Source organism: Somniosus microcephalus, chromosome 12 (genome assembly GCF_052327205.1).
Source record: "Somniosus microcephalus isolate GS21.2 chromosome 12, FLI_Smic_1.0, whole genome shotgun sequence".
NCBI lineage: Eukaryota > Metazoa > Chordata > Chondrichthyes > Squaliformes > Somniosidae > Somniosus > Somniosus microcephalus.
Window position 1 is genome coordinate 195,829,728 of NC_140998.1, and position 61,214 is coordinate 195,890,941.

Here is a 61,214-nt window from a genome sequence, read left to right on the forward strand (position 1 = left end):
TTCTGAAATGCAGAATGTGAGAGTGAAAATGTACCTCACAGCACCTGAAGTAGACAATAGCTGCCTCAGGACTCCCTGCATTACAAGTCAAAGCAGTTGTCTGTTGTTCCTCTCCATTAGTTATTGTAGGATATTTAATAAACAGAGCTTCCCAATTACCCAACTGGGGAAATGCAGTTGCTCCCCAGTGTAGTGCTAAGCCACACACATCAGATTCCCTTCTTTGATACTGCACTGTACTGATCTCAGCAAATATGGTAAACCTATTACATAAACCTCAGCACCCTTTTGCAAGGGAGGGAATAAAATTAGCCAGGATTCAAAATTGAATTTGTCTGGGCTTGTCGTACCACACATGGTGAAAAGTACTTTAGATTCAAACCACTTTGCACACAGAACATTCTTCTTGAAGTAAAAGCTAATTGCTCGTTCATGAAGCATCATAGCTACAGAAGGTTAGTCAGAGACAAGAGCCCGCGAGAGGAAATCAATGGAGGATCTAGAAGCAGATACAATTTCATTTAAAGTATCTGCCATGCTTGTCACCAAAATGAAGGCCGGATGTTTCTTCAGCCCTGTGTCACTGGACATTGTGTTTCTCAAATCTAGTTCCCAACATGAGAATTGCAATTCTTGATTACAACAGGAAGAGAAACCTTGAAATGTTAGTACAGCAGCAGTGACCAAGGAGTTTTGTCTTCATGAACCAGCTAGATCCATATTATGGAGCCTCATGGGCAACATATCAAATTCATACCATTAATTTGCAGATATTTCAAGCTGCTGATTTTCACAGATTTTGGGATGCTGGTGGAGGATTTATCCACCAACAGCGCTAAGAGACCTTTCCAACTCTCCAGGGCATGAATTTCAAGGACAAGTAACCTAGAATGAAATAGAAATAGGACCAAGTTGCCAGGCACCATGGACTGTAAATTGGGCTCTCATGCAGCAGAATGAAAAAGAAAAATTGTTTGGTAGAAATCTGAGATAAAGACAGAAAATGCTGGAAGTGTGTAGCAGCTCAATTTGTGTCTGAAGGAGAAAGACTGGTTAATGTTTGGGTGGGAACTTGTATCGATATATCCTTCAGATGCTGACAGGCCTGCCGTGATTATCTAGCAGATTATTTTCATCTTGAACTATTAGTCTGTAAGAATTTCTGTTCACTTTGAATTACCTTTCTGGTATTCTCGTTCTTAGTCTTCTTGGTATCTTCATTCTTAAGGAGAGGCTTAAAGAATCTCAACTATTAAAAAAAGAAAGACATCAGTGTGATTGAGATAATCTCAGCTCTCAGTTTATTTATGTTAACAGCATGAAGATTCTAAAAATATCTTGTTTATTCAGGCCCAAAAAAGAATCAACATATTATGCAGATAAAAAGTAAAGAAAACTTACACAAGTATAAGGGAAAATGTGATCAGACAATTTACTTATATTTCCAGCTCTCCAAAACTTCAAAGTAACTGCCTGCTGACAAAAAATATGTAGTAGTTGCTGGACAAACTGGTTATATTCAGGGTGTTAAAAAAGCACATTTAATACTTTAACAAAGAAAACACATCCAATTTACTTGGTGGGTTTTTCACAAGAAGTTTAGGCATCCACTCCTCATCCGAGTCACTAGAAACATACACACGGGGTTGGTGCCCACTGCTAGGTCTTGACATGAACGCTGGATCTGGAACATTCAATCCTGTGAAAATTAAAATATTCCAATCATCTACAGTTGATAATTGCCTGTATTTAATTTGACTTAACTTACTAACGTAAGGCATCTGTTGAGTCGAACCATTTTAGAATAATATCAGGTAAGAGCAGCACAGAGGCTTTCCTTTCATCAATGGCATCTGGATTTAAATCCAGCCCAGACTGATCAGAGGAAAAGGAGCTTTTATGTTATGTTGGGGAGCTGGGAGCACAGCACTCAGGTCCATGCCCTCTAAGAGCCTTGTTCTCCCAGATTTTTATGCCACTGATCCCTATTGGACCCATTGGAGAGTCCAAAGGAAGATTTACATTTGTGACAGCTGACGGTCACTCTCAGTACCGAGGGAAAGGAAGGTCCTTGATGGCATCTGAGATGTAGAGCTTTCCTCCCTTATTCCAATATTTACTGCTTTTATCCTTCATTTAGTTTTAATGACAATCATTTAGTAGTTTTGTACAAAAAGTGGGGGAAAAGCCACACAGGTACAACAGGAGGTGTTCTGATAGTCAGGTGAGATCGGGATCAGCTGCGCTGTCCCCATATCACAAGCCTACATACACTCAGACAGGATTTTTTCAAGGCAAGTAAATTAATATTCAGTGAATCACAGGATGGGGGTGCTGCATTTCCTGATATGTGTTCCTGATGTGTGCCAGCAGTTGTGAGATGGAAAATTCCAGCCAAAATATCTAACCACATATGAGGAGAACATCCGCTTGGGTGTAATATTGGAAGAATTGTATGGCAGTACGAATCAGAGTGTTCAGGAGAGGAAAAGAGAAATGTTGAAAGCAAGAAAATAATTGATATTGTACAAACTATTGCAAGCATGGTTTCATAGTTCTGCTGCACTTTCTTACAACGGATGTCGACCCATTCACTTAGCTCTGCCCAATCGTCTTTGGAAAGATAAACGACAATGTCTTTCAGCTTCTCTAGAATCTGGAGACATAAAATGAATGTAATTTCTGATACATCTAGGCATTTTATCTGTAATCCTCATAAACTACAATTGTAAGATTAGCTACCCTGTCAGATCTGCCAATCTTTAAAAGAATATCCTCCACACCACTTGAATGGGTCGGCACAGCCAGCCTTTATTGGAAGCCATCAATATCGTGGCAGCATGATGTTGAAATGTCTTGAAGGAAAGTTGTCTCAAGACCTTCTACAATCAGTGTTGATGCTACCATGCTCCAGAGGACGTCTCAAAGCAAAACAAAATGGCTAAAAATGCTCCCACACACCATCCCCTTTTCTAAATTATTCTTCCTCACCTTCTTTATGCTCACATGCAACATTCCAGAGCCAATTGTAGACAAAAACCTTACAGCAGGTTTTTCGGTACTGTTGTTTTTGTGCCAGTTGTTCAAGGACACCCATAGTGAATGTCTCCGATTCCTCCCCCTCAGTGTGACATTATCCACAGTCACCCGAACGTCATAGTTGAGATCAGTCTGGTAACTTCAAGGTACACAGCAAAAGACCTTTCAGCAAGCTTCACCATGTTGTTAACTATGGTAGATCTACTCTTTTAACCTCATTTTCCCATAATTCTTCATTCAATTAATATCCATACAACCCAAGTATCTATCCACTTTTAAATACCTGAATAAATTCTGCATCAATGGCCTCCTGTTGTAGTGCACTTCACATTCCTACAATATTTCCTATTAATAATTTTCTCCTGGATTAACTTTTCAATAGCTTAGTTTTAATTTTAAATAGATGTCCCTTTATTACAGATTTGCCGATTGGAAAAATGACTCTTGGAAAGCAGCTATCTTGTCATTTCCCTTTTTTATTTTTACTCAGGATGTGGTCAGTGCTAACAAGACCATCTTTAATGCCCATCCCCAGCTGCTTTGAGAAGATGGTGGTGGACCTTCTTTTTAAACACCTCGATCAGATCACTCATCATGTTTTGGGAGGTTTGCTCAGTCTCTGATCAGACCCAAGGTGCTAAATGGAATAGAAAAGGCAAATTCACAGCAGTACTTTCAGGTAAATTGTAACTACAAGACTAGGATAAACCTGGTAAAAGAGAGGTCCAGAACTCAGGTCACAGCAAGAATTATCAGTACCTGAAATGGTCACCTGGGCAGAGTAGTAGAGGCAAAAAACAAAAATGAATTAATTTAAGCAGTTAGATATTGTGATAAAGAAATCTTAAGTTTCTACTGGAAGGATAAGTTCGATGGGCCAAATGGTCTCACTGCTCAATATTAATGTTAGTGATCCAATCTAAACACTGGGGAACTCAGCCACTCCCTACTGACACTATTAATGTGATTGGTATCTTTTGGGACTGAGCAGCTGAACCTTCCCCATCTCAAGTTGCAAACAATACATTTCTCCAGCATTTTCTTTCTGGTTTCCATTTGAAATCTCCCATCATCTCACCTCCGATTTGTTCTTCTCAGACATGGCCTAATGTAAGATTCGCAAAATTTCTGCATTTCCCCGAAGGCTGTTATTAATAAACGGGACCCTGCATGGACTTTTTAAAGTATAAAAGGTACCCAAGATGGCGTCCGTGCCTCGTGGCAGAAAGCCTGTGGAATTTTAAAATGGATTCTGCAATGCAGACAGCTTGGGAGAAATCGAAACTGAGGCTGCAGGCTTTTCTGTGAAGAGAAGCATTTGTGTTTTGGAACCAGACAGGACTCTGAATTATGCATTAGACCGAATTGGAGACAAAATTTAAATTCAGTTAGGCTTATAGTCAAGGCCATCAACAGTTTGCATATATTATCGGAAACAGATTAACACAGCCATCGAGGCTGGACAGGCCCATCAAGGAACTTTCAGGACAATACAAGTCAATTATCGGGCTGATAGATGCGATTACCGGCCACCTAAAAACCGGTTAGTATGAATTGCTACCATTATTTTAAACTAGCCCGCCAAAATTAAAACAAAGAACTAACCTGATTTGGCGCGCAGATAAGGGTTTTTGATGAAGGTATAATTGAAGGCCCCCAGGTAGCAATCTCGCGCTCGCTCTCTGTGTGTGCTGGTGCTCTTCTCCCTCTGCCTGCCCTCATGGCTGCCGCTCTTTCCCCGTCCCGCGCTTACCCCCTGGCCTTTGCCCGTGCCTATTGCCATTCCATCGGCTCCGGCGTTACATCGAGCGGACACGGACAAATTCAGGCCAGGCGAGGCGGGACGCGACGAGGGGAAGAGGGAAGACCAACCAAGGAAGACCAACTGAGGGTAGGCTTCAAATCATCAGGCCTTCAGCCTCAGCCAACCTGCGACTATCTTCATGCAAACTCCAGCTGTCGGCTGTCGACGAAGGACCATCCCTGCAAGGTAAAGTACCCAAACAGAGACTTTAACTTTGGGGTAATCGAACCTGGACAATGCCCTTGCAGTGCCCGGAGACCACGTGACGACGGCAGGCTCCAGAGAGCACCAAGAGCGAACCCCGAACCCAACCGGTTTTGAGTTTAACAAACCCTTTTGATTGGTGAGCATGAATTCTGACCCCTCACAGCTTAACCTAGTTAGGTACAGGGGGCGGGATAAGGATAAGGGGATTGTTAAGATAGTTGTTTTCCCTCGATGTGCCGTGTGTTCCCCATTCCCTGTATAAGTATTATTATGATTCTCTTGTCATTTTTTTTGCCTGTAGAAGTGTACACTAGTAATTTTTCCATAAGATTGTATCAAGTTTTCCTCTTCAATAAAATCTTGGTTTTGTCTGCATCCAACCACCTGTCTACCCGAGTCTTCTCTGTACCGCCGCCTTGTACCCAAGTCCAGTGTCTAGAGCCCAGGGGCGTGGGAACGATTCGAACCGCTCACAGAACAGTCAGAGGCATAACTGACTGGGCGCACGCACACGCCAGGCGACACCGCCACACCCTACACTCACCCTCTTCGGTATCTTCCCTGTCACTCTGAGTTTTGCCCATCCCTTCCTGAGGTTGGCCACCTTATTTACTCAACTTTTCCCTCGGATTTTTGTGCCCTTCTCGATCCCTCAGTCTTTTCAATGGTTTTGCCCCCGGGACGATTATTTCTTCCTTTTTTCTGTCACCTCACGGGGCTAAAATGAAGCCCAATCTGAGTGAAAGACTTTCCTGTCAGCAGCAGTGTTTAGTTTATGTGGCACTAATATCTGAAGCGGTCTTTTCTTCTGACTTTCCCTCAGACTAACACGACCTGAGTCTCTTTCTGACTAAAAGTAACCCTGCCAGCTCCTGGTTTTCCCTCAGGATATTTTTGTTCATTTTCTTGAGAAATAATTTGTGATCCGATTTTTTTTTTAGCTGCAATTCCTCAGCATTTGCTCTAAAAGTGTGAACTGAGTGAGAATGTGCTTTCCCCGCCTGCCCGCCCTGTGAAAGGCCCGCCCAGCCTCACATCTCCTGCCCCTCCTGCAGCCTCCCGCTTTCTGCCCGTTGCCTGGCGAGGCCGCCTCTATTTATAGCCACGCCTCCCCCCAGGGGCGGGGCTGACAGAAGGGCGACACGTGAGCGGCGCTGCGGCCAATCAGAGCGCTGCGGCTGAGGGTTGAGCAGGGCGCGAGAGCTGGCGTGAGGAAACAGCCCGCCTCACACGCCCAGGGAGGCCGAGCGCGCGCCCTTTGAACCAAGGCCCAAAGACAAAGGGCGGGAATAAGACCCCGCGGGGCCTCGTGTTTGCGTCACAGCGCCAGGCCCGGCCACCCGCCCGGGTGAGCGAGGCAACTGTCCACCACCTTGCTGAAGGATTTCTCCCCGGCAACAGGCCCGGGTTATCCCGGCAACCCGCCGCCATCTTGGTGAAGGAATGTGGGACTTGTCCCCGCGCTGCCATCTTGGTTCAAAGGGCGCGCTCGGCCTCCCTGGGCGTGGGAGGCGGGCTGTCTCCTCACGCTGGCGCTCGCACCCTGCGCAACCCTCAGCCGCAGCGCTCTGATTGGCCGCAGCGCCGCTCACGTGTCGCCTTTCTGTCGGCCCCGCCCCCGGGGGGAGGCGGGGCTATATATAGAGGCAGCGTCGCCAGGCAACGGACAGAAAGCGGGAGGCTGCAGGAGGGGGAGGAGCTGTGCGGCTGGGCGGGCCTTTCACAGGGCGGGCGGGGAAAGCACATTCTCACTCATTGCACACTTTAGGGCAAATGCTGAGGGATTGCAGCTAAAAGAAAATCGGATCACAGATTATTTCTGACGAGAAAAGGAACAAAAATATCCTGAGGGAAAACCAGGAGCTGGCAGGGTTAGTTTTAGTCAGAAAGAGACTCAGGTCGTGTTCGTCTGAGGGAAAGTCAGAAGAAAAGACCGCTTCAGATATTAGTGTCACATAAACTAAACACTGCTGCTGACAGGAAAGTCTTTCACTCACATTGAGCTTCATTTTAGCCCCATGAGGTGACAGAAAAAAGGAAGAAATAATCGTCCCGGGGGCAAAACCATTGAAAAGACTGAGGGATCGAGAAGGGCACAAAAATCCGAGGGAAAAGTTGAGTAAATAAGGTGGCCAACCTCAGGAAGGGATGGGCAAAACTCTGAGTGACAGGGAAGATAGTGAAGAGGGCAAGGCCATGTCTGAGAAGAGCAAATCGGAGGTGAGATGAGGGGAGATTTCAAATGGAAACCAGAAAGAAAATGCTGGAGAAATGTGTTGTTTGCAACTTGAGATGGGGAAGATTCAGCTGCTCAGTCCCAAAAGATACCAATCACATTAATACTGTCAGTAGGGAGTGGCTGAGTTCCCCAGTGTTTAGATTGGATCACTAACATTAATATTGAGCAGTGAGACCATTTGGCCCATCGAACTTATCCTTCCAGTGGAAACTTAAGATTCCCTTATCACAATATCTAACTGCTTAAATTAATTCATTTTTGTTTTTTGCCTCTACTACCCTCCCCAGGCGACCATTTCAGGTACTGATAATTCCTGCTGTGACCTTCGTTCTGAACTTCTCTTTTACCAGGTTTATCCTAGTCTTGTAGTTACAATTTAACTGAAAGTACTGCTGTGGATTTGTCTTTCCTGTTCTATTTAGTACCTTAGGTCTGATCAGAGACTGAGCAAATCTTCCGAAACATGAGGAGTGATCTGATCGAGGTGTTTAAAAAGAAGGTCCACCACCATCTTCTCAAAGCAGCTGGGGATGGACATTAAAGATGGTCTTGTTAGCACTGACCACACCCTGTGTAATAATTATAAAGGGAATTGACAAGATAGCTGATTTCCAAGCGTTATTTTTCCAATCGGCAAATCTGTAATAAAGGTTCATCTATTTAAAATTAAAACTAAGCTTTTGAAAAGTTAATCCAGGAGAAAATTATTAATAGGAAATATTGTGGGAATGTGGAGTGCACTACAACAGGAGGCCATTGATGCAGAATTTATTCAGGTATTTAAAAGTGGATAGATACTTGGGTTGTATGGATATTAATTGAATGAAGAATTATGGGAAAATGAGGTTAAAAGAGTAGATCTACCATAGTTAACAACATGGTGAAGCTTGCTGAAAGGTCTTTTGCTGTGTTCCTTGAAGTTACCAGACTGATCTCAACTATGACGTTCGGGTGACTGTGGATAAAGTCACACTGAGGGGGAGGAATCGGAGGCTTTCACTATGGGTGTCCTTGAACAACTGGCTCAAAAACAGCAGTACCGAAAAACCTGCTGTAAGGGTTTTGTCTACAATTGGCTCTGGAATGTTGCATGTGAGCATAAAGAAGGTGAGGAAGAATAATTTAGAAAAGGGGATGGTGTGTGGTATCATTTTTAGCCATTTTGTTTTGCCTTTCCAGACATCCTCTGGAGCATGGTAGCACCAACACTGATTGCAGAAGGTCTTGAGACAACTTTCCTTCAAGACATTTCAACATCATGCTGCCACAATATTGATGGCTTCCAATAAAGGCTGGCTGGTGTGGAGGATATTCTTTTAAAGATTGGCAGATCCGACAGGGTAGCTAATCTTACAATTGTAGTTTGTGAAGATTACAGATAAAATGCCTAGCTGTATCAGAAATTACATTCATTTTATGTCTCCAGATTCTAGAGAAGCTGAAAGACATTGCCATTTATCTTTCCAAAGACGATTGGGCAGAGCTAAGTGAATGGGTCGACATCCGTTATAAGAAAGTGCAGCAGAACTATGAAACCATGCTTGCAGTAGGTTTGTACAATATCAATTATTTTCTTGCTTTCAACATTTATCTCTTCCTCTCCTGAACATTCTGATTCATACTGCCATACAATTCTTCCAATATTACACCCAAGTGGATGTTCTCCTCATATGTGGTTAGATATTTTGGCTGGAATTTTCCATTTCACCGCTGCTGGCACACATTAGGAACACATATCAGGAAATGCAGCACCCCCAACCTGTGATTCGCTGAATATTAATTTACTTGCCTTGAAAAAATCCTGTCTGACTGTATGTAGGCTTGTGATATGGGGGACAGCGCAGCTGATCCTGACCTCACCTGACTATCAGAACACCTCCTGTTGTACCTGTGTGGCTTTTCCCCCACTTTTTGTACAAAACTACTAAATGATTGTCATTAAAACTAAATGAAGGATAAAAGCAGTAAATATTGGAATAAGGGAGGAAAGCTCTACATCTCAGATGCCATCAAGGACCTTCCTTTCCCTCGGTACTGAGAGTGACCATCAGCTGCCACAAATGTAAATCTTCCTTTGGACTCTCCAATGGGTCCAATAGGGATCAGTGGCATAAAAATCTGGGAGAACAGGACTCTTAGAGGGCATGGGCCTGAGTGCTGTGCTCCCAGCTCCCCAACATAACATAAAAGCTCCTTTTCCTCTGATCAGTCTGGGCTGGATTTACATCCAGATGCCATTGATGAAAGGAAAGCCTCTGTGCTGCTCTTACCTGATATTATTCTAAAATGGTTCGACTCAACAGATGTAAGTTAAGTCAAGTTAAGTTGTAAGTTAAGTTAGTAAGTTAAGTCAAATTAAATACAGGCAATTATCAACTGTAGATGATTGGAATATTTTAATTTTCACAGGATTGAATGTACCAGATCCAGCGTTCATGTCAAGACCTAGCAGTGGGCACCAACCCCGTGTGTATGTTTCTAGTGACTCGGATGAGGAGTGGACGCCTAAACTTCTTGTGAAAAACGCACCAAGTAAATTGGATGTGTTTTCTTTGTTAAAGTATTAAATGTGCTTTTTTAACACCCTGAATATAACCAGTTTGTCCAGCAACTACTACATATTTTTTGTCAGCAGGCAGTTACTTTGAAGTTTTGGAGAGCTGGAAATATAAGTAAATTGTCTGATCACATTTTCCCTTATACTTGTGTAAGTTTTCTTTACTTTTTATCTGCATAATATGTTGATTCTTTTTTGGGCCTGAATAAACAAGATATTTTTAGAATCTTCATGCTGTTAACATAAATAAACTGAGAGCTGAGATTATCTCAATCACACTGATGTCTTTCTTTTTTTAATAGTTGAGATTCTTTAAGCCTCTCCTTAAGAATGAAGATACCAAGAAGACTAAGAACGAGAATACCAGAAAGGTAATTCAAAGTGAACAGAAATTCTTACAGACTAATAGTTCAAGATGAAAATAATCTGCTAGATAATCACGGCAGGCCTGTCAGCATCTGAAGGATATATCGATACAAGTTCCCACCCAAACATTAACCAGTCTTTCTCCTTCAGACACAAATTGAGCTGCTACACACTTCCAGCATTTTCTGTCTTTATCTCAGATTTCTACCAAACAATTTTTCTTTTTCATTCTGCTGCATGAGTGCCCAATTTACAGTCCATAGTCCCTGGCAACTTGGTCCTATTTCTATTTCTATTTCATTCTTGGTTACCTGTCCTTGAAATTCATGGCCCGGAGAGTTGGAAAGGTCTCTTAGCGCTGTTGGTGGAGAAATCCTCCACCAGCATCCCAAAATCTGTGAAAATCAGCAGCTTGAAATATCTGCAAATTAATGGTATGAATTTGATATGTTGCCCATGATGCTCCATAATATGGATCTAGCTGGTTCATGAAGACAAAACTCCTTGGTCACTGCTGCTGTACTAACATCTCAAGGTTTCTCTTCCTGTTGTTGTAATCAAGAATTGCAATTCTCATGTTGGGAACTAGATATGAGAAACACAATGTCCAGTGACACAGGGCTGAAGAAACATCCGGCCTTAATTTTGGTGACAAGCATGGCAGATACTTTAAATGAAATTGTATCTGCTTCTAGATCCTCCATTGATTTCCTCTCGCAGGCTCTTGTCTCTGACTAACCTTCTGTAGCTATGATGCTTCATGAACGAGCAATTAGCTTTTACTTCAAGAAGAATGTTCTGTGTGCAAAGTGGTTTGAATCTAAAGTACTTTTCTCCATGTGTGGTACGACAAGCCCAGACAAATTCAATTTTGAATCCTGGCTAATTTTATTCCCTCCCTTGCAAAAGGGTGCTGAGGTTTATGTCATAAGTTTACCATATTTGCTGAGATCAGTACAGTGCAGTATCAAAGAAGGGAATCTGATGTGTGTGGCTTAGCACTACACTGGGGAGCAACTGCATTTCCCCAGTTGGGTAATTGGGAAGCTCTGTTTATTAAATATCCTACAATAACTAATGGAGAGGAACAATAGACAACTGCTTTGACTTGTAATGCAGGGAGTCCTGAGGCAGCTATTGTCTACTTCAGGTGCTGTGAGGTACATTTTCACTCTCACATTCTGCATTTCAGAACCAAAAAACCCCGCCACAGATTGTGTCCCATTTCGAAGTAGCTGAAGATGAAGTTTTCCGAGGCTTCACTGAGGAAACTGCTTCAGCTAAGGAAGAGACAGTTTCAGTTCAAAAGATCAGAATAGAAACAAGCACCTTGGTTTGTGAAAGTGAAGCTCGTAGTGAATCCAATAAAGGTATTTGTCCTGGAATAAAGGATTTCAGTAAAGTAATTCTATTTGGAATAATTGAGGGTATTTTAATGAGCAAGAGATGCACTATGTTGATAATGCCACCACAACAGTAGTCATTCAAATCAGATTAACGCAATATCTTGCTTATTTATGTAAAGAAAGAAAGACTTGCATTTATATAGCGCCTTTCACAACCACCGGACGTCTCAAAGTGCTTTACAGCCAATGAAGTACTTTTTGAAGTGTAGTCACTGTTGTAATGTAGGAAACACGGCAGCCAATTTGCGTACATCAAGCTCCCACAAATAGCAATGTGATAATGACCTGATAATCTGGTTTTTTATGTTGATTGAGGGATAAATATTGGTCAGGGACACCGGGGATAGCACCCCTGCTCTTCTTCGAAATAGTGCCATGGGACCTTTTATGTCCACCTGAGAGAGCAGACGAGGCCTCGGATTAACGTCTCATCTGAAAGACGGCACCTCCGACAGTGCGGCACTGCCTCAGCACTGCACTGGAGTGTCCGCCTTGATTTTTGTGCTCAAGTCCCTGATGTGGTACTTGAACCCACAACCTTGTGACTCAGAGTGAGAGTACAACCCATGGAGCCACGTATCTTCAGCATCTCCTGTTCAACAAAAAACAAGCTTTACATGCAAGAATATTAAAACTAATTGGTTCAATTTTTGATCCTGATTTTCTGGATTTATTCCACAGTTGTCTGTACTGGAAAGATCTTGGGGTCAGCAAATGAGGAAACCACCAAAGAGACTGAAAGCAGAAGATACTGTTTGAGAAACAGAGAGAGAAAAGTTTATACTGAAGAAAGGGAACTTTGTGACGATGATTACCTGTGTATGTGCAAAGCAACCTATCCATTTCCTCAGGGCAGGAATAATTATTGGGTGTTTTGGTGTGATGACACAGGGGCCTTGGTAGGCCAGGGGATTGGTGGAGCAATACAGCATGTCAGAGTGGTGGGACAGGAGTGCAGGCCTCTGTTTGCCCACAAACAGGCACCAATTTTCCTTTTTCATGAAGGAATAACAATCACAAATATGATCCCCAAACTATTGATAATAATTCTGGAATTCTCTCATGAAATATATGAATTTCAATAACCATAAACAATTGGCCCCTGATTACAGGGAATAGCAGCCCCTTGTCTAAGATATTGAAGCATCCTATACCAGCCTGCAGCAGGACCTGGACAACATCCAGGCTTGGGCTGACAAGCGGCAGCTAACATTCAAACTTATGAACAGCAAACAATGACCATCTCCGAAGAATTGATGATGCAGCCAGAATTAAGTTGCGTGTCAACATGGTTTGAAAAGAGGTGTGGGGCTAAGATGATGGCATAACTGAAAGGGCAAATTTGAGAAGTGGCACTTTCCCCTAGTGTGATTTGCCTGATGGTTTAGAGGGACTTTTGTTACTGGATATGCAGGTTGAAACACATTCAAAGAATGAGGAAGCTATAACCTATAGAAAGTAATTCAGCCTCCTTGTGCAAAATTCTCTTCCTGCCCACTCCTAATCTTATCTGGTGTGGCACAGCTTGGAGATACTGTTGACAGTTTTTGCATTGCTGTTGTTAATTGTGGTCAGTACTTCCTTCTTAGAGTAAAGAACCGAACATGTCGCCCAGAACAAGCCCTTGTATACAACAGAGTGGGGGAAGATCTGACTGGCACTGGGTGTAATTTTCATAGAGGGAAGATGCCCCAAGTGTTTTTCCCAGCTGATAGTTCACAGAAATATCATACTTGTGTGTGCAGACTGAATTGCAATCAAACAATGAGGAAGATCAAATCTACGATAGGTAATCTATCCTTTCTCAGTACTATCTCCCTTCACCTTCATGAACACTGAATAATGAATTGAAATCCTGATCCATCTTTAATTTGTATTTTATGTGTTAGTTTGTGAAGACTGCGAGACATTTTTTATTGAAGAATGCCCTGTGCATGGTCCTCCAGTGTTCTTAAAGGACACGGTGGTGGAATTCGGTCAGCCAGACAGAGCACGTTTAATCCTTCCGGAGGGTCTCAGCATAGCGACTTCAAAAGTTCGAAAAGCTGGTCTTGGTGTATGGAATGAAGGGCAGGTTATTCCCAAAGGCGTTCACTTTGGACCCTATGAAGGAGTAGTGTCAAATGAAGAAGCAGAGGCTGTCAGTGGGTATTCATGGGCGGTAAGTGACTACTGTCGTTATCAAGTTCCTTATTTTATTTTTAAAAAATTCAGGACTTATTTGAATTTATTTTCTATAAATTATCCAAGGTTCCCATTCCTAGTTGCTACTCAGAGTCCTACTGGTAAGTAGACAGCGAGTGAAGACAGAATTAGTCTTTGCTGTGAGGCCTCTTGTGTTCACTTAGCCTGTCAACTCATGGAAATGTTCACAAATGAAGAATGGATTACTGGGTGTGTTTATTGTAGGGCTGGGAGCAGCCACGGAACTACCCGAACATGACTCACCACCATCAGGAAGTGAGAAAGCAAACATGCCTCAATCTGACTGAAACCCACCAAACACCACCACAGAGGAAACAGTTGCAATTCACCCCACTGAGACCAAAGGTGTATCAAAGTTCACAGCACCTTCCCCACAGCTGATAGTGTCAGTGCTGAGAGAAAAATCACACTCTCCACACAGACAAAGATCCTCTCACACCACTGAGGCAAAGTCAGACTCCCAACTATTTATAAAAACTCTGCCACCTGCCCTGCCTCCAGCTGAGGCAGCATTCTCACACTCGGAAACAAAATCCCTCACTAGAATTCCTCCCCCGCCCCCCCCGCCCGCCTGTTGAGGCAATTATTGAATTCCGTGGCCGCGAATTTCAAAGTTTTAGCGCTCTCCGTTCAGGCCGGTTTTGCTTAAAAATGGTGGCCGTGTGGCGTACCGATCACAGAAAGGATACAATCCGCTTTCCGGTCTGTGGACTATAAATCAGGCGTCATGCCTTTAAGAAGGATCACACCTTTAAGAAACTCGATCTGCAACATAGTTAAGCCCAGAGCGGGGGAGGAACATTCGAAGCTGTGCACTGATGAAAGGCAGTCGTACTTTGTGTAGTCTCTGACTCCATTTTGTGTTCAGCATGCAGCCTCAACAATTAAACCTTTTCTGTTGAACCTCTCCGAGTTCAGTATTTTTTGCTCGGAGTAAGTAGACTCCTACATTGGTGAACCCGACGCTCAGGATGACTCCTAAGCGTAACCATGGCTCACACAAACGCAGTTTCTGTTAAGCTGCTGGAGTTCTGGGAGAACCTAGCCACCGCCTGGTTCCTTCAAGCCGAATCGCAATTCCGACTCCGCGGCATCACCACCGACGCAACGATGTACGACTACCTCCTCACCTCCCTGGGCAGCTCCACAATCACGAAAGTCTGGACAACACGACAAAATCCTCCGGAGGAAGGCAAGTGCGCACATCTCAAGGCCGCGCTCATTAAAAAATTCACAGCCTCCCAATTCTTGCGCAACTGCCACCTCCTTGACCTCTCGGGCCTCGGTGACTCCACGCCGTCAGACTTGCTCTCACACATGCTTGCTCTGGCCGACGAGAAACCGCCCGGCTCCCTCTTCCGCACGCTCTTTATCCGCCAACTACCTCCCAGCATCCGCCCGGCGATCATGGCGTCCAGCCTCACGGACCTCGAGGCCCTGGCCGACGAAGCCGATAAGCTCCTGTCCGCCAGCTCCAACCACGCCGTCACACCTGGCCTCCGCAGCGTCGGCGCGCGCTCCACCCTCTATCGCGCGGCCACACAGCTCGGCCACGAGGCCCCCCAGGCCCCCACATCCCCCAAGCCCTCCGACCCAGGGCTACTGCTACTTCCATACCCGGTTCGGCGCACGGGCACGCCGCTGCAGCCATCCCTGCACGTTTCAAACCGCCCCCACACCGGCCTATACGATGGCTGTGGGGCGCTGCTGTACGTTACAGACAGCGCCTCCGGACGCCGTTTCCTATGCAACACGGGCGCGCAGCGCAGCATCATCCCCGCGTCCGCCCTCGAGATCCAGCGAAGCGGCCGCGGCCCTGCGCTGGCTGCCGCCAACGGCACCGACATCCGGACATACGGCACCGTCACCATCGACCTCGCAGGCCGCCGCTACCACTGGGAGTTTATCACCGCCAAGGTGCTCTCCCCGCTCCTCGGTGTGGATTTCCTGTGCGCCCACGGCCTGTTGGTCGACATGCCTCGGCGCCGCCTCGTGGACATGAACACCATGTCACCTATCCCGGGCGCAATGGCCCCCCCAAACCCGCCGAAATGGCATGGCAGTGCCGCGCCCGCTCAACGGATGACTACTCAGCACTCCTGGCTGAGTTCCCAGCCCTCACCAACCCAACCTTCTCCGCGAAGGTTGCTAAGCGTGGGGTAGAACACTTCATCCCCACCACAGGCCCACCGGTGTATGCCCACGCCCGCAGGCTGGACCCGGCCAAGCTGGAGATCGCGCGGGCCGAGTTCGCCACAATGGAACAGCTCGGCATCATCCGCCGCTCCAACAGCCCCTGGGCCTCCCCACTCCACATTGCCACCAAACCCGATGGGGGATGGCACCCCTGCGGGGACTACCAGCACCTAAACGACGCCACCACGCCGGATCGGTACCCCATACCGCACATTCAAGACTTCTCGGCTAGACTGGCCAGCCACTCAGTCTTCTCCAAAGTCGACCTGGTGCGCGGTTACCATCAGGTGCCAGTCCACCCCACAGACGTTCCCAAGACGGCCATAATCACCCCTTTTGGGCTATTCGAGTTCCTCCAAATGCCCTTCGGCCTCAAAAACGCGGCCCAGGCCTTCCAGCGGCTCATGGACTCGGTCCTCCGGGACCTGAAGTTCCTCTTTGTCTACCTGGATGACATCCTGGTAGCTAGTTCCTCCAAGCAGGAACACATCGAGCACCTCCGCACCCTGTTCCAGCGGCTCAGTGAGCATGGGCTCATCATCAGCCCAGCCAAGTGCCAATTCGGCCTCAGCAGGATCGAATTCCTCGGCCACCACATCACGCAGGACGGAGCCATTCCCCTGCCCGCCAAGGTGCAAGCTGTTCAGCAGTTCCCCCGGCCTACCACCATCAAAGGCCTCCAGGAGTTCTTGGGGATGATCAACTTTTACAACCGCTTCATTCCCGGAGCGGCCTCCCTCATGCGGCCCCTATACGAAGCCCTCCGGGGTAAGAAAGACAGAATGGCGATCGAGTGGTCGGCGGACATGTTGACCGCTTTCGACTCAACCAAAAAGGCGCTCGCCGACGCCACCATGCTCGCTCACCCACAGCCCAACGCCAGGGTGGCCCTCACCACGGACGCCTCCGACCACATGGTCGGCGCCGTGTACAAACAGTGGGTCGACGGGGCCTGGCAACCACTGGCCTTTTTCAGCAGCCAACTGCGCCCCCTGGAGGCCAAATACAGCGCCTTTGACCGTGAGCTCCTCGCACTGTACCTGGCAGTCCGCCATTTTAGATTTCTTCTGGAGGGCCGCCCCTTCACCGCGTTTGTCGACCACAAACCCCTGACATTCACGATGGCGAAATCTGCGGACCCGTGGTCAGCCAGGCAACAACGCCAGCTCGCCGTGGTGTCCGAATTCACCACGGACATCCGGCACATCTCCGGTCAAGACAACGTGGTGGCCGACTGCCTATCCCGCCCCGCCGTCCACGGCGCGCACCTGGCAGTGGACTATGCTCAACTGGCAGCAGAGCAACGCACCGACCCCGATCTGCTCTCCACGCCCACAACCCTCCCAGGGCTGCGACTGACCGACGTCGCCTGCAGCCCGGCCACCGTCACAGTCAAATGCGAAACCTCCTTGGCGCAACCCCGCCCCGTAGTCCCGGCGTCCTGGCGAAAACGGGTGTTCGACATCGTCCACGGCCTCTCACACCCCGGCACCCGCACATCCATTAGACTGGTGGCCAACCGATTTGTCTGGCGCGGCCTGCGCAAAGATGTGCGCGTCTGGTCCAGATCCTGCACAGCTTGCCAGCGTGCCAAAATCCACCAACACGTCAAAGCCCCACTCGAGGAGTTCACCGTGCCAGAAAGAAGGTTCGACCACGTCCACATCGACTTCGTCAGCCCCCTGCCGCCATCACAAGGTCACATGCACCTGCTGACAATCGTGGACCGTACCACCCGCTGGCCCGAGGCCATTCCACTGACATCCACCACCACCGCCGACATCGCGAGGGCGTTCATCGGGACCTGGGTCGCTCGGTTCGGCGTCCCCTCCGACATGACATTGGATAGAGGCCCGCAGTTCACCTCTGATCTGTGGGCCGCCATCACCCGAAACCTCGGGGTGGCCGTTCACCGCACCACGGCTTACCACCCCCAAGCCAACGGACTGTGCGAGCGATTCCACAGGTTCATGAAGGCATCCCTCCGTGCCAGCCTCAAGGACGAGCCTTGGATCGACCGCCTCCCGTGGGTGCTACTCGGCCTACACTCCGCGGTCAAGGAAGACCTGCAAGCCTCGGCGGCGGAACTCGTGTACGGCCAGCCGCTGCGCGTACCCGGAGAGTTCCTGCCCACCGCCACGACCCCCTGGTCGGCTGACCAGCAACGCCACGCTTTCGCCAACCGAGCACAACAGTTCGCTCCGGTACCCACCGGCCGGCACGGCGAACCAGCAACCCGCGTACCACCTAGCCTGCACATGGCCAAATTTGTTTTCGTGCGCCATGACGCCCACCGAGGACCTCTACGGCCCCCATACGATGGACCCTACAAGGTACTCCAGACGGGGAACAAGTTCTTCCTCCTCGAAGTGGGCGGCAGATCTGACAAGGTGTCGGTCGACTTGCTCAAGCTGGCGCACCTAGAGCCCGATGAACCCGTTCAAGTGGGCCAACCCCCACCGCGGGGCAGACCGCCTAAGAGCCGGACGTGTCCAACCGCTCCGCTCCCGACACCAACCGCCAAGAGCCGTTCCGGCCGTGCCATCAAGCCGCCACGCCGGTTCGTACACTCCCTACTAGCGGATTCTGGGGGGAGCTGTGTGGCGTACCGATCACAGAAAGGACACAATCCGCTTTCCGGTCCGTGGACTATAAATCAGGCATCATGCCTTTAAGAAGGATCACACCTTTAAGAAACTCGATCTGCAACATAGTTAAGCCCAGAGCGGGGGAGGAGCAGTCGAAGCTGTGCACTGATGAAAGGCAGTCGTACTTTGTGTAGTCTCTGACTCCATTTTGTGTTCAGCATGCAGCCTCAACAATTAAACCTTTTCTGTTGAACCTCTCCGAGTTCAGTATTTTTTGCTAGGAGTACGTAGACTCCTACAGCCGTCTCGCTTTTGGCGGGTCCTGCGATGGCCGCCATTTTGGGAGGTCGGTACTGCTGCCGATGCCTGCGCGCACTCCAGATATTTAGATGAGGCAGATCGTGACGTCAATGAGTGTGGAATGTTGGTTTGACACAATATCTGCCATTTTCGACATTGCCGCTCCATTTGACGCCCTCTCCCAATCGCGACCAGCTGACCATACGTTCAGCAGCAGGAAGGACCTCCCAGCACCGCTATTTAAAGGGATCATCAACAACATACAGCTGACTTGCTTTTTGATCTGTCCTGGCTCTGTCACAGTTTGTGCGAATGTTTGGAGCTTTCTACAGTTATTTAATGTTGCTGAGGTGACAGAAATCCTTGCTACGCGTTGAAAGGCTTCTGCTCCCACCACTTGCTCCCAGTCATGGGGTCTCTACTTGCAGTTCCCCTCACGCTCAAGTATGACGGAGATGGAGTGGAGGCAGCAAAGACGAAGACAAGATGCTCGCAGAGGGAGGACGAGGAGGGACAGGAGGTCTTGCCCACCCAGGGTCTTCCAAGAGCACTTCTACCTGTGCTTAAGCCAGGGGCAGTGTATTAGGAGACTCCGATTCACCAAGGAGGCAGTCACAGAACTCTGCCACCTCCTGCAGCCAAACATGCAGCCTCAGAGCAGAGTGGCTCTCCCAGTGGCCCTGAAGTCACCGTGTCCCTGAATTTTTTCACCAGTTTGGACCGGGAGATATAGCTAACATCTCCCAGTTTGCTGGGTCATTGACCTGAAACGTTAACTCTGTTTCTCTACAGATGCTGCTTGACCTGCTGAGGTATGAGACTCCCAAAACAAGTGCTCTACTCGGAGCTCCGACACGGCCAGAGAGCCCCAGGTGGGCAGAGGAAACGCTTCAAGGACACCCTCAAAGCCTCCTTGAAAAAGTGCAACATCCGCACCAACACATGGGAATTCCTGGCCCAAGACCGCACAAAATGGAGGAGAAGCATCCGGGAAGGTACCGAACACCTGGAGCAAGCAGAAGCCAAGTGCAAGGAGCGCACGTCAACCCAAGCACCCCACCCACCCACCCCTTCAACCACCGTCTGCCCCACCTGTGACAGAGACTGTAGGTCCCGCATTGGACTCATTGGTCACCTGAGAACTCATATGTAATGTGGAAGCAAATCATCCTCGATTCCTAGGGACTGCCTAAGAAGAAGAAGAATTTCCAGGACTTTCTATTTTTATCCCAGTTTGCTGCCCATCGCTGCAACCAGGAGGTCACAGAGGCTCCCTATTCCAGGAGAAGGGACTTCGTTGTCTTCTCTCCGAACAGAGAGAAGTAGGAGGAGCACGCATGTGGCTTTGCCAGGCTAGAGGGCTTCCTCATGGTGCAGTGTGCCATCGACTGCACACATGTGGCTTTGCGGGCACCGCATACCAATCCTGAGATGTTCCGTAACTGCACAGGCTACCACTCACTTAATGTGCACTTCTTGTGCGACGACGCCCGGTGCATCATGATGGTGAATGCCCGGTATCCTGGCAGCAGTCATGATGCCTTCAACCTGCACCAGTCCGGTGTGCCAGCAGTCTTTGAACCACCACGTCAAACCCAAGGGTGGCTGCTTGGAAACAAGAGCTATCCACTCTGCCCCTGGCTGATGAGTTCCCTCCACAACCTCACCACTTGTGGCCAGCACTGATATAACGACTGCCATGAGGAGTCTCATCGAGCAGACCATTGAGGTTCTCAAGCAACAGTTCCACTGTCTTGACCGCTCAGGAGGAACCCTCCAGTACAGGCCGGAGCAGGTTTCCCATTTCGTGGTGGTGTGCTGCATGTTCCACAACTTGGCCACATGAGGGCACAGCCCATGCCACCACGGGTCCATCAAGCCTGTCCCAAAACAATTGTGATACCTTGTGTATCACAATATATACATTCCATCCCACCCAAAACCATAAAACACCAAGGCCAATTTGGGAAAGAAAAATCTGGGAAATTCCTTTCTGACCTAACGAGGCGATCGAAACTAGTCCAGGAGATCACTCTGGTCCTGAATTCCCTGCCGTATCTACCTTCTGTAAGAGGTGATCTCTGCCCCAGCCAGAAACAGGTCCAGCTCTCACTTGAAAGAATTCAGCGAGTCCGTGTCCACCACACGAGACGGCAGCCTGTTCCCGAGGTCCACTATTCTATGGGAAAAGAACCTCGTCCTGACATCTAACCTAGATCTAGACTTGTACAACTTAAATTTGTGACCCCTAGTCCTTCTTAACCTATTTAATTGAAACAAACTATCAGCTGGAACACAATCATTCCCTTCAACCCTTCATTATCTTCTGAACCTCAATCAAATCCCCCTTAAGTCTACGCTTCCCTAAAGTGTACAGTCCCAACTCTTTTAGCCTATCTTGATAACAAAGATGCTATCCTGATAAATAAGAGAGGAGGAGGAGGAAGTGAGCAGGCAGGCAGCACATCCCCGATCCAGATGGGCTGTCCATGAGCCCTTCATCAGACTCTGGTTGCAGTGAGTGAAACCCCAGATCCCCGTTGCTCACCACTTCCCCATCTTACCATCCCTCTGTCACAGAACATCACAGCGTCCTCCTGGGCACAAAGCTGAAATGAGAGCCACCACAAAACATACATTTCAAACATAATTTATAAATTTATCAAATTCAAATCAAAAGAACGAAGTCAGCTAATCACCCTTGTGCATTCCCATAGTGTCTGTCTTAAGTGTGCCTTTTCCTACTCTAATGCTCCTACGAAGTGCTCCCCCAGTGGCTGCAGCAGCTGGTGGAAAGCTGCTGACTTTCAGTGGGGAGACTACAGATGGGCCTGCAGGATGACCTCGAGCAGCTCTGGCCCTAGAAAGCCCGGCTGTAGACTGCGCCACCTTGGAATGGGCGGTAGAATCTGGGCTGGCTGGTGCAAGCGCACTGGCAGGGTGGCAGTGGTGGGAGTACGAATGCTGTCTTCTTGAGAGAGGACAGCAGGTTCTTGCTCCACGGGGCCACTGCCACTCCCTCGGGATGGGGCCTCAGCACTATTAGCCATCTGTTGGAGCACAGATTGCTGGACTGCTGTGACAATCTGCAAGCACTTTTCCACACTCGTAAACCCAGCCACAATGGCATCAGTCTGAGCTTGCGGGGCAACAAGTTGAGACTGCAGGAGAGCAGTCTGCGCTTCCACTGCAGCAGTGAGACGTTGGGTCGCTTCTGTTGTGCTACAATGGAAATGCGAGTTTGCCCATCACACCCAGCATCATGGTTGGGTCCACAAGTTCTCTAATGGAGTTGCCCATTATTTCCACCCTGGAAATCATGGGCTCCAAGCCCAGCGCAAAACCCCATAATATTGGAGCCGGACTCCTCCATGCTGCTTGACACTGACCAGAGGCTCTCTGGCAGGCTTGCCATTACACCAAGCATTTCTGTGTGCAGGCCCATCACCCTCCTTCTGAAGGCTGCCCCATCGAGAATATCATCTGAGTCCTGTGCAGCAGAACTCGTGCGTAATCTCGCCCTGCGGGGAGCTGGCACCCGAGCTACACTTTCCCACTGGCTTGGCTGCAGCCCACTCATGCCTGGTGATTCACCATGTGCAGATCCTGCCTCTATACTACCCTCTAAAGTACAGGCAGTGCCATTTGCTGAGCTAGTGTCTGTGAGTGTCAGTTCCAGTGTCGCTGTGTCTTCTTCTCCTCCATCACTCTCCTCCTCCAGAACTTCAGAGACAGGCTGGGCTGCTGACAGTGCTTGGGTATCTGAAAGGAGAAATGTACAAGGGTCGGGTTGTGTTGAGGTAGGAGGGAAAGCCAGATATCCATGCATACACCATCAGCAGCGTGCAAGTGAAAAGAGATTGTGGGATGAGGGATAGTGGGCTGTGAGAAGAAGGATTAGGTATAAGCATACCGTCATCATCTGCAATGTTTATCACTTCCCCGCTCACCACGGACTCTGTCACTGCCCCAACAATTATTGCGAGCACTAGTTCCTTCAAGTCCATGAGGTTCTCAATTCTGAATTACCCTTCTTACTTCTTAGGCAGTCCCTCGGAACCGAGGATGACTTGCTTCCACATTAAACATGAGTTCTCAGGTGACTGATGAGTCCACTGCAGGACCTATAGTCCCTGTCACAGGTGGGGCAGACAGTGCTTGCAGGGGAGGGTGGGTGGGGTGCTTGGTTGACGTGCACTCCTTGCGTTGCTTGTGCTTGGCTGCCGCTTGCTTCCGGCGAAGAGACTCTAGGTGTTCAGTGCCTTCCCGGATGCTTCTCCTCCATTTTGTGCGGTCTTGGGCCAGGGATTCCCAGGTGTTGGTGGGGACGTTGCACTTTTTCAAGGAGGCTTTGAGGGTGTCCTTGAAGCATTTCCTCTGCCCACCTGGGGCTCTCTTGCCGTGTCAGAGCTCCGAGTAGAGCGCTTGTTTTGGGAGTCTCGTATCGGGCATGTCGACAATGTGACCTGTCCATCGGAGCTGATCGAGCGTGGTCAAAGCTTCGATGCTGGGAATATTGGCCTGAGCGAGAACACTGACGTTGGTGCGCCTATCCTGCCAATGGATTTGCAGGATCTTGCGGAGGCAGCGTTGGTGGTACCTCTCCAGTGCTTTGAGGTGCCTGCTGTACATGGTCCACGTCTCTGAGGCATACAGGAGGGCGGGTATCACTACTGCTCTGTAGACCATGAGCTTGGTGCCGGGTTTGAGGTCCTGGTCTTCAAACTCTCTCTTCCTGAGGCGACCGAAGGCGGCACTGGCACACTGAAGGCGGTGCTGGACTTCATCATCGCCGTTTGCCCTTATTGACAGTACTGCCACCCGATGACCCTTCACCCATCTGCTGGTGCTCCCGTAGGTTGTGCACCAACTTGGCCTGCAAGAGAAAGGGAAGTGTCAGTGAGTGTGGTACAATACGTTTGGGTGATGTGCCTGCCATGGTTGAATAGCTGTCAGTTTGGGCAAGGTGTGAGATGTGGCTGTAAGTCTTGCAGCAGTGGTAAGTGTGTGAGGTATGAGTGGTGCTGGCTAGAGATTGTTGGTAGGTGACTGATGGGGGTGTGGTGCATTGAACAGTGTGTGCGATTCATGGCACAGATAGTGGGATATGGTATTTGAAGATGCATTTACTCACCTTGACCAGTTGTGTGAGGTCACTAAACATTTTGCAGCACTGGATCCAGGTTCTGCGGACAACACTCATGATACTGACGGCTTCAGCAGTCTCCACCCACAGCCTTCTTGTGTCCGCGGGCCTCCTGCCCCCTGTTGGTAGAGGACCTGAGGATGTCATAGAACCTCCAGGATCAAGGCCTCCAGTGTCACATCAGAAAATCTCCTTGCCCTTTTTCTTGGCTATTGGGCCATGGTTTTCTCCACAATGACAATGAGCTGTTTGTGCAAAAAAGCACTTCCCCTGTATTAGAGCCTTGAACAAACTTTATTGGCCACTAGACTCCACCCAATATTGGCCCCCCGAATCAGCACTAAGACAATCAGCAGCACATTTCAGCGCTACAATCATTATAATGAGCAGGCAGCATGAATTTTATGTGCTGCCTGCACTACTTTGAACGGGCGTGGGCACATCGTGCTGCCCGCACCTGTTTTTGGGCCTTATCCAATTTCTAGGCCTCTCTATTGCATTCTTAGCTTGATTCCCCACTCCTGTGTTTGAGGAATAGAGCCTGTTGGTATTGGATGGCCTTGTAGCTGTTATCATTTTAATCCAATGGCTTTGTACTGAGCCAAGGTCAATTAAGAATGAGCCTACATTCCAGTCCCTTGTACTTTGTTCATCTTCTGATTAATTTAGTGCTGCTGCTCTAATTCAGGTATTATCCTATTAAAGCAGTTCCAGGAGATTCCCAGAGCCTGCTGTCATTGTATTTATGGACAAAGGTGAGTCAGGCATCACCTCAACCAACTCTCATCATTCCTAGTTTCAGAATGCATTGAACAGCAGTTGCCAAATCCTGGGCGCTCTGACGATACAGTAATTCAGGGACCTTTCCCGACTTTACAAAGCTTCCTGAAACTGTTCAGCACCATTATACTATTTTTCGAGCTCCTATGCTGCATCATTTCAGTCCCAGCCATCGTGTTCAACTGGGCACTCGGATAAAAAGGTATAATCACAGAACACAGGTAAGAGGAAGGTCAATTTTTACTCAAAGACGTGGGAGGCGATGTAATAGAATCTTGCAATACGTGTTAAGCCGTATGACAGTCTAATATAAAGATAAAAAGTTGCTTTTAAAATTTTTATTAATCCAGTCTTTTTATCAAAATACCTTTCTGCAGATTAGCAAATCCAACAAGGATTTTGAATACATTGATGCGAAGGATGAATCTACATCAAATTGGATGAGGTGAGGGAAGACTGATACCGTATTGTGAGGATCACAAGATAGTAATGGATGAAGAAGATCATTTGTCCCATTTCATTTGATCCGTCCAGTACAATATCCCACCCAACAACCAGTCAGCCTTTCATTCTGGGTGGCTGTGGCCGAGAAAACGAGCCAAATTATTTAATCAGCTCCAGGCATTATATTCAACAGGAACTCCAGGAAACCCATATTTCTGGATTACTGCACCTCCCCACCCCCCGTCAGACACTCCCTCCTTAGAAATATTGGGGCCATTTAGAAATTCGGTTGGTAGCGCCACCGATTAGCGCCTAAAGAGGCCGAAGAGTGGGGCGCTAGCCAATTTCCGAGCGGACGCAAGGCCTCGCCGCATATTGAGCATGCATTTAGTGCCGGCGCTAAATCTTAGTGCCCGCTCATGGGCGCAAGCAGATTATGACGTCATTTGAGTGTGCAACGCCATTTGAGCGCCCCGGACCTGAAATTCAGTGGCGCCCCCCTCCGTAGTGCCTGGCGCTAATAGTGACGGCTTACCTGGAACCTTACCAAGTCGCTCTCGGGCTGGAGGAGCGTTATTTAAAGGGGACTCGTGTGGTTTAAAAGTGGCAGCCATTTTTGGAGCACAACTTCCTCGAGAGCTGCAAAGAGTTGCTGAGCTGCACACTGAGAGCCATTTGACCACTGAGCCAGCGCAGGCAGACGAACAACAGCCTTCTGACCATCACCTTGCTGTTGGTGAGCCTTAACAACGGGGAACCTTCCTGTGGGCACTTATTATGGGGGCTGCATTGGTGGGGAACGTCCTGCTGCTGCATCATCTGGAAAGGACACTGAGACGCAGGGAGAGAGGGGCAGGCATGGCCAGACGGAGGAGGGCCAACAGACGTCGCCACAGCAGACCTTACGCTGGCAGGGTTTTCCGTCAGCACTTTTCCTACATGAGCATGTCGGAGGAGCAGTGTGTCCAAAGGCTGCGATTTACAAAGGAGGTGGTGACTGAGCTGTGCCACCTGCTTCAGACAGATCTGCAGCCTCAGATAAGGTGCAGGACATCTCTGTCGGTGGCTGTGAAGATGACTGTTGCCCTGAACTTCTACGCGACCGGCTCTTTTCAGGCTGCATCTGGGGACATGGCCAGCATCTCGCAGTTTGCGGTTCATTGCTGCATCCGTCAAGTGACTGATGCCCTGTATAAAAGGAGGCGGCAGTACATCACCTTCCCAATGACCCCGGACAAGCAGCGGGAGCGCGCAGAGGGCTTCGCTGCAATAGCGGACTTCCCCATGGTGCAGAGTGCCATTGACTGCACGCACGTGGCTTTGCGGACGCCTGTTTTCAATCCGGAGGAGTTCCGCAACCGCAAGGGGTTCCATTCCTTGAATGTCCAGCTGGTCTGTGACCACCAACAGCAGACCCTCGCAGTGAATGCGCAGTTCCCAGGCAGCAGCCACAACGCCTTCATCCTGCGCCAGACTTCTGTAGCAGACCTTTTCGAGGCCCCGGCTCACCCAGAAGGCTGGCTTCTCGGGGACAAGGGCTATCCTCTGTGCCCGTGGCTGATGACCCCGCTCCGGATGCCCAATACCCCTGCTGAAGAACACTACAATGTGGGCCATCAGGCGACGAGGAACATTGTGGAGCACACAATCGGTGTGCTGAAGCAGCGGTTCTGCTGTCTGGACCATTCTGGAGGAGCACTGCAGTACTCGCCTGAGCGAGTCTCGCACTTCGTGGTTGTTTGCTGCATGCTCCATAACCTCGCAATCCAACGTACCCAGCCAATGCCTGCAGATATTGACGCACCAGCAGAGGAGGAGGAGGAGGAGGAGGAGGACCAAGATGGGAGGGAGGTCCGAACTGGAAGGGCCGTGCATCAGAGGCTCATCAGAAGTCGCTTCTAGGCCCCTCTGACGGAATGCTTGTAGCCATTGCAAGAACAGGAATGGAACCAACCTCATACCCACCAAGCCTTTGAAGGGCAAGATGCATGTAAATAGCAGACATGGTCATTGTAAATGAATAAAGGGTTTTATTACAAAAAATGTGCTTCCTTCCAACATGATAAAACAAGACGGACAGAAATGTAAACTAACACACAGACACAGGCACATTAGTCTCTCCCTCCCGTGAGACTGGTCAAATGATAAATAACAATCGACCTCAATAGAGGCTTCAGGTCCTCCCTTCACTTTCTGGCCCCTGATGGGGATCTTGGTCTTTTGCGAGTCTGTCCCCGCCCCTCCCTGCAGCTCCTCCTTAAGGGGACCCCCCGTGGCTGCAGCAAGGCTGGGGGAGGCCTGCTGACTGTCCCTGAGTGCAGATGCCCCTGAGGGGCGGCCTGGACGACCTCTGGGCCTAGAGGGCCCGGCTGCTGACTGCTCCACCTGTGCATGGGTGGAAGCAGTCTGTCCTGCAGGTGGTGGCAGCTGCAGTGGAGAAGTGTCAGTGGTGGCAGCAGGAATGTTGTCATCTTGAGAGAGGACAGCACCTCCCTGCTCCACCAACACACTGGCACTCCAGTGGGGCAGCACTTCAGCATCCGGAGCAATCTGATGGAGCACAGATTGCTGGCCTGCTGTGGTGCTGTGAGGGCCCCGGGTAATCCTGCCTGAGCCATCGAGGGTGGCAGCAGTCACTGGTCGCGTGGCCTCAATTTACGATTGCAGGAGACCAGCGAGTGACTGCGTGGCAGCACTTAGCACTTGCGTGGCAGGTCCCAGTGCTTTGGCGAAGCCCTGGACAGTCCTCTCCATTGCTTCGGCGAAGCCCTGGACACTCCTTTCCATTGCTTCGGCGAAGCCCTGGACACTCCTCTCCATTGCTTCGGCGAAGCCCTGGACAGTCCTCTCCATTGCTTCGGCGAAGCCCTGGACACTCCTCTCCATTGCTTCGGCGAAGCCCTGGACACTCCTTTCCATTGCTACGCCGAAGCCCTGGACAGTCCTTTCCAATGCTGACCCAAAGTCCTGCGCACTCCGGGCCTGTGCTGCGCCGATGTCTTGGACACTCCTCGCCAGTGTCTCGATGGTTTCAGGCAACCTTGCCACTGCAGCCATGAGCTCAGTGTGCATCCGGCCAGCCTGGGCGCTCATCTCAGTGAGTGCACGCACCTCCTCTGCGCTCTCTGCTGCAGCACTGGTGGCCTGACTCGCCCTCCGGGGAGATGGCCCCTGAGCTTCCCTACCCCCCCTGCGTTGCTGCAGCCCGCTGGTGCCTGGCAATGGGTCCTCCTCCGAGCTGGCCCCCCCGCTCCCCTCTAGGGAAGGTGTGCCCCCTGTCCCCGATTGCGCTGGCTCGCCTGAGGCTGGTTCCGATGGGCTGGCTTCCTCCTGATCATCGCCTCTGGAGTCACTCATAGTGGCAGCTTGAGGGCCCGCCTCCTCACTGGACGAGTCAGCATCTGAAAGCAGGGAGGTACAAGAGTGGCTTTAGCATGAGGACAGGGTGGCAGTGAGGGAGGCATGAGTGCTGCAATGAACTGTAGTGGATCGACAGACAAGAATCATGCTGGTGGGGGGAACAAGTGGTAGGAGAGAGATCAAAAAGGTGGGAGCCTTACCATCGTAGGCCACTGTGGGTCCGGCATCTCCAGAGGTGACAGGGCCAGTCAGCCGGTGTCCCATGATCCTCTCGACCCTCTCCTCCAGATCGCTGAGGATGTGGCGGTCAGGCGGGCCTCCACCGGTGCGCAACTGGTCGCAGCTGTTGCTGGCCAGCTTCGCCTGCAGCAGAAAGGAAGGGAAGTGTTGAAACATCCTGCACTAAGCAGACATCACCTGCCCCCCATGGTTGAATAGCCCATGCATCCTGCACTAAGCAGACATCACCTGTCCCCCATGTTTGAATAGCCCATGCATCATGCACTAAGCAGACATCACCTGGCCCCATGGTTGAATAATGCTGGTAAAGGAGGGGATTAATGCAATGGAAAGGAAGGATATTAACTCGGATGAAACGGAATCTGTATGGGTAGAAATGAGAAATAGCAAGGGGAGAAAAACGTTAGTGGGTGTGATATATAGGCCTCCAAATAGTAATATGGAGGTGAGGGAAGGCATAAAAAGGGAAATTAGAGAAGCGTGCGATAAGAGCACAGCTGTCATCATGGGTGACTTTAATTTACATATTGATTGGACTACCCAAATTAGTAAAAATTCTGAGGAGGAGGAATTCCTGGAATGTTTTCGGGACGGTTATCTGGACCAATATGTCGAGGAGCCGACTCGAGATCAGGCCATTTTCGACTGGGTATTGTGCAATGAGAAGGGACTTATCACCAATCTTCTTGTACGAGGCCCCTTGGGTCAGAGCGATCATAATATGATCGAGCTCTCAGTCGAGATGGAGAGTGAGGAAATTGAATCAGAGACTAAGGTCCAGAACTTAAATAAAGGGAATTACGAGGGTATGAGACGGGAATTGGGTAAGATTGATTGGGTGGTGTTTCTGGGGGGATTGACAGTGGATAGACAATGGCAAGCATTCAAAGATAGAATGGAAGAATTCCAGAACATGTTTATACCGGTTTGGCATAAAAATAAACCTAAAAAGGTGACTCAACCGTGGATAACGAGGGAAATTAGGGACAGCATAAAATCAAAAAAAAGGGCATATCAACTGGCAAAAAAAAGCACCAGACCGGAAGATTGGGGGCAGTACAGGATACAGCAGAAGAGGACAAAGGGATTAATCAGGAAGGGGAAAATAGAATACGAAAGTAAACTTGCAGCAAAAATAAAGACAGACTGCAAAAGCTTTTATCGGTATATCAGGAGGAAAAGACTGGTAAAATCCCAAGTCGGTCCCCTGCAGTCCGATTCGGGAGAATATATAATGGAGAATAAGGAAATGGCAGACCAATTAAACTCATACTTTGGTTCTGTATTCACAAAGGAGGACACAAATAACCTCCCAGGAATATCGGCAAACATAGGGACTAATGAGAGGGAGGAGCTGACAGAAATTAGTATCTCTAGGGATATGGTGTTGGGTAAGTTGAGGGGACTGAAGGCCGACAAATCCCCGGGGCCTGATAAACTACATCCTAGGGTACTTAAGGAGGTGGCCCTGGAGATAGCAGATGCTCTAAGGATCATCTTCCGGAACTCCATTGACTCGGGAACAGTACCCGTGGATTGGAGGGTAGCTAATGTTACCCCAATATTTAAAAAGGGGGGTAGAGAGAAAGCAGGGAATTATAGACCAGTAAGCCTTACATCGGTTGTGGGCAAAATGCTAGAGTCCATTATTAAGGATAAAATAGCGGAGCACTTGACAAATGGGGAAAGGATCGGACAGAGTCAACATGGATTTACAAAGGGTAAATCGTGTTTGACTAATCTGCTGGAATTTTTTGAGGAAGTAACTGGTAAAATAGATGGGGGAGAGCCAGTGGATGTGGTGTACCTTGACTTCCAGAAAGCCTTCGATAAGGTTCCACACAAAAGATTGTCATGCAAAATTAAGGCTCATGGGATTGGGGGCAAAGTATTAACGTGGATAGAGAACTGGCTGGCGGATAGAAAACAGAGAGTTGGAATAAACGGCTCGTTTTCGGAGTGGCAGGCAGTGACCAGCGGGGTGCCGCAAGGATCTGTCCTGGGACCCCAGCTGTTCACAATATATATAAATGATCTGGATCAGGGAATTGGATGCAATATTTCCAAATTCGCTGACGACACTAAACTAGGAGGAGGGGTGGGCTCTGATGAGGATGTCAGGAGGCTACAGTGCGATTTGGACAGGTTGGGGGAATGGGCGGATACGTGGCAGATGCACTATAATGTGGATAAATGCGAGGTTATCCACTTTGGGGGTAAAAACAGGAGGGTAGATTATTATCTAAATGGCAATAGATTGGGAGATGGGGAAGTGCAGAGGGACCTGGGTGTTCTTGTGCACCAGTCACTGAAGGAGAGCATGCAGGTGCAACAGGCGATTAAGAAGGCAAATGGTATGTTGGCCTTCATATCAAGGGGGTTCGAGTATAGGAATAGGGATACCTTACTACAGCTGTACAAGGTGCTGGTGAGACCGCATCTGGAGTATTGTGTACAGTTTTGGTCGCCCCATCTGCGGAAGGATGTTCTTGCCATGGAAAGAGTGCAACGGCGATTCACCAGGCTGATACCTGGAATGGCGGGAATGACCTACGAAGAGAGATTAAATAGTTTGGGCTTGTACTCACTGGAGTTTAGAAGATTGAGAGGGGATCTCATCGAAACATATAAAATTATGGCAGGCCTGGACAGGCTGAATTCAGAGAGAATGTTTCCAATGGCCAGGGAGCACAGAACCAGGGGCCACAGTCTAAAAATAGCGGGCAAATCATTTAAAACAGAGATGAGGAAGAATTTCTTCACTCAAAGAGTGGTGAGCCTGTGGAATTCCCTGCCACAGAGGGCTGTGAAGGCTAATTCAATAAATATTTTCAAGAGAGAATTGGATATATTTCTGAAGGCTAAGGGGATTAAGGGTTACGGAGAAAAGGCGGGGACGGGGTACTGAACTGGTAAGATCAGCTATGATCTCAGACGAGGATCAGCCATGATCTCATTGAATGGCGGAGCAGGCTCGAAGGGCCGAATGGCCTACTCCTGTTCCTATCTCTGTGTTATGCTATGTTATAACCCATGCATCCTGCACTAAGCAGACATCACCTGCCCCCCATGGTTGAATAGCCCATGCATCATGCACCAAGCAGACATCACCTGCCCCCCATGGTTGAATAGCCCATGCATCATGCACTAAGCAGATATCACCTGCCACCCATGGTTGAATAGCCCATGCATCATGCACTAAGCAGACATCACCTGCCCCCCATGGTTGAACAGCCCATGCATCATGCACTAAGCAGACATCACCTGCCCCCCATGGTTGAATAGCCCATGCATCATGCACTGAGCGGCATGTGCGTGTGTGTTTCCTGAAAGGGCCATGTGTGCTGGCTGACAGATGGCCTTTGGGGGTTCGGGCACCCTCTAGCCATGAAGTCAGGTGCAGGTGGAGGGGTGAAGATGATCGTGGAAAAGGCACTCACCCTGACGACCCGAGTGAGGTCGTTGAACTTCTTCCTGCACTGGACGGCTGTCCTGGGGACCACGCTTCTGGATGCCACTCTGGTGGCCACTTCCCTCCAGGCTCGCCGGAACTCTGCAGGTGGCGCCCTCCTCCCATCCCCAGGGTACAGAGTCTCTCGGCAGCGCTCAACAGCGTCCACCAAAGTTTCGAGGGCCAGGTCTGTGAAGCGCTCTGCCCTCTGCCTCACCCTCTGCATGTCTTCAGAAGTTGTTGCGCCTCTGGTAAGTCTGCGCCGAATTTATGGCGTGCCAGGAAGTGCTGTGTCTGGTGATCCTAATTGACCCGCCCCTTTAAGAGCTGTCCGGCGCCAGTGTGTCTTGGGGTCAGTAATTATTGACAGCACCTGCGCTGCGCCTGGCCGCCGCGAAATTGGGTTGCGCCACCGGGTTAGCGCCTTAGGAGTCCCGTGCAGCACCTGATTTAATGCTGCAATCACCATCAGGGGCGCGACTACCCAATATCGCGCTAGGTGGTGCTAAATTGCGCATGGCGCTAAACTTAGCGCTTCGCCAGGACTAGCGCCCCAAACGGGATAAACTAGATAGACTAATGAAGTGGGAAGTCACATGGCAGATGAAATTAAATGAAGAACAGTGTGAAGTGATGCATTTTGGAAGGAAAACTGAGGAGAGGCAACATAAATTAAATGATAACATTTTAAAGTGGGTGCAGGAACAGACACCTTGGGATTCACATACTCAAATCTTTGAAGGTGGCAGGGCATATTGTTAAGGCTATTAATAAATCATTTGGGACCCTAGGCTTTATCAATAGAGGCATGGAGTACCAACGCAAGGAAATTATGGTAAACCTTTATAAATCACAGTTTAGGCCTCAGCTAGCGTATCGTGTCCAAATCTGTGCACTACACTTCAGAAGGAATGCCAAAGCCTTAGAGAAGTTGCAAAGGAGATTTACCAGAATCATACCAGGGATGGGAGACTTCAGTTATCTCATAGTAAAGGATCCTCTGGGAAAGAGTGATCATAATATGATAGAATATCACATTGGGCTTGAGAGTGAAATACTTATGTCTGAACTAGTGTCTTAAACTTAAATAAAGCCAATTACATAGGTATGAGTATCCGGAAACAGTTCAGGCCAACCAGCCATTGGAGCCTCTGTGGCTGTCTCTGCTCCTAGCAACAGTTGACCTGTGTGTCTTCTCCAGACGACGTCCTCGGCAGTCTCAACTGTGTAAGACACAGGGCCTGTCTGCGCGATCACCGTAGCAGGAACCCATTTCGGTCCAGTGTTGTAGTTTCGAGCTAGGACGTGCTCTCCAGGGTGAAACCGTCTCTCCTTGGCTCTTTTCTCTCTCTTTTCAACTTGAGCTTGTTGTTGACAATGGACAACCTGTTCTGCCCTTGGAGGTTTGAGTAAGTCAAAACTTGTCCGCAACTGCCTCTTCATCATGAGCGAAGCGGGGAAGTTTTGGTTGTGGCATGCGGCTCGTTCCTGAAGGACAACAGGAAGCTGTTCAGACGTTGGTGGATGGAGCCCTGACCTTGTGATGCCTTCAAGGCGTGCTTCAAAGTTTGCACCAACCTTTCTGCCAGGCCGTTAGTAGAGGGATGATAGGGCGCAGACCTGATGTGTTGGACACCATTCACATGCAGGAAGGTTGCAAACTCCTGTGATACAAATTGTGGACCGTTGTCACTTACGAGTTGTTCCGGTGAGCCATAACGGCTGAACATCTCACCAAGTTTCTCAATTGTTTTCTCTGCCGTGGTAGACCTCATCACAGCGACCTCCGGCCACTTGCTACGAGCGTCCACAACCACCATAAACATCTTCTCTTCGAAAGGACCGGTGAAGTCCACATGTACTCGCTGCCACACTTCTGCAGGCCAATCCCAGGGGTGTAGGGTTGCCACCTGTGGAACATTCCGGACCCTTTGACATGGGGAACATGTTTTGGCTTTCTCCTCAATATTTCCATCAAGGCCTGGCCACCAGAAGTAGCTTCTTGCCATTTCCTTCATCCGAACCATCCCACTGTGGCCTGTATGAAGTTGTTGCAGTATAGGTTCCCTCAGAGGTGGCAGAATGATGACACGGCGTCCCCAAAGAAGACAACCTGCCTGGACGGGGAGCTCATTTCTTTTTGAAACGTAAGGTTTCAAACTAGGAGAATCTCCTATAGCTCTCCCTCGAATGACATCGTCCATTACCTCAGACAGGACTGGATCGTTGCGGGTGTACCTTCGCACCTGAACTGCAGTGACAGGTGCTCCCTCCACTTGTCTAAAGTAGAAGATGTCTATCTGACGAGGCTCTGGGGGAGTAGCAGGCAAGGGTAGCCTCGAGAGACCACCTGCGTTGCCGTGCAGGTCTGATTTGCGATATTTGATGTCGTATGTGTGTCCTGAAAACAGTAAAGCCCACCTTTGCATCCTGCTTGCAGCAAGAGACGGAATTCCGGTGTGGGGCCCGAAGATTGAAGTCAATGGACGGTGGTCCGTCAGGAGTGTGAACCTTCTCCCAAACAGGTACTGATGAAATTTTCGAATTCCAAAAACGATTCCCAAGACCTCGCGCTCAATCTGTGCATAGTTACTCTCGGCCTTGTTCAAGGTGCGTGATGCGAAGGCGATAGGTTTCTCTTCACCAGAAGGCATGATGTGGGATATGACTGCTCCCGCACCATATGGTGATGCATCACATGCTAGCTGCATGGGTAGCTTTGGATCGAAGTGTGTCAGGACCTCCGATTTCAGCAATGCTTTCTTTGCTTGGGCGAAAGCTTCGTTGCACAGTTCAGTCCATTTCCATGTTTGGCCTTGACATAGCAACTGATGTAACGGCTTCAGCAATGTTGCTAAGTCTGGAATAAACTTCCCATAGTAGTTAAGTAGCCCCAGAAATGAACGTAACTGGCTCACATTCTGGGGTGCTGGGGTCTCCACGATCGCCTTGACCTTTGACGGCGCATTATGCAGGCCAGTAGCGTCAATCACATGCCCCAGGTACTCAACTGAAGACTGAAATAATTCACATTTGTCCTTACGAACTCTGAGTCCGTACTCTTTCAGTCGTTATAGTGTCGCATCCAAGTTCAGAAGATGATCCTCCTCATTTGTCCCAGTGACAAGGATGTCATCCAGGTAGCACTGGACTCCTGGCAGTCCACTCAAAATCTGATCCATTGCCCTTTGGAATAGAGCAGGGGCCGATGTAATTCCAAACGGAAGGCGGCAGTACCTGTATAGCCCCTTGTGTATCACAATTGTCAACAGCTCCTTTGATTTGTCATCGACATGCATTTGTAGATAAGCCTGGCATAAGTCTATTTTGCTGAACTTTTGCCCTCCGGCCAGGCCCGTAAAAAGATCATCAATGAGGGGAAGAGGGTACTGTTCCGCAGACAGCACCGGGTTAATAGTCACTTTAAAATCCCCGCAGATTCGAACAGATCCATCCTTTTTCAGGACAGGAACAATGGGTGTGGCCCATTTGCTCGTGCTCACAGGCTCCAGGACTCCATTCTCGACTAAGGCCTCCAAGTTAGCCTCAACTTTTGGCCTAATTGCATCGGGTACAGGTCGGGCTTTGTGAAACTTCGGCTTGCTGTCAGGTTTAATGTCCAGTCTCACGCTGATCTTTTTCATGCTCCCAAGTTCCCCATTGAAGAGTTCTGCATGTTTGTTTAACACTGCAGTCAGACCTGACTCCCCTTTTGACATCATGCGGACTGCAGGCCAGTCCAGCGTGATTTTCTCTAGCCACGCACGTCCCAGTAGCGATGGGTAATTTCCCTTTACCACATATAGTGGCAGTTTTGCAGTCTGTCCGTTCAATTTAACTGTCACCTCAATGGCGCCTCTCATGGCCACAGGTTCGCCGGTATACGTCTTTAGCACAATGTTTGTTGGCTGAAGGGTAAGATGCTTTAGCATTTTGGTGTCTGAAACAAGGGACACAGCCGCGCCTGTGTCCACCTCCATCCGCACTGATTGTCCCTCCACCAGTGGTGACATCCAGTAGCTATTTGAACCACCTACAACCATCAGTATGTGCACCTCTTCCTCCTCAGAGGTGTCGCTCCCCTCTGTTTTGCTTGTTCCATCATACTGCACTGAATGAACACTCCTTTTCCTCTCTTGTCCAAATACAGACATTTTGCTTTCATGCTTCCCAGCTCTGTCTGTTCTTTTTTTTACCTCTACAGGCGTGTTCAATGTGACCCTTTTTGCCACAATTTCGGCATTCCAGCTCTGTACACCAGCAGTCATTAGCGTGATGGCCCGTTTTCCCACAACGGTAACATGTGCCATTCCGCGCACCTTTAGGCTCAGACGACACCTTGTGAACTCTCCCTGTTGAACTCAACTGGTGAGCCTCCTTTTCCGCCATCTCCATGGAGACACTAACTTTAATGGCCTTTTCAAGAGTAAGGTTGTCCTCAGTAAGAAGGCGCTTCTGTGTGGCTGCACTTTGCAGACCACCCACGAGTCTGTCTCTAATGGTGTCCTTCAGCACCTCCTTGAACTCGCGGTGTTCTGACAACCTTTTTAAAGCAGCAATAAACATTGTCACTGATTCCCCCTCCTCTTGATTCCGTTTGCGAAATCTAAATCTCTCAGCAATAACCAGAGGTTTTGGTGAAAAATGTGCTTCAAGAATTTCCACTAGTTGCTTATATGTTTTAGTTCCTGGCTTATCTGGCTGCACAAGGCTGCGAAGTAAATTGAATGTCTTCGGCCCCATTACACTCAAAAAGGTAGGCACGTCCTTTTCGTTTGCCACCGCATTCACCAATACAAAATAGTCAAAACCTTCTGTATATGCGCTCCATTACTCCACATTTTCATCAAAATCACCGATGTTTTTCCTAATATAGTAGCCATCTCAAGTTTCAAATTAAAATTTCTGTTTACTCACTGCCGTAACGTTAATGTGATGCTGCAATCTCTGTTCCGAGTGTTTTGTAGTCGAAAACAAGAAAGTTCCCACAATGCAGATTCATCCGATCCTCGTCGCCACTTGTTGTGTCGGTACCTTTCTACCTAGACTCAATTTAGGACTCAGAACTCAGAGATTCAAACATGAAGTGCTTTATTCAGGAAGGAAAGGAAAGTTCTGGAAAGTTCCGAATAAAGAGAGCTAAACTTAACCAAGAGAACACCCAACCATTTATCTGCTGTGACAGCGCCACCACTGGTGGGAGGAGAACACACAATACATAACAGTGAGCAGGACTGGGACTGTCCTTTAAATCTACACACACTATTAATGATTCCCCCCTCGCCACTTCTTTCACTGGAGGAGCCTCTAAATTCACAATATTAACATCTAAAGAGCCCTGCGTTTACACTGAAATAACCACGAATTGTACTTCCAAAAGAAACTTCTAGATGACTCATTACACTGACAATTTCTCTTTCTTCCTTCTCCAGCAGGGCAACAAGTGCACCGAGATGAGTGCCATCCTTGCCCTCATTGCAATGTTGCTTTTGCCACTGCAGATTTTCTTCAGAAACACATCAGAAGACATCCAGAATCCAGTGGACAAATTTCAGCAGGACAATCTCCTCCTTCCAGCATAAAGTATCTTGCACAATGCAAAAGTGGGCAGGGATCGTTCACACAATCTGTCCACAGGAGAGAATGTATAAAATCAGGAGATTTTCACCTAGACCAGCAGATCCACACAGGAGAGAGGCTGCATAAATGTAGTGAATGTGGAAAGAGTTTCACACAGGCAGGGAGCCTCCAGAGACACCAGCGGATCCACACAGGAGAGAGGCCATATAAATGTACTGAATGTGGAAAGAATTTTACACAGGCAGGGAGTCTCCATAATCACCAGCGGATCTACACAGGAGAGAGGCCGTATAAATGTGCTGAATGTGGAAAGAGTTTCACACATACAGGGGACCTCCACAAACACCAGCGGATCCACACTGAAGAGAGGCCATATAAATGTGTTGAATGTGGAAAGAGTTTCACATGGGCAGGGAGTCTCCATAGACACCAGCGGATCCACACAGGAGAGAGGCCGTATAAATGTGCATGTATGTGGAAAGAGTTTCACAGAGTCAGGGACCCTCAAGAGCCACCAGCGGATCCACACAGGAGAGAGACCATATAAATGTACTGAATGTGGAGAGAGTTTTGCTTACATCTATCAGTTGAAAGCTCACACGTGCTTTGAAACCTGCCGTCATTGTGGGGAATTCTTCAAGGATTCAACAGCTTTCAAAATTCACCTGAGAAAATGTTCGGAAACATAATGAAGAGAACGGTAACCAATTTATAATTTGACTAAATTTAAATATTTCTTTCTATTTGAATGGCCTTCAATAACCACTAGTTATCTCAAATATTACTCATATTTATAATGCTTACCTTTCACTCTTCCTGATAATATTTGTGTGTGGATTAAGATGGAATATAAGGGTAAATTCCACAATTCCTCACTCCCAGTGAGGGTTGGAGATTTGGGGCTCTGTTGCTGTAGCCTAATGTCTGATCCACTCGCTCTGAAATCATATCTTCCGAATTGGATTTCAGAATATTCCCTCTGCAGAATGTGTTTTATCTCCGTGAGTGTTTGTCCCACCGAACTGTCACAGCCCCTTTATTCTGATGGTGAGAGATCGCTGGGATCGATGCTGTTTTTATTCAGTCTGGTTACATCTGCGGTGGTAAAGGTGCTGATCACAAAATATACTGTGTTAATAAATATAGTGACTGAAAAATTGTTGCCCAAGAGATTTCGTGAACAGATGTTCAGTAAAATGCTGTTATTGTAGTTTTCAAAGTTTAAGAAACTCTTGACAAAATTTTAAACAGAAGCTGAATTTGAAAATTGTAAAGTTGGTTGAAACGTGTAATTTATTTGACACAGGCTTGACAGGCCGAAATGTGTTTTAATTTGTATTTTGTGTTTTGTTTTTAAAATATTTCCATGCAAACTGGTTGATCTGTGTCTACATTGTCCAAGTAAAATCTATGTTGGTGTACAGAGTTATTCGAGCATTATTAAACAAGCAAATTGTGATCTGATTAATTGTCATTGAGCAGTTTATTTAACGCTAATATATTTTAGCCTCTAGCCGGTTAGAGATAGCGGTCGAGGGCACAAAATTGTGATAGATCAATTGTTTTACAAGATGTCTCCTGGGCTGGCAGCTCCCGAGGGAGCTCCTTGGCCATCCATTGCCATCCTTTGCTCTTTCTCCCCCAGTCTCCTCTCTTCTGCTGTTTAAGTTCCCCTGGCTCTAATAGTGGGTGCAACAAAAACACGTGATCTGGTCATTATCACATTGCTGTTTGTGGGAGCTTGCTGTGCACAAATTGGCTGCTTCATTTCCCACATTACAACAGTGACTACACTTCAAAAGTACTTCATTGGCTGAAAAGCGCTTTGAGACGTCCGGTGGTCATGTAAGGCGCTATATAAATGCAAGTCTTTCTTTTTATTCTGAAAATGACTGAATTGCCTCTGATCCAAGGGGAGTCAGGCAGAACGTTTGTTGGCGGGGTGAGGTGCGCCGGCCGGCGGGTTTAGCGCAGGGATGCGGGGCCGGAATGAAGATGGCGGCGCCCATGTGAGGGGAAAAAGCGGCTTCTTGTTGTTTAAAAGAGGAAGAAAACCGGGTTTAAAAACCCGCCGGAGCCGCGGAGAAAGAGCCGCCCTGGGAGTGGGCACCCGCTAGCCGCCGATAAGGCCCCGGAGTTGGGGTAAGTGGGGCCAGAGAGGCGCCGGGAGTGGGAATGACTGGGCGGGCTGGGCCCTGGAGACTCGGCCCAGGTCCCCCTCCTCTCCCCTCCCCCAGCCTCAGGCCCAAGACCCACATTCAGCCCAGTTCAACCTGAGCAGCACTTTCACATTCCACTCAAACTTCTCATTCACTTCAACCTCTTACACTCAGTCACACTTAAAAAAAATTAGCTCATTTTAACCCCTCTTTAATTTTATTGTAATCTATTTGATTCAAAAAAGACTTGATTATAATCTTTTAAATATAAATGTATTTTCTATTTTTAAATCTAACCTTACTAAAAGAAAGACTTGCATTGGTATAGCGCCTTTCATGACCACCGGACGTCTCAAAGTGCTTTACAGCCAATTAAGTTTCAACTGTAGTCACTGTTGTAATGTGGGAAATGCGGCAGCCAATTTGTGCACAGAAAGCTCCCACAAACAGCAATGTGATAATGACCAGATAATCTGTTTTTGTTATTGTTAGATCCGTGGTTCAGTGGGTATGCTATTATTAAATAATCACACGGATGCTGTACATTAACAATAAACAGGTCTTTACTGGAGGAGGGTAGTCTCTAGACTGGGGGTACAGAGGCATGCGCAAAGCTTATATACCGGTGTGGTCACTGCCGGTACTACAGTATAGAGGAGCTGTAAAAGTAGTTCTGACTTAAAGGCACATACACTACAATTCCTCCCCTTTTAGATTAGTAATACCCCTAATATTCAAATAACAATTAACATTTCAACATGTACATTAAACAACAAAAGTCCATTTATAGATTCAGTCTTTGGGGCGGCTTCCTGACCCTTTCGGGATAGCGCCTTTCCGGAGGTTCTTGTTCTTGGTGCAGAGGCGATTCTGACCCCTTTTCATTGGGTAGTTCATCGGGTTTCACTGGTACTGGGTCTGAAGTAGATGCTACCGGTATGTCAAGGTACTCGAGACATGGGGTTGACGCGTTCCTGTGACGCTAAGATCTGATCGACGTGGCGTCTCACAATGTTCTCCCTGACATCCACTGTGTACATTAATGGCCCCTGCCTTGTACATATCTTTCCGGGTTGCCATTTCTCTGTTTGATAGTCACGGGCCAAGATTGGTTGCCCTACATTGAAGCTCCTTGTTGGCTTCTCATTGTTGTGCTGGAATTGTTTGTCCTCAACATTTCTTCGCACATTTGGTCTGAGCAAGTCCAGACGAGATCTCAACCTTCGGTTAAAGAACATCATGGCCGGGGTCTGGTTGGTAACTGCATGTGTCGCGTTTCGGTAGGCTAATAAGAAATTGTCCATCTTATGCTGTAGTGGAATTTCATCGTCGCACATGGCCTTTATCGCCTTCTTAAAGGTTTGTACGAACCTCTCAGCCAATCCATTTGTGGCTGGATGATACGGGGCGGATGTGTAATGCCTTACCCCATTCCTTTTCATAAATTTTTGGAACTCGTCGGACACAAACTGTGGTCCATTATCAGAGCAAATCTGCTCTGGCAAACCGTTTCTGGCAAATATGGTCCGTAGGACTGCAATCATTTTCTCTGTAGTGGTTGAAGACACTTTTATCACCTCAGGCCACTTTGAATGAGCATCCACTGCTATTAAGAACATTGAGTCCATGAATGGACCAGCGAACTCAATATGCACCCATTGCCATGGAGAGGAGGGCCACTCGCATGGGTGTAGAGGGGCATGTGGTGGTGCATTTTGGACCTTCTGGCATCCTAAGCAGCTCTTAGTTAGGTCTTCGATTTGTTGATCGATTCCCGGCCACCACACATAAGCCCTAGCAAGGCTTTTCATTTTCACTCCCCCCAGATGACCTTCATGTAGCTCATTTAGCACTCTCTCCCTTAACTTGGGTGGAATCACCACTCTGGATCCACACATCACTGTCCCCTGGCATACTGACAGCTGTTCTCTTCTGGATGAGAATGCTGGCAACAGTGAGTCGCCATGTGTTGGCCATCCCCTCACCGTCAATTCATATACCCGCGACAGCGTTGGATCAATGTGGGTCTCCTCTATATCCGCGTTTGTTACTGGCAATCGTTCAATTATTAACGAATAAAATATCTCGATAGGGTCCACTGCTGGTGCTTCCTCCACAGTAGGCAGTGGCAGGCGCGATAGCCCATCAGCGTTCCCATGCTGTTTCGTGCCTTTATATTCTATTTCACATTGATTCGCCCCTAGAAACAGGGACCATCTTTGTAACCGCTGTGCAGTCATCACTGGAACGCCCTTCTTAGGATTAAAGATGGAGACAAGTGGTTGGTGGTCAGTCAGCAAGGTGAACTTCTGCCCATGCAGATAGTGGTTGAATTTTTTTACTCCCCATACTAGGCTGAGGGCCTCCCTGTCAATCTGGGCGTAGTTGCGCTCGGCTGAGGTTAGTGACCGAGACGCAAAGGCTACTGGCCTCTCCAGCCCGTCTGGGAATTTGTGCGACAGCACCGCTCCAATACCATAGGGTGATGCATCACATGCCAAATGTATTGGTAGTGCTGGGTTGAAATGGGCCAACATCTCTTTTGATGTGATCAATTCTTTGCACTTCTGGAAAGCTCGTCTACGTTCGTCATCCCACTTCCATGGTACCCCTGTTTGCAGTAGGGTGTTCAGCGGGTGTAATACCGTAGACAAATTTGGTAAGAACTTGTGGTAGTAGTTTACCAGCCCGAGGAACGACCTCAGTTGTGACACATTTTCCAGTGCTGGAGCCTTGACTACTGCCTCAATCTTGTCAGGGGACTTATGTAACCCCTCTTCATCAATGACGTGCCCACAATACGAGATCTGTTTCTGGAAAAACTCGCACTTGTGGCTATTAGCTCGTAGCCCATACTCCTTTAATCTGGTTAGCACCTTCTCCAAGTTGGCGAGGTGAACACCGTCATTTTCGCCCGTGACCAAGATGTCGTCCAAATAACACTGGGTCCCTGGAATCCCTTGCAGGACCTGATCCATCGCCCTTTGCCAGATAGCCGGAGCCGAGGCTACTCCAAACACCAGCCGGTAGTATTGATAGAGACCTTTATGAGTGTTGATCGTAAGGTATTGTTTCGAAGCTTCTTCTACCTCCATTTGCAAGTACGCCTGGGCTAGATCAATTTTGGTGAAGCATTTACCTCCAGATAGCGAGGCAAAAATATCCTCAATTCATGGAAGCGGATATTGCACCATGTGAAGGACTGGGTTCACTGTCACCTTAAAATCCCCACAGATGCGGACCTTCTTTGGTTCCCCAGGCGTATTACTCAACGACCTCTTCATTACAGGAACGATGGGTGTAGCCCACTCGCTCCAGTCCACTTTGGACAGTACTCCTGAACGTTCCAACCCTTCCAGCTCTGCTTCAACAGCTGGTCTGATCGCATAAGGCATTGGTCTGGCCTTCAGGAGCTTTGGGCTTGCATTTTCCTCTATTTTAATCATTGCTGTTATTCCTTTTAGTGTTCCTAGTCCCTCCTGGAACACTTCTTTTGCGTCAGTTAGCATTTTTGACAGTCGTCCAGGTGTGACGTCGTCATCCTTTTTGGCCTCAACCTTCAGTGCCTGTATGGAATGCCAATCTAATTGTATCTTCCGGATCCATTCACGTCCTAGCAGTGGTGGCCCTCCATTTGGCAATAGATATATATCCATTTTAGGTATTTCCTGGCCTTTATATGTCACTTTCGCCCTTATTTTTCCTTTGGGGTCGACTTTTTGCCCCGTATACATCTTCAAGACAATCTCTGTAGCTTTCAAGGGTATGTTTGAAAATAGCCGCTTGTAGTCTCTTTGACTTATGACTGTTAGAGCTGACCCTGTGTCCAATTCCATTTTCACTTGGACTCCGTCTATCTTGAGTGTAACCCAGATAGTCTGGTGATCCTCCATTTCTGTTATCTTATGTAGTTTCAGACAACCCAGCGCCTTGCTTCCGGAGTCTGTGTCACTTTTCTGTTCGTCTGAACCACTGTCCATCACCTGGTGTACCTTTTTGTACTTCTCCTGTGGAGATTTCTTACTGTTGGTTTTCTTCCCAGACCTGCAGACTCTTGCTATGTGTCCTGCTTTCCCACACTGTCTGCACACTTGGTCCTTGAACCAACAATCTTTCTGGTCATGTGTTGTTCTGCCGCAGCGATAGCACTTCCCTGTTCCATAGGACATTTCATTGGTGCCATATTCTTGCGGTCTCCGTTGTATCTCTGCAGCACCCCTTGCGGCTGCTTCGTGTGATACTACCATACTGAAAGCTTTGTCCAGCATAAGGTCCTTTTCTGATAGAAGCCGTTTCTGTGTTCCTTCACTTTGTAGCCCACACACAAACTTGTCCCTTAACGTATCTGCTAGTCCCGCTCCAAACTGGCAGTGTTTCGATAGCTTGCGCAGTTCCGTGAGGTACTCAGCATTGCTTTCATCTTTGTGTTGGTTCCTTTTATGGAACTTAAATCGTTCTGCTATCAGCAGCGGTGTGGGGTTTAAGTGGTCCTGTAGGATTTCTACTATGCTTTCAAAATTCTTGTTTACCGGCTTCTCTGGGGTTATTAGATTTCGCAGTAACCCATAAATTTTTGCACCCATGGAATTTAACAGAACCAGTGCTTTATTAGCATCTGGCACTTCAGTTGCCCTGCAGTACACCTCAATACGTTCCACATATGTCGCCCAATCTTCGACTTCATTGTCGAACGTAGAGATACTGCCACTCTTCGGCATCCTTGGGTGTGAGTTAACTGTCACAAATGGCGCCTCCCGCGCTTCCCCTTCTTCTCCGCTGGCACAAAATGGCGTCTCCCGCGCTTTCCTTCCTTCCCGCGCTCGCCATTCTTCTCCGCTGCGGCTTCTAAAAATGGCGCCTCCCGCGCTCTTCCTTCTTCTCCGCGGCTCAATGGCGTCTCCCCTTTCTTCGCCCCGTGGACCCTGTTCAGCCCGTGAGCCCTGGCTGTGCTCTGCGCGTTCTTCTTTTTATATTTTTCGACACCGCTCAGTCTAGAACCCGGCTGTTTCTTTACCCTCTCTCTCTCCGGTTTGTTTTCTTTTTCTCGATGCCGCTCGGTGTTCAACCCCCGGCTGCGCCCTGCGCTCTTCACCCTCTGTCTTACCCCGTCGACGCTGCTCGGCTTTCTCTCTGCCGTCGGTCGGCTCCAGCTGCCGCTGCTTGGGAAGGGTCTGCGCTGGACCTGTCGTCGGTCTCTTACTGCTCGTCATGGCTGGGGAACCAAGCCCGGCTCTCCACAGCCTCCCCTGCGAAGTTGAATCTCTGCCTGACTGCTGGGCGGTTGCTCGTGGTCGACGCCCGTGTTCCTGGCCTCGACTATTTTTTTTTTATGTTGCAGGTAGATTCGAATCGACACTCGTCGCCACTGTTAGATCCGTGGTTCAGTGGATATGCTATTATTAAATAATCACACGGATGCTGTACATTAACAATAAACAGGTCTTTACTGGAGGAGGGTAGTTTCTAGACTGGGGGTACAGAGGCATGCGCAAAGCTTATATACTGTAGTACCGGCAGTGTGGTCACTGCCGGTACAACAGTATACAGGAGCTGTAAAAGTAGTTCTGACTTAAAGGCACATACACTACTGTTATGTTGGTTGAGGGATAAATATTGGCCAAGACACTGGTGATAATTCCCCTACTCTTCTTCAAAATAGTGCCACGGGCTCTTTTACGTCCACCTGAGAGGGCAGACGGGGCCTCGGTTTAACATCTCATCTGAAAGACGGCACCTCCGACAGTGCAGCACTCCCTCAGCATGGCACTCAAGTGTCAGCCTGGATTTATATGCTGCAAGTCCCTGGAGTGGAACTTGAACCCTCAACCTTTTGACTCAGAGGTGAGTGTTGGCCATCGAAAAAGGTAGACACAGACAGACCCGGCTGCCAAGAGAGGACAGGATATGCTCTCACTGCAGTCAGGGAGTGGTGGAGACAGAGATGCGCTTCCTCACAGCTTGTGGAAAATATCAGGGCATCAGGGAGAATTTCGACCAAAAATTCACAAAAATATGCCCTGAATTCAGAAATTTGAATGACGACCAAAAACTCCCATACCTACTAGGGGAACAGAGAAACTGTGTAACCTTAGCGGCACACTATGTTACAGCTTGCCATAAACAGAGGGACAACCAGTAAACCTAAGAAAAGAGTATATACAAATTATACGAATGTATATTTATACACTCAGGGATATATCTGTTTATACACTGTATGAATAGATCTGCGTTTATGTGTTCAACCATAAATGTTTTTCGATGCTTTGGCAACATAAGATGTACCTTATCATGCCAATAAAGCGATTTGAATTGAATTGAATTGAGTGTGCTACCCACTGAGCCACAGATGACACTTTTAATTTTATTACTTTTAGATTTCATTAAAACATTTCAGCTACTTTAATCCGGGAAATTTATTTCCACTTTTTAATTGGCAGAAGAACGAAAGGCGACGTGAGGAAAGACTTTTTTACGCAGCGAGTGGTTAGGATCTGGAATTCACTGCCTGAAAGGGTGGTGGAGGCAGATTCAATCGTGGCTTTCAAAAGGGAATTGGATAAGTACCCGAAGGAAAAAGAATTTGCAGGGCTCCGGGGAAAGGGCGGAGGAGTGGGACTAGCTGAAGTGCTCTTTCCAAGTCGGGATGGTGTGTGACTTGGAGGGGAACTTGGAGGTGGTGGTGTTCCCATCCGCCTGCTGCCCTTGTTCTTCTAGGTGGTAGAGGTGGCGGGTTTGGGAGGTGCTGCTGAAGAAGCCTTGGTGAGTTGCTGCACTGCATCTTGTAGATGGTACACACTGCAGCCAGGGTACGCCGGTGGTGGAGGGAGTGAATGTTCAAGGTGGCGGATGGGATGCCAATCAAACGGGCTGCTTTGTCTTGGATGGTTTCGAGCTTCCTGTGTGTTGTTGGAGCTGCATTCATCCAGGCAAGTGGGAGATGGGGACGGGGGGAAGGCTGTTTGACCGGGCGGGGTGGTTGGAGGTCGGAGTTCATGTGATGATATCTCCAGGAATACCTGCAACCAAAGTTAGCAGCCCGAGTGAGCTGTGGGTCAGTGATCAGCGTGGGACGGGGTCCGGGGGGTCGGTGTTCAGTGTGGGACGTGGTCCGGGGGGCCAGTGATCAGTGTGGGACGGGGTCTGGGGGGGCGGTGATCAGTGTGGGACGGGGTCTGGGGGGTCAGTAATCAGTGTGGGTCGGGGTCCAGGGGGCGGTGATCAGTGTGGGACGGGGTCCGGGGGGGTGATCAGTGTGGGACGGGGTCCGGGGGGTCGGTGATCAGCGTGGGTCGGGGTCCGGGGGGGCGGTGATCAGTGTGGGACGGGGTCCGGGGGGTCGGTGATCAGTGTGGGTCGGGGTCTGGGGGGGCGGTGATCAGTGTGGGACGGGGTCCGGGGGGTCGGTGATCAGTGTGGGATGGGGACGGTGATGAATGGCGGACGGGATCAGGGTGTTTCTGGGTCGCGCTGTGACGTGACGCTGGGATTGTGACGGTTGAATTCTCACCTTTGCTCCGGTCTCTGATCCCCCCCAGACTCCCGGCCCCTCGGAAGGATGCATCTCACCGCTGCCCTCTGGATCCGTCATGGGCGAGTTTACCGTCGGATGGGGCTCGGACCCTGGTCCCGGATCGATATGTTGCGGAACCCTGTGACAGCGTTGGTGCGACACGAGAGGATTGAAACCACCCTGGCCCGGGCTGATGAGATGAGGTTTTACACTGAGAAGGTAATCACTTCCTCCCTTCGAACACCCCGTTTATCTTGTTCCTTCCTGCCGTCTGCCCAGGCTGCTGTTACTCTGCTTTCCTCCGAATCAACAACGTGCATTTATATAGCGCCTTTCAGGACCACCGGACGTCCTAAAGCGCTTTTCAGCCAATGAAGTACTTTTGAAGTGTAGTCACTGTTGTAATGTAGGAAATGCGGCAGGCAATTTGTGCACAGCAAGCTCCCACAAACTGCAATGTGACAATGACCAGATAATCTGTTTTATTGATATTGATTGAGCGATAAATATTGGCCAGGACACCGGGGATAACTCCACTGTCGGAGGTGCCGCCTTTCAGATGAGACGTTAAACCGAGGCCCCGTCTGCTCTCAGGTGGACGTAAAAGATCCCGCGGCACTAATTCGAAGAAGAGCAGGGGAGTTCTCCCCGGTGTCCTGGCCAATATTTATCCCTCAACCAACATCACTAGAAAACAGATTATCTGGTCATCATCACATTGCTGTTTGTGGGAGCTTGCTGTGTACAAATTGGCTGCCGCGTTTCCTACATTACAACAGTGACTACACTTCAAAAATACTTCATTGGCTGTAAATTGCTTTGGGATGTCTGGTGGTCGTGAAAGGCGCTATATTAATGCAAATCTTTCTTTTAAATGTACTGGGTCCAGTTCTAGACATAGAGACATAAGGGAGACATTCGACTACTAGGGGCATCACAGAGCAGAGCCACGAGACCGATCCCCGGCGCCAGAGGGACTGAGTTCTGTGGAGAGACTTGGCCTATTCAACCTGGAGAGGAGGCTCCCTAAAAGTGATCGTATTGAGGAATTTAAAAAACAATTTTTTCTGGGATGTGGGCGTCGCTGGCAAGGCCGGCATTTATTATCCATCCCTAATTGCCCTTGAGAAGGTGGTGGTGAGCCGCCTTCTTGAACCGCTGCAGTCCGTGTGGTGAAGGTGCTCCCACAGTGCTGTTAGGGAGGGAGTTCCAGGATTTTGACCCAGCGACGATGGAGGATCGGCCGATGTATCTCCAAGTCAGGGTGGTGTGTGACTTGGAGGGGAACTTGGAGGTGACGGTGTTCCAATGCGCCTGCTGCCCTTGTCCTTCTGGGCGGTAGAGGTGGCGGGTTTGGGAGGTGCTGCCGAAGAGGCCTTGGCGAGTTGCTGCAGTGCAATAGAAAGGGATGAATATCCGGAATGTTACTTCAAGTGAATCTGTGCGATTTGGACAAGGAGACACGGCTTCAAACTAGTTAAAGGTAACTCGGGCTGTTATCAGGAAGGTTTACTTCACACAGAGGGAGTGACCAACACTTGGAATGGACTGGCAGATAGAGGACTGGGGCACGAGGCACAATCCTGGAATGGGTTAAGGAACAATTGGAGGCAGCGATGGGCTGTTCTGGATGGGAGCATTAAGATGGGCCGAATGGCCTGCCACATCCGGAATGATCATCTGGAGTAGCTCGAATTCCCAAATTCAGGAGGTGGGATCTCCTGGAGGTGTAGCTAAAATACTCAACACTGACCTCCGAATGCTGGTTTTTAATTTGGATTTTCAAAAGCAGTCACCTAAAGGATATCGAAAGGGATCAAAGGAGGAATCTCGTCCTGTGCCTGATCGAAGCATCGCAGCAGACAAAGGAACCGGGTCCTGGAGCAGAGACACACCCAGGGCCCAGTGCAGGAGTGTCCTGGAGAATCCCTGCAGGAGTGTCCAGGGACTGACCAGGGATGGGACGCTATTGTTACATAGACAAGAGATTCGCATTTATATAGCGCCTTTCACATCCTCGGGACATCCCAAAGCTCTTCACAGCCAATGATGTACTTTTTGAAGCATGGTCACTGTTGTAATGTCGGTAACACAGCAGCCAATTGCGCACAGCAAGCTCCCACAAACAGCGATGTGATGGGAACACCACCACCTCCAAGTTCCCCTCCAAGACACACCATCCTGACTTGTAGATATATCGCTGTTCCTTCATTGTCGCTAGGTCAAAATCCTGCAACTCCCTCCCTAACAGCACTGTAGGAGTACCTTCACCACACGGACTGCAGCGGTTCAAGAAGGCGGCTCACCACCACCTTCTGAAGGACAACTAGGGATGGGCAATAAATGCCGGCCTTGCCAGCGAAGCCCACATCCCGTGAATGGATTAAAAATAAGACCAGAGCATCTGTTTTTAGTGATTATTGCTTGAGTGATAAATATTAACCGAGGACACCTGGGATAACTTCCCCTGGTCTTGTACCAATAGAGCCTGCAGAGTCTTTTACGTCCACCTAAGAGGGCAGATGGGGCCTCGGTTTAACGTCTTATCCGAAAGATGGCAGCTCCGACAGTGAGGCGCTCCCTCAGTACTGCCCCTCCGACAGTGCAGCGCTCCCTCAGTACTGCCCCTCCGACAGTGCGGCGCTCCCTCGGTACTGCCCCTCCGACACTGCAGCGCTCCGTCAGTACTGCCCCTCCAACAGTACGGCCCTCCGACAGTGCCCCTCCGACAGTGCAGCGCTCCCTCAGTACTGCCCCTCTGAGAGTGCGGCGCTCCCTCAGTACTGCCCCTCTGACAGTGCGGCACTCCCTTGTTGTGTCTGTGTATAATAAGACACAGACGGCAGGAGAACGGTGCAACAGGTGTTTACTGAACTTGGGTTACACTGGAACTGAGCTGTACAGATTACTACTCAGTGTTATATACAGGTGTGGTCACTGCCGGTACTGCAGTATACATGAGCTGAAAAAGATAGTTCCCCCCTTAAAGGTATGTACATTACAATTCCTCCCCTTTTAGATTAACAGTACTATAACACTCATTTAACAATTAAATATCAAACTAATTACAAATAACATGCAACATTAGCTGAAAATAGTCTGTTTATAGATTCAGTCTTTGGGGAGGCTTCCTGATCCTTTCTGGATAATGCCTTTCCCGAGTGTCTTGCTCTTGGTGCGGAGGTGATTCTGGCCCCCTGTCGTCGGTTGGTTCATCAGCTTCCGATGCTACTGTTTCTGGGGTAGGTGCGACCTGTATGTCGGGTTCCTCACCAGGTACGTATGGGCGAGGCATGGGGTTGACTTGTTCCTGTGACTCTAGGATCTGGTCAGCATGGCGTCTCACGATGCTCTCCCCAACGTCCACTGTGTACATTAGTGGGCCCTGCCGTGTGCATATCGTTCCTGGCTGCCATTTTTCTGTTCGGTAGTCGCGGGCCAAGACTGATTGCCCTACATTGAAGCTCCTTGTTGGCTTCTCATGGATGTGCTGGAATTGCTTATTCTCAACATCTCTTCATAAGTTTGGTCTGAGCAAATCCAGGCGAGATCTTAACCTTCAATTAAAGAACATCATGGCTGGGGCCTGGTTGGTGACTGCATGTGTCACATTCCGGTAGGCTAACAGGAAATTGTCCATCTTGTGCTGCAGCGGAATGTTGTCATTGTACATAGCCTTTATTGCCTTCTTAAAGGTTTGTACGAACCTCTCAGCCAATCCATTTGTGGCTGGGTGATACGGGGCGGATGTGTAATGCCTTACCCCATTCTTTTTCAAGAACCTCCGGAACTCTTCGGACACAAACTGTGGTCCGTTGTCGGAGCAAATCTGTTCTGGCAAGCCATTCCTGGCAAAAATGGTCCGTAGGACTGCAATAGTTTTCTCCGTGGTGGTGGAGGACATTTTGATGACCTCAGGCCATTTCGAGTGCGCATCCACGGCTATTAAAAACATTGAGTCCATGAATGATCCAGCAAAATCAATATGCACCCGTTGCCATGGAGATGAGGGCCACTCCCATGGGTGTAGAGGGGCCTGTGGTGGTGCATTTTGGACTTTCTGGCATCCTGAGCAGCTCTTGGTCAGGTCCTCGATTTCTTTATCGATTCCCGGCCACCACACAAACGCCCTGGCTAGGCTTTTCATTTTTACCCCTCCCAGATGACCCTCATGAAGCTCATTGAGCACTCTATCACTCAACTTGGGTGGAATTACCACTCGGGATCCACACATCAAGGTCCCCCGGCACACTGACAGCTGTTCTCTCCTTGTCGAGAATGCTGGCAATAGTGAGTCACCATGTGCTGGCCTCCCTTCACTGTCAAGTCATATACCCGAGAAAGTGTCGGGTCATTTCGGGTTTCCTTTTCGATACACGCGTTAGTTACCGGTAGGTATTCGACTATAGTCGAATGGAATATTTCGACAGGACCCACTGCAGGTGCTTCCTCCACAGTAGGCAGTGGCAGGCGTGATAGCCCATCAGCGTTTCCATGCTGTTTCGTGCCCTTATATTCAATTTCATAGTGGTGCGCTCCTAGAAAAAGTGACCATCTTTGTAGCCGTTGCGCAGTCATCACCGGAACGCCCTTCTTTGGGTTAAAGATGGAGACAAGAGGCTGGTGATCAGTCAGCAAGGTGAATTTCTGCCCGTGCAGATAGTGATTGAACGTTTTCACTCCCCACACTAGGCTGAGGGCCTCCCTGTCAATCTGGGCGTAGTTACGCTCGGCTGAGGTTAGTGATCGTGATGCAAAGGCTATTGGCCTCTCTGAGCCATCAAAGAATTTGTGCGACAACACCGCTCCAATGCCGTAGGGTGACGCATCACATGCCAACCGAATTGGTAGTGCTGGATTGTAATGGGCCAATACCTCTTTCGAAGTGATTAGGGTTTTGCTCTTCTGGAAAGCACGTCTACATTCGTCACTCCACTTCCATGGCACCCCAGTTTGCAGTAGGGTGTTCAGTGGGTGTAGTATTGTAGACAAATTTGGCAAGAACTTATGGTAGTAGTTTACCAGCCCGAGGAACGACCTCAGTTGTGACACATTTTCCGGTGCTGGAGCCTTGACTACTGCCTCAATCTTCTCTGGGGACTTATGTAATCCCTCTTCATCAATAACATGGCCACAATACGAGATCTGTTTTCTGAAAAACTCGCATTTGGGGCGGTTGGCTCGGAGCCCATATTCCTGCAATCTAGTGAGCAGCTGCTCCAGGTTGGCAAGGTGATCACTGTCATTTTCGCCCGTAACCAGGATGTCGTCCAAATAACACTGGGTCCCCGGGATCCCTTGCAGGACTTGTTCCATTGCCCTCTGCCAAATAGCCGGGGCCGATGCTACCCCGAATACCAGTCGATTGTACTGGTAAAGGCCTTTGTGAGTGTTTATCGTGAGGTATTTTCTAGATGCTTCTTCCACCTCCATTTGTAGATACGCTTGGGCCAGATCAATCTTTGTAAAACGTTTCCCTCCAGATAGTGAGGCGAAAATATCTTCTATCCGCGGAAGTGGGTACTGTACTGTGTGCAGGACTGGGTTCACAGTTACCTTGAAGTCCCCACAGATGCGAACCTTCTTTGGCTCCCCAGGCGTGCTGCTCAATGCTTTCTTCATTACAGGAACGATGGGTGTGGCCCACTCGTTCCAGTCCACCTTGGACAGCACACCCGAACGCTCCAGACTCTCCAGTTCAGCTTCAACGGCTGGGCGGATTGCGTATAGCACCGGTCTGGCCTTGAAAAATGTTGGGTTTGCGTTATCCTCAATCTTTATGGTTGCCTTTACTCCTTTTAGAGTCCCAAGTCCTTGTTGGAACACCTCTTCCGCGTCAGATAGAATTTGTGACAGACGTCCAGGTGCGACGTCATCATCCTTTTTGTCAGTCACAGTTAGCGCCAGAATGGAATGCCAATCCAATTGTATTTTTCGGATCCATTCACGTCCCAATAATGGTGGTCCTCCATCTCGTAGTATATACATATATAGTTTCTGTGTTTCCTTGCTGTTATATTTAACTGGCACCCTTATTCTTCCTCTGGGGTAGACCTTTTGCCCCGTGTATGTCTTCAATACAATGGACGTGTCCTTTAAGGGTATGTGTGAGAATAGCCGCTCATAGTCTTGTCGATTCATGACAGTTAGGGCTGATCCTGTGTCCAATTCCATCTTTACTGGGGACCCTGCTATCATGAGGGTGACCCAAATGGTTCGGTGATCTTCCTTTGCGATCATGTTGTGTAACTTTAGACAACTTAGTCTCCTGCTCCTGGAGTCCTTATCACTCCCCTGATCTTCCGAACTACTGTCTGTCAGTTTCTTTACTTTCCTGCACTGTTCCTTAGTAGTTCTTGTCGTGTTGGTTTTCTTTCCCGACCTGCAGACTCTAGCTATATGTTCCACTTTTCCGCATTGCCTGCATACTTTGTCCTTAAACCAGCAGTCCTTCTGCTCATGGGTTGTTCTGCCACAGCGATAGCACTTTTCTGCTCCATACGCCATTTCGTTAGCGCTGTATTCTTGTGGTTTCTGTTGTATTTCCACAGCTCTCCGTGCTGCTGCTTCATAGGATACTGCCACGCTGAAAGCCTGTTCTAGCGTCAGGTCCTTTTTTGAAAGTAGTCGTTTCTGGGTTCCTTCACTCTGGAGCCCGCAGACAAACTTATCCCGCAAGGTGTCTGCCAGTCCTGCTCCGAACTGGCAGTGCTTCGATAACTTGCGTAGTTCCGTAAGATAGTCAGCATTGCTCTCATCTTTGTGTTGGTTTCTTTTATGGAACTTGAATCTTTCTGCTATCAGCAGCGGTGTAGGGTTTAGGTGTTCCTGTAAGGTATTAACAATCTCCTCAAAACTTTTCTCCATTGGTTTAGCTGGGGTAATTAAATTCCGCAATAGGCCATACGTACTCGCGCCCATCAAATTCAATAATACCGACGCCCTCTTTCCATCGGCCACCTCATTTGCCTTGCAGTACACTTCAATTATTTCCACATACGTGGGCCAGTCTTCTACCTCGTTGTCGAAAGCAGTGATACTGCCACTTTTCGGCATCTTGGGTGATTTAAAATGGTGCCTCCCGTGCTTTTTCTTCTTCCCCAATGGAATAAAATGGCGCCTCCCGCGCTTTTCCTTCTTCCCCAACGGGATAAAATGGCGCCTCCCATGCTTTTCCTTCTTCCCCTTGCTGCCGCGCTGCTCCTAGCGTTCTACGGGGTAATGGCAGCGACCCGCGGCTTCGGCGCGTCTCGCTTTCCTTCCCCCCCGTTTATTTTCTCTCTGCTGCCCGGTTCTTGAGCACCGACCGCACCCTGTGCGCTCCACCCTCTCTCTCTCTTGTTTTCTTTTCCCGGCGATGCTACGCAGCCCGTTTTGTAGAGCCGCTCGCTCGAGCTTGAGCCCGCCGCAGTCCAGAAGGGTCAGCGCACTACCTGCTACCAGCACGATTTGCTGGAACACCTTAACTGGAGAGCCAAGCACAGCTCTCCACAGTCTCTCCCGCAATTCTCCGAACACCGATGAATTCTTTGGGCGGTTGCCCGCGGTCGACGCCCGTTGCTCAGACTACGACCTCCAAGAAACCTCCTCTCAGGGCGAGATCCCCGTGAGATGATGCCACACTGCAGGTGATTTCGAACTTACTCATCGCCACTGTAAAGTCCGCGCCTCAATAATACACGGACTTCGGGAGAACAGTTTAACAGGTACTTTACTGAACAGGAGGCAACGTCATACTGAAATACAGAAGCTTGCTAGGGCCTTTTATACAGGGGTGGTCACTGCCGGTACTGCAGTCTAAAACCAGTTCTTCCCTTAAAGGTACATACACAACAAGGAGATTATTTTTTTTACACAGCGAGTTGTTGTGATCTGGAACGCGCTGCCTGAAAGGCCGGTGGAAGCAGATTCAATAATAACTTTCAAAAGGGAATTGGATAAATACTTGAAAAGGAAACATTTTCCGGGCTCGGGGGAAAGAGCAGGGGAGTGGGTCCAAAGAGCCAGCACAGGCACGATGGAGAGAGCGGGGCAGTGGGATGGGTTTGGGGATTGCTCGCATACAGAAGGAGGGCAGGCTGGAGGGGCTGACTGGCCTTTGTCTGTGCTGGGAAGGAGCCTGCGGGTTTGACTGATCTGCCCTTGCTTTCCAGCTGGTGGATTACGCCAAGCGAGGGGACACGGACGAGAAAGCCATGAAGATGGCCGACTTCTGGCTGACGGTCAGTATCTCTGGCGCGGGGCTGGGGGTGGGGGGGCCCGCGGGGTCTTCGAGGTCGGCCTGTGTCGCGAGCGTCTCTCTGCCACGCCCGCGATCTCGCCGCGCTGGCCATCGCAAAGTGCCTTGGCTACTTGCAATTCTATAGCGCCTTTGACTACCTCAGGATGTCCCACAGCACCTTACAGCCAATGAAGTACTTTTTTTTGAAGTGTAGTCACTGTTGTAATGTAGGAAACCCGGCAGCCAATTTGTGCACAGCAAGCTCCCACAAACAGAAATGTGATCATCACCAGATGTTGGTTGAGGGATAAATATTGGTCAGAGGACAACGAGGAGAACTCCCCTGCTCCTCTTCAAAATAGTGGCTGCGGGATCTTTTCCATTCACTTGAGAGGGCAGACGGAGCCTCGTGTTTAACCTCTCATCTGAAAGGTGACACCTCTGACAGTGAATCGCTCTGACAGTGTGGCGCTCCCTCAGTGCTGCCCCTCCGACAGTGTGATGCTCCCTCAGTACTGACCCTCCGACAGCGCGGCGCTCCCTCAGTACTGACCCTCTGACAGTGCAGCGCTCCCTCAGTACTGACCCTCCGACAGTGCAGCGCTCCCTCAGTACTGACCCTCCGACAGTACGGCCCTCCCTCAGTACTGCCACTCCGACAGTGCTCCTCCAACAGTGCAGCGCTCCCTCAGCACTGCTCCTCCAACAGTGCCCCTCCAACAGTGCGGCGCTCCCTCAGTACTGCCCCTCCGACAGTGCAGCACTCCCTCAGCACTGCTCTTCTGACAGTGCAGCGCTCCCTCAGTACTGCCCCTCCGACAGTGCTGCGCTCCCCCAGTACTGTCCCTCTGACAGTGCGGTGCTCATTCAGTACTGCCCCTCTGACAGTGCAGCGCTCCCTCAGTACTGCCCCTACTACAGTGCAGCGCTCCCTCAGTACTGCCCCTCCGACAGTGTGGTGCTCCCTCATTACTGCGCTGGGAGTGTCGGCCTGGATTATGGACTGAAGTTTCTGGAGTGAGACTCGAACCGACCACCTTCTGACTCGGAGACGAGAGCGAGTGCTACCCACTGAGCCAGAGAGGTAACTTGAGATCCTGGGACTATTTGCACTGGAGCAGAGAAGGCTAAGAGGAGATTTAATAGGGTTTTTAAAAATGATAATGAGTTTTGATGGAGTGAATAGGGACAATAAATTTCATGTGCTCGGGGAGTCAGTGACGTGAGCCCATCAATTTAACGAGTGTTCTGAGAGGGATTAGTAGAAATTTCTGTACACAGAGGTGTTGAAGCACGGAATGCTCCCATAGAATCTCACAGCACAGAAGGAGGCCATTCGGCCCCTCGTGCCTGTGCCGGCCCTTTGAAGAGCTCTCCAATTAGTTCCCACTCCCCCTGCTCTTTCCCCAGAGCCCTGCAAATATCTCCTTTTCAAGTATTTATCCAATTCCCTTTTGAAAGTTACTATTGAATCTGCTTCCACCGCCCTTTCAGGCAGCGTATTCCAGATCACAACAACTCGCTGCGTAAAAAAAATAATCTCATCTCCCCTCTGGTTCTTTTGGCAATTATTTTAACTCTGTGTCCTCTGGTTACCGACCCTCCTGCCAGTGGGAACAGTTTCTCCTCATTTACTCGATCAAAACCCCTCATGATTTTGAACGCCGCTCTTTACCAGAATGGTTCCAGGGATGAGGGGCTTCAGTTATGTGGAGAGACTGGAGGAGCTGGGATTCCTCTCCTCAGAGCAGAGAAGGTTAAGGGGAAGATTGTGTTCAAAATCATAAATGGTTTTGAGAGTAAATGAGGAGAAACTGTTTCCAGTGGTAGAAGGGTCGGTAACCAGAGGACACAGATTGAAGGTGATTGGTTAAAGAACCAGAGGGGAGATGAGGAATTATTTTTACACAGCGAGTTGTTGTGATCTGGAATGCGCTGCCTGAAAGGCCGGTGGAAGCAGATTCAATAATAACTTTCAAAAGGGAATTGGATAAATACTTGAAAAGGAAACATTTTCCGGGCTCTGGGGAAAGAGCAGGGGAGTGGGTCCAAAGAGCCAGCACAGGCACGATGGGCCGAATGGCCTCCTCCTGCACTGTATCATTCTGTGATTCTGTTAAATCTGCCCTAAACCTTCTCTGCTCGAAGAACAATCCCAGCTTCTCCAATCCTCCATGTCACTGAAGCCATGGGGAGGAGGCGAGACCATGGCCTCTGTAAAAGGGGGAATTTGGGATCAATATTTGTCGATGGAGAGAGCGGGGCAGTGGGATGGGTTTGGGGATTGCTCGCGTACAGAAGGAGGGGCCGACTGGCCTCTGTCTGTGCTGGGAATGAGCCTGCGGGTTTGACTGATCTGCCCTTGCTTTCCAGCTAGTGGATTACGCCAAGCGAGGGGACACGGACGAGAAAGCCATGAAAATGGCCGACTTCTGGCTGACGGTCAGTATCTCTGGCGCGGGGCTGTGGGTGGGGCGGCCCGCAGGGTCTTCGGGGTCGGCCTGTGTCATGAGCGTCACTCTGCCACGCCCATGATCTCGCCGCGCTGCCCATCGCAAAGCGCCTTGGCGACGCTGCAGTTTGACTGGGACCCTCCCTGGGCTGTGGGAGACGGGAGCTTCGAGCAGTCTTCCTGATCCCGACTGCGATCCAGTGGCCTCCTTCGTCCTCCCCTCACTCATTTCCACCTCCCTCCCAACGTGGTTTGAAAGGCTGCGCCCGTGTGTGAATGGTCACACATGCTGCACCAGTTGCGATAGCTCACATGGTGGAACAGCCCGCTGGATGAAATGGACACCTTCGCGTCAGATTTACAAATGCCCTTTCGGCTCTTCTCTTCCCACTCTTGTCCTAAATACCCGGTTGTGAGTGGTTTTTGTACAGAGCTCACTCCCCGGCCCCCCACCCCACCAGTCCTGCAACCCTGGGCTCCAGGCTACTGACCAATCGGCCGGCTCCGCACAGACCGGGAACTTTCAATCCACTGCACAGCAAGTCACTGCTCCAACTCGCCCCGAGTGAGTCTTTGATTGAAGAAAGAAAGACTTGCATTTCTATAGCGCCTTTCAATACAATACAATACAAATCGCTTTATTGGCATGATAAGGTACATCTTATGTTGCCAAAGCATCAAAATACATTTATGGTTGAACACATAAACGCGGTTCCATTCATACAGTGTATAAACAGGTATATCCCTGAGTTTATAAATATATTTTCGCCTTGTTTATATATATTCTTGTCTTAGTTTACTGGTTGTCCCTCTGTTCATGGCAAGCTGTAACATAGTGTGCCGCCAGTGTTACACAGCTTCTCTCCTCCCCCAGTAGGAATGGGAGTTTTTGGTTGTCAGTCAGATTTCTGAATTCAGGGCATATTTGTGAGAATTTTTGATAGAAATTCTCTCTGATGCCCTGATATTTTCCACAGGCTGTGAGGAAGTGCATCTCTGTCTCAACTACCTCAGCGCCTTACAGCCAATGAAGTACTTTTTTTTGAAATGTAGTCACTGTTATAATGTAGGAAACCCGGCAGCCAGTTTGTGCACAGCAAGCTCCCACAAACAGAAATGTGATCATCACCAGATGTTGGTTGAGGGATAAATATTGGCCTTCGGACAGCGGGGAGAACTGCCCTGCTCCTCTTTGAAATATTGGCGCAGGATCTTTTATATCCACCTGAGAGGGCAGATGGGGCCTCGGGTTTAACCTCTCATCTGAAAGATGACACCTCTGACAGTGCAGCACTCCCTCAGTACTGCCCCTCCGACAGTGCAGCGCTCCCTCAGTACTGCCCCTCCGATAGTGCAGCGCTCCCTCAGTACTGCCCCTCCAACAGTGCGGCGCTCCCTCAGTACTGCCCCTCCGACAGTGTGGCGCTCCCTCAGTACTGCTCCTCCGACAGTGCAGCGCTCCCTCAGTACTGCCCCTCCGACAGTGCGGCACTCCCTCAGTACTGCCCCTCCGACAGTGCTGCGCTCCCTCAATACTGCCCCTCCGAAAGTGCAGCGCTCCCTCAGTACTGACCCTCCGACAGTGCGATGCTCCCTCAGTACTGCCTCTCCGACAGTGCGGCGTGCCCTCAGTACTGCCATTCCGACAGTGCGGCGCTCCCTCAGTACTGCCTCTCCGACAGTGCGGCGCTCCCTCAGTACTGCCCCTCCGACAGTGCGGTGCTCCCTCAGTACTGCCCCTCCGACAGTGCGGCGCTCCCTCAGTACTACCCCTCCGACAGTGCGGCGCTCCCTCAGTACTGCCTCTCCGACAGTGCGGTGCTCCCTCAGTACTGCCCCTCCGACAGTGCGGCGCTCCCTCAGTACTGCCTCTCCGACAGTGTGGCGCTCCCTCAGCACTGCCTCTCCGACAGTGCGGCGCTCCCTCAGTACTACCCCTCCGACAGTGCGGCGCTCCCTCAGTACTGCCTCTCCGACAGTGTGGCGCTCCCTCAGCACTGCCTCTCCGACAGTGCGGTGCTCCCTCAGTACTGCCCCTCCGACAGTGCGGTGCTCCCTCAGTACTACCCCTCCGACAGTGCGGCGCTCCCTCAGTACTACCCCTCCGACAGTGCGGCGCTCCCTCAGTACTGCCTCTCCGACAGTGCGGCGCTCCCTCAGTACTACCCCTCCGACAGTGCGGCGCTCCCTCAGTACTGCCTCTCCGACAGTGCGGCGCTCCCTCAGTACTGCCCCTCCGACAGTGCGATGCTCCCTCAGTACAGCCACTCCGACAGTTGCACGCTGCTCTCCTTGACCATTGTCTGTATAGAACCAAACCCCCGTCATGCAACACTACCCTACACTAACTTTATTCTTTACCATTCCCTTTCAAGGTGCAGTGTGCATGTGGTGGGGCAGTGGATACTGAGTCCAGTGGCATGGGTGCAGACCGAAATAAAGCTCTTGGTGCTTCATTGTTTTGAGCATTGTGTGGGCCGTCGGGGCTGCACCTATTCAAGCGAGTGGGAACTATACATCATCATGCTCCTAAAGTGAGCTCTTTACAATCTATATTAACGATTTAGAGGAAGGGACCGAGTGCAACATATCCAAGTTTGCCGACGATACAAAGATGGGAGGGAAAGCAGTGAGTGAGGAGGACGTAAAAAACCTGCAAAAGGACATAGACAGGCTAAGTGAGTGGGCAGAGATTTGGCAGATGCAATATAATGTTGGAAAGTGTGAGGTTATGCACTTTGGCAGAAAAAATCAAAGAGCAAGTTATTATCTAAATGGAGAGAAACTGCAAAGCGCTACAGTACAAAGGGATCTGGGGGTCCTGGTGCATGAAACACAAAAAGTTAGTATGCAGGTGCAGCAGGTGATCAGGAAGGCCAATGGAATCTTGGCTTTTATTGCAAGGGGGATGGAGTGTAAAAACAGGGAAGTCTTGCTGCAGTTATACAGGGTATTGGTGAGGCC

At 49.3% G+C, this 61,214-nt stretch overlaps 2 protein-coding genes across 2 annotated transcripts; both read left to right on the forward strand.

Moving 5' to 3' along the window:
• The first annotated feature begins 7,198 nt into the window (after positions 1-7,198).
• Positions 7,199-37,910, forward strand: LOC147109859 (histone-lysine N-methyltransferase PRDM7-like). The gene is made up of 7 exons (XM_086002403.1): positions 7,199-7,270; positions 8,716-8,835; positions 10,149-10,217; positions 11,405-11,582; positions 12,300-12,437; positions 13,508-13,779; positions 37,761-37,910. Exons 1-7 carry the CDS (start codon positions 7,199-7,201, stop codon positions 37,908-37,910), a joined length of 999 nt encoding a protein of 332 aa, XP_085858529.1.
• A 2,059-nt stretch (positions 37,911-39,969) lies between these two features.
• On the forward strand, positions 39,970-58,333 carry LOC147109860 (large ribosomal subunit protein bL17m-like). Its single transcript, XM_086002404.1, has 4 exons — positions 39,970-40,050; positions 47,603-47,796; positions 55,731-55,799; positions 58,172-58,333. Exons 2-4 carry the CDS (start codon positions 47,623-47,625, stop codon positions 58,331-58,333), a joined length of 405 nt encoding a protein of 134 aa, XP_085858530.1. The 5' UTR covers positions 39,970-40,050; positions 47,603-47,622.
• Positions 58,334-61,214: the final 2,881 nt, after the last annotated feature.

Coding starts and splice junctions, on each gene's coding strand:
- LOC147109859 (XM_086002403.1), top strand. CDS start 7,199: ATGGGCAAAACTCTGAGTGACAGGGAAGATAGTGAAGAGGGCAAGGCC. Junction 8,836..10,148: donor ACTATGAAACCATGCTTGCA/GTAGGTTTGTAC, acceptor TTTTTTTAATAG/TTGAGATTCTTTAAGCCTCT. Junction 10,218..11,404: donor AGAACGAGAATACCAGAAAG/GTAATTCAAAGT, acceptor TCTGCATTTCAG/AACCAAAAAACCCCGCCACA.
- LOC147109860 (XM_086002404.1), top strand. CDS start 47,623: ATGCATCTCACCGCTGCCCTCTGGATCCGTCATGGGCGAGTTTACCGT. Junction 47,797..55,730: donor TGAGGTTTTACACTGAGAAG/GTAATCACTTCC, acceptor CTTGCTTTCCAG/CTGGTGGATTACGCCAAGCG. Junction 55,800..58,171: donor TGGCCGACTTCTGGCTGACG/GTCAGTATCTCT, acceptor CTTGCTTTCCAG/CTAGTGGATTACGCCAAGCG.